Genomic DNA, 68,631 nt, shown 5'->3' with positions numbered 1-68,631 from the left:
AGTGAAGATGGAATGCTAGAGGAATTCCTCCTTCGAATCCCTTGAAAATTTATGCTACTGCTGCAGAGATGAGGTTGAAAGGACTCGAGGACTCTGTACTTGCACCAGCTAACTGCTTCACATCAGTAGAGAACTATCAGCCAGCGAACGAGTAAAATGTACAATGAGTGTTTCTTGAGTGATCTCACTCATAAGCATTGAAACTATGTCTACTTTTTAGCAGAAGCTTTACTCCGAGATCATAATGCAAGACTAAGGATTCAAAATAACTGCTTATTCCAAACTCAATCATGTCCTATAGATTGGATTGTCATTGTTCTGCCTCCACAAATTACTCGAATATTTTCACAAATAACGGGCTAGTTTTATATGTGAAAACAAGTCAGGTAATGCTCATATTTACCCCAAACCAATTGAAAGTTTTCGCTATTTGAAAGATAAGGATGAAGATCAACGGACTCGTGAAACATTACACTTGAACCCAGTTGCTGCTTCACATCATCAGAGAACTATCATCCAGCCAACAATAAATAGATAAGAAACGTTTATTAATGACATGTTCAGTTTTCCAGATCGTACAAAATTAAGGATTCGAAATAACTGCTAATTTAGAACGAAATCACACATTAGATTGGACCGGCGCTCTGCCTCTACCAGTTAATCAAATTTTCATTACCAATACTTCAATTCAGGCAGCTAGTGCTCATAGTTACCCTCCAACCATTGGAATATCAAATCGACTGCTAAAAGCAAGAAACTCAAACGGGCTTCTCCAGGTAGGAAAACCAGAACATCAACAAAACCAGGAAGTTAGCTAAGCCACAACTACCAAAATTTGTCTGAAAATTAGGGACATAGCCGCCATCTTTAAAATTAAGAATGCATATGTTACAGATGCTCACAGACAGCAACTTATTGCAGCAAACTTGGGATTCAGCATGAGCCAGCAAAGCTGTGTTATTGGTTTCAAGAATGAGCTAAGAACTGCCAAGAACATATAAAAATGGGAACTTGGAAGAAGAAATGTACAGCGGAATGAAAGCTGCAGAAGTCTTACAAATGGGAACTGATAAAGAAGGGAAATTGTGAAGTGCGGTATCCATTTTCTGACAACTGAAGCAGCAACCGTGCCCTGTTACCCTTTTTCTTCTCCTCTTTCTCCACTCTTATCTCGTCGGGCTTGACAGCATCGACTGCTGAAGAAACCAAATTTATTTATTTGAATAAAAATTAAAATAATACCAATTTCACTTCCAAAAATTGCCCCCTTTCTTTTTCCCTTTGTCTTTCTATTTTTCTCTTTCCTTTGGTCATCGTCATGCTTGGGAAAGAATTTGCACAGTTTGTTTTTTCGGTTACTATGAGACTCAATGGGCTAGGCTAATTTAAGAAAATAAAATACTTAATATAGAAATAGTAAATACGGGTAATTTCACAACGAAAAATAGAATCTAAAAATCATGCGAGTGTGCGTGACAATGCACTACATCCTATAGAAATTTACAATGAATCATCTTTTCCGGAGCAGTAATTATTTTATTTTCTTTTTCTTTCGTTCATTTAATATATCCTTTGGGTAGATTGTCTTGTTTCTATTCTCTCCAACCAGCTTCATTGCACGTGAGAAGATATTTGTTGCGTTGGGCTTGGGCTGGCGCAAACAATCACGCGCATCATGGAATTGCATTGCCATAAACAACATTCACCGCTCTCATTACTTTTTTTTTTCCCCCCTCTAAAATAGAGAATGTTATATGTAACATATATAACAAGACACGCCAAAATAAATTTTTTCTGTTTTGTAAACAATAGTATATGTGTTTATATTACATATTTACACTACCAGTTTCGATGTGTGCAACAACCATTGGCTTGTAATACACGTCACGTGATATATCCATTACATAGAATACTTTCTCTGTATATAAAAGGAGAGCACAAAATCTATTTCTTCGGTGGCAAGAGCACAAAATATTTTCCTACTACGATTTCTTTTGATACAACTCAATTAATACAAATTCAACCATGCAATAATCTCTCCAAAAAACACGAGCCGTGGACGCTATGGTTATATATGTTCATGAAATCATCAGCAAGTAGAAATACAATAAAAATCCCAGATATATCATGATCTCAGAAATTTCAAGAAATTCCCTATGTGGTTGTTATAAGTTGATTGAATTTACAAACCATGACATCCTCCTTTTGTCCTAATTTATATATATATATATATATATATATATTCTTGAAGATATCTCTCCCTATATTACATTGAATGATACACATGTACGTAGAAAACATTGGCATGAGGCAGGCATTAAAGTGGTGCCACCAGGGCGGGAACACTCAAAAAACTTGAAAGAAGAAACTTCACCATAATAATGAGGAGATATCCATAATTAATATTTATGATACCTGCAAGCCAAAATCAAATCTAATTCTGGACACAGAGAGAGAGAGAGAGAGAGAGAGAGAGAGAGAGAGAGAGAGAGAGAGAGAGAGAGAGAGAGAGAGAGAGAGAGAGCATTAACAGAAACTCACGAGCATCTTCCCACCTTCCTCAGTCCAATGTCCAAAAAGCCACCACCACCACCACCTCACCAAAACTTGAGCTAACAGATGGGATGAGCTGTGCCCTTTGTGTTGTATGTGTGCTTTTCAAATATATGCCTCTTTCTGCCGATCGATGTACATTTTCATCAGCTGCTCACGAGCCCATTTAATAACATTTACAACGTACAACACTTCCCCCGCCCCTCCTATATATATATATATATATATAACCTCAAACGTCCTCTCCTCTCTCATATCATATTAAGCTAGCTAGCACAAAGGAAGCTTGAATTAAAGAGAAGAAAGAATAATGTCTACTAGCCGTTCGTTTCTCCCTATAGTTCTCTTCATCATCATCGTCCTAACCCTATCTCCTTCTGCACTGAAGAGCGTAGAGGCTGCCCGAGGAGGTGCTTTCCTCTCAAGTGTCCCGAGCACCCAGATGCCGTTGTTTCCCGAGTCCAGAGACCTCACAACCATGAAGCTGCCTCCTTTCTTCCGGGAGCGGACTAGAGCCTTTGGCGGGAGGGAAGTGAAGGGTTGCATGCCAAAGGGGCTAGGGCATTCCTCTGCTCCTAGCCGGTTTGTCAACTATCAGCCTCTTGGCTCCGCAGCCAGTAGATGTTCATCATCATTGTCGCCGCCAGCCTACCCACCGTCAATTAAGCCATGATGATCGGCTGCCTTTAATGTCCTACCATGAAGAAGAAAAGTTATGCGTTCGATGATCAATTATGCGAAGCAAAGGGCAGAGAGATTTTGATCAAAATGTATGGCCGGATGTGGTATGGCAATGTATGTGGATATAGTCCATACCGACGGACAGATTTTCGTCAGTTCTGGTTATTTCTGTCGTGATGATTATATTAATTTATCACTTTGTAAGCATACACCATATATATAATAAATGAATCTCGTCTCTTGAAATTTATTACTTTTCTCCATTCCAAATTATGATGGTATAAGCAAGAATGCGTTACGTAAATAACTTTGATTGAATACTCGATCATTGTTTATGTCTATTCATCTTCAGAAGTTCACATACATGCATGGTCTCAAATCTAAAGACATCAAAACAATGGAGATCATTTATAATACAAACCAATAAATGACGTACAAATAACACAATCATTAAGTCCCACATATAATTCCACAAAAAAGAAAATGCGAGTATCGCAGATAATATATAACAAAACGTTCCGTTTGATCATTTTTCCAGAGTAAGAGTAAAATGGTACAATATAAGGGGGAAAAAAAGAGGAATGAATCACAGGTAGAATTCAAATGACATCTCCCCCGTTTCCTAGTGATCGAAATTTAAAAAAAAAAAAATCTCTGATGTCGTAGATTAATAAGCATGACCTAAGAATTCAGAGAGAGAGAGAGAGAGAAGGCTTTTAATGCATGGGCAAGTTTTATCAATGTCTCAGCCGACGGCGAGGCCGATCCATCGGATTCATGTGACCACAGTAACCCTTCCTTCCGGCCTGTCAGCTTTTATATTATTCGGCCGATCAATAGCAAATGCATTTTGAAAATGGCCGGTCCACTTCTTCTCTGACTAGGACAGTAAATTTTTAACTCAAGAAAAACTTCCCGAGAATGTCCTGAGCCCAGTGGGCCCATTCCATCCCACACAGCCACTCACATATGATCCAAAAACAAGTCGGCGTAGGCAGATTCATTCAATTAATTTTTTTAACACACTATCAATATCAGTCGGGTCAGGCCTAACACATAGATTGAGCTCTCCTTCGGCCTCAAGAAGTTACTGACAATTCTCTCCGCCATGATACATTAATCGTCTGGAGTGTTGCTAACACTTCCACCTCTGCCGATTCAAAGTTCGGTTATGTTCAACATACAGATCATTGATGATACACACAATCCCCTAGCTCGGATTGCCGATTCGATGACAGTGATAGTAAGTCCATCCCTTTCTCAGAGAAACAAAACAAACAGGAAGATTGAAAGGGAATTCAGGCTCTTATTAAAAATACAACTAAAGATTCAATAATACTCTGAATAAGCTTCATAAGTACAACATATAATTAAGGACCCTTGGGTACGGCTAATAGCCACCAATGGTAAATATCATGTCGGGTCGGATCAACAGCATAAAGAAAAATAAAATGTCGCGCATATTGAAAGCATCCGAAGTCGGGCCAAAAAAAAAAAAAATCTCTCAGCTGGACAGAGGGGCCCAGCCGGGCTCCAATCAATAACTAAGCCTTCCGCCCCCTCTTCCCGCCCAGCGCAAGAAAGGTAACTTCGTCCCATATTGGCTAAAGCTAAACCGCGATTCCCAATATTAACTACCAGAAGACCGTCATCGTTGTCGTCGTCGTCGTCGTTGCCATTGCCGCCATCATCAGTGATGATAATAGCCCGCCTCAGGTTTAATCGAACATGCCTGATTTGCTCTTGAGGTGCTCCTTGAAATCCATAATATCACCCTCCCATCGCGTCACGGCTTGGTTCTCGCACACCCATATCTCGTGTGCCACCTGGTTTATGAGCCTGAAGTCGTGGCTCACGAGAACCAGTCCCCCATCCCATTCATTCAGCGCCTCAGCAAGTGAATCGATTGTCTCGATATCCAAGTGGTTGGTCGGCTCGTCAAGCAAGAGCATATGGGGTTGCCTCCAAGCAAGCCAAGCAAAGATCACCCTGCTCCGCTGCCCATCGGAGAGATTCTTCATGGGCATCACCTGAGCCTTGCCCGTCAGACCAAACTTCCCAATGGCAGCCCTCATCTTCTCCTCCTCGTTGCCAGGGTACTCCCTCATCATATACAGGAGGGCAGACATCTCAAGGTCAAGTTTCTCAGCAAGATGCTGATGGAACTGGGCGATCCTAAGGTGGTTATGCCGCCTCACCATTCCATCAGTAGGCGCCAAGTCCCCCGTCATCAGCTTCAGCAATGTGCTCTTCCCAGCCCCATTAGGCCCTACCAGAGCAATTCTCGAGTCCAAGTCCACCCCAAAGTCAAGGTTCTTGTAGATAAGGTTATCAGGAGTGTAACCAAATGTTACCTCAACAAACTGCAGGACTGGAGGAGGAAGCTTGCCCACATCAACAAATCGGAAGACCAGGACCTTGTCTCTTGCGACCTTCTCTGTAAGCCCACCTCGCTCCATTTTGGCTAGTGTCTTCTCTTTGCTCTGGGCTTGACGGGCCAATTTTGCGGACCCATGCCCAAATCGGGCAATATAATCTTTCATCGAGGCAATCTGCTCCTGCTCCCACTTGTACTGCTTCATCTGATTCTCCTCCAGTTCAGCACGGGTCTGGACATATTGATCGTAGTTTCCGGTATAGAGCTTCAATTTCTTGCTTTGCATGTGAATGATGTTTGTACAAACACCATTCAGGAAATCCTGTGAATGTGATACCACCACGAGGATCCGATCGAACTTCTTCAACATCTCCTCAAGCCAGACACAGGCCTCGAGGTCTGCGAGACAAGGAAGAGATTTCATCATCAATTCTAAAATTCTATACAAATCAATCCAACATGAGACATGAAATTCGTACTTGAGTCCTAGAGTCGAACTTACCAAGATGGTTAGTCGGTTCATCCAACAACAGGATAGTGGGATTCATAAAGAGAGCACGTGCTAAAGCAATCCTCATTCTCCAGCCACCAGAAAAATCCCTGGTTTTCTTCGTCTGCATCTTCTTATTAAAACCGAGACCATACAGGATCTCCGCTGCACGTTTCTCAGCTGTGGCTGCATCGATTGCTTCCAGGCGCTCATACACTCTTTCAAGAGCCTCTCCACCTCCATCATCCTGCAGGAAAAATAAAATAAAATACGTGCCACATTAGGTGGAAAAGATCCTGACATTTCACTTCAGCTCTATTGCACGAACTCCAAATCCATGACAGACATGGTTGTCTGGACAAACCTGTGCTGCCAGAGTTTCGGCCTCCTTTTCCAATTTCAATCTCTCCTCATCACAGTTTATGACAGCCTCAAGTGAAGACATGTCGGAAGCTTCTATCTCTCTGGTAAGATGATAGATATCCATATGATCTGGTATAGGAAGCTCTCGGCACCCAATTGCAGCAAGGAGCGTGGATTTACCACAACCATTCAATCCAAGCAAGCCATATCGCCTGCAATAATAATATCGTTAAACGAGACAGAAGGCTCCCGTCCCTAGAATTTTCCCAGATGAAATTATTAATGTTCGGGTCAAGCATGTATACTAAAGACAAACCTGCCATAATTGAGCTCCAGCTCGGTATCAACAATAAGATCATGCCCGTGAAAAGTAACGGATAGAGACTCTATCTGCAAGATTCAGAAGGAAGATCACATCAATTCATTCACAAGAACGATCTAACTCTTAATCAGTCAGTCAAAATAACAAGTGTTGCATATCGACGGCGGCCGACTAAAAGCTATATTTCTGTAGCTTACGTCAAGATCAACAGCAATTTTCGTTTCACGAAATGAAAAGTGAGATGCTTCCCATTGCAACAGATAGTAACAAACCTAATTAGACGTCCGGTACCGGAGACACTAACCAAAAAGAGGTCCCATCAACACTTTTGTACAGAAATTCCACACCAAATCTATGCTCCTGACGGCCTAAAATCAATGCTACGGGACGATTTAACAGCACAAACGCTCGGCACATCCACCAAACGTTCATCCAAAGAAGGAACGCCGCTTACCCGTATATCCCTCGACAGGGGATGGGAGCAGAGGACGCCGGTGCAGGTCCGATCTGATATCTGCATCGAACCGACTCCGTCCGCCAGCTTATCGACTCCGTTCTGAGCATCGACGGCCCTGGACGAAGCTGATGCGGCGGCGGCGGCTGCGGCCTTTCCGCCTCGCTTGGCGGCGGCGGCTGCCTTCTTCTGGGCGGCCTTCTTCTTGCTGGCGTCGGACACCATCCTGAAACCCTAGGGACGCCGACACAAAGGAGGAAAAAAGAAAAATCAATCAACAAAAGCTCCTATGGCGGCAGAAGATATGAAACAAGGAGATTGGATTGAAAGAAGAAATTCAAGGAAAAAAAGAAAAAGAAAAAAAAAGAAGGAATTTTTACCTCGAGAATCTGAGAATCGAGGGGGGATCGGGAACTCGACCGAAGAGTTGCCTTGTACGACTGGTCCGATGATTGAGGTGGGCAAATTCTCCAGGGAGTGACGAGACGAGGGTTAGAGGTTTTGTTGGGGTCGGACATCGTGGGATATTTATAGCCTCAACACAAAGCTCACTCTCACGTGAGAACTTCCGTTCCACGTGCTACCAAAATCACCGTCATGCTTTAACTTTTTTTTTTCTTTTTTTAAATTTATTAATTAATTTTAAGATATAATTCGTAATCGATTCTTTTAACTTCCAAAATATATATATATATATATATATCTTTTAACTTGAACAGATATATTTGGCAAGAGGGGAGATTCATGTGCATTTTGATCAATCACTTATATCGTGAAGTTAGTAAGTTCTATTTTGATCTAATTTGACTAGATACCAAAAACCATTGTACATGTTCCAGAAATATATTATGATTTACCATAGCTAGCAGCTCGAGTTTATAAATAGATTAAATGATGTGTGAATAAATTAATTATTCACTTCGATGGTGGATCAAAAAGGTAATTTTAATATTTTCATGAATTTCGCAAGTGGCTTTAATGGATTCCCTTCATCCTGAATTTGTGACTAAACTCCATTTGTTTCACGTAAAATTATTTATATGGAAAATAATTTTCAAAAAAGTAATTTATTTTCTCATGTATGGGAAGGATATCAAGAAAATCATCTTCATGTACTTGGAGAGAGGTGTCAGGTGAACTCATGTAAGAGAAAGAAAGAGTAGGGCAACCTAAAAAATGAATTTTGAAAATTTTTACTTTAACTCATTTTTCTCATTTTTTGTCTTTACTTCGTAGGTCGTCCGAAAACACTTTCTTATTAACCAAAGGATTTTGTATTATAAAAAAAAAGAGTATAACGCAGTAGCGCATCTACCCGTCAGATAACTAAAAGGTCTAGAGCTCGACATTCAGTGGAACTAACTGTGTCCATTTATTAATTATTAAAATTTATATTTTATTGTACTACACTTATAAACGTATCTTGTAAAAAAGAAGAATTTTGTGTTACCAAATATAGGAAAATGAGAAATTCACATTCGTGTAAATTATTTTTTCCGAAACAAACAAAGCCATAATTTATTTGCTCTTATAGGTCAGCTTCTCGTTTGACAATTGTTCTCCACGAATATGGCGCGTGGAAGTATGAAAGAGTATAATATTAATTGGGTCGGAAATATGAAAGAAAGTTTGAGGGGATGCTTTAATCAATTGCTTGCGTGTTGGAAATTTGAAGACCCGAAATCGAGGATTCTTTTTTTTATTATTATTTTCTTACGAATGTCGGTTCCTTCCTAACTTCCCCCCTCTCCCAATTAAACGGCCTTGACAACATCGTGATTGGGGCCCAAATCACGTTGGCAGTCGACTTGTGGCCCAATACTTATCAAAAGGGTCCTTTGACCGAACCCAGCCCATAATGTTAGCACTGACTCTGGTCTAAGCAATGGGTCCAATGATCGAGCCCGACCCATCGCCCATGCGGTTCTTCCTCCTGGGCTCTTTAGTTTTGTTCTGTCATTGATTGAATGGCCTATTCCAAATTGATAAATTTGATTGACGTGACTTGTAATTCAATTCGGACAGCAGAATGACGAGCGTGCAATATGGGAACTTACTCCGACAGGTTCCGTTTCATGAAAGCTATTAGTTTCCCCGGCCAGCCGGCCATATTGCCCCTCAAGCACGTTGCTTGACAAAGGATATTTTGGGGGCCCCAAGCCAATAGATGTGGAGCTTATCGGTTCACATTACCTGTCGCATCTCGTCTATAATTACTGGGGCTAGAGAAGTCTAGAATCAAGTTCTTATAGAAATCAAATCTGATTCGGTTCAAGTGATTTAATGTTCGTTCCCTTTAAATAAAATTTTGTGTTCGAATCTTGTGATTGGAGAAAATCACCGTTCAACGCATCGTCTTTTTCTTTTTCTTTTCTTTTTCTTTTTTTGGTTTACTTTTTGTAAAATTCAGCTCAAACATATTTGAGAACAGAAATATATAAAAGAGAAGGCCTATTACGATACCAACTTTTGAAGAAGGGACGGAGAATCAATATGGGTTAATTCAAAATGTTCAGCGTTTGTTTCGTTTAAGTAAAGTGTCAGGTTCAAGTCCTTATAAATATAGAAAATCTATGTAAGAGAGTTTTATTTTTTAGTTGGCCGATTCGATTTAACTAAATTAGTCATGATCTAATTAAATTTTCGAATACTAAAGCCCCGTTTGAATTGTTAAACTAATTTTAGAATCATGATTTTGATTTTAACTCAACACACTACACAACAAAAATACACGTTTTCCAAGTCAAATTTATAATACTATCTCATTTGTCTTTTTCATAATTAAAATCAAAATCATGATTTAAAATCACTCTAACGATTTAAACGCAACCAAAAAAAAAAAGGGGCGGGGGGAAAAAAGAGAGAAAAGTGCGCAATCTGATCCATGATGAATATTGTTCACTCATTGACTGTACGAAGAAATTGCCGATTAATCGCAAGTCTTTCCACTTTCCTAGTCTTCCACCACTATATATTTATATATTCACAAAGACTGTACGACGAATAATAATATATAGGTACCCAATTGTTGAAAAATTTATGATCGACGAAGAATGGAATGACTCGCCCCGCTTTTTTTCTCTCCTTTTCTTCAAAAGATGTCTGCAGCTGCATTGCTCTCCTTTCCATCGTCTATAGAAAGTTCTTTTTCCCTCTTATCACTAATTGGGGGAAAGGGGAAAAAAAAGGCTTTATTAAAGAGATTGCACCTACCAATATTTAACTCGAATGATGCAATGCATATATATATGTATATGATTACTGAAAACACATATATCACTATATAAACGATGTATGTGAATGTGAGCACATGCATTCACCATGCATGCATGATGAGGGTCATATAGCTAGCTGCAGAATTCGGATCACTCTGAGGCTACTGCACTTAATTTATTTATGATCTATTTATTTATAATGCGATCGCGATATGCATGCGGGATGATTCTTCGTGGTTGGGAAGTGGAACTCCATTTCCCATATTTGATTATTAATTTAATTAATTGATAATACGACTTATGAGAGACATGAAGATTGAAGCATGCACTAAACAAGAATAGAGATTAATTATCATCTTGACCACCGAAAATAAAAGGATCTCTTCTGCGTAAAATATATATAATATATTCAGTTACTGCGTAAAAGTATAATATTATTTTCAGTAATCCTTGTTATTGTACAACCGAATCATAAAATCAAGAATAAATTATCCAACCAATTATGGACATATAATATATATATACACACACACACATATGAGCAAGCAGCCATCTTGGACGCGGAGGTTGGGTCGATGAGCGCCAAAACTAGCTCTATGTATCGTACGCGTCTAATGTGGACCCAACACCAGCATAAGTTAAGATTTAATAGGTTCTACTTATCAAAAAAAAAAAAAGATTTAGTAGGTTCAAAAGGATATCTATTGTTATAGTCGGCAGTAGCCAGTTCTCATTTCGGGAATTAACTTTCAGCAGTCCGAAGGCATCAGCAATCACGTAGACAATTACTAGTCTTTTGTCCACGTTTTCAACAGATTACATTAAGGTGTTTGTGTGGGCTTTGGACGGATATATATACAAATATATACTCGCTAGCTAGCTAGTAAAATGATGGGGGTGTGGAACCGTACAAAGATTCCAAACATTTTTCATGTAGCCAAGTGAATACAAGCAAGAAAGAAAGAGACCGATCGAACCCACCCCATTATTATTTCAAAAAACTTGGCTCCTTATAATTTGCTAAGAGAAGTGGACGTTTAATTGTGTGCTGTCAAAATCCACTGAGAAAAAAAGTTTCTAAAAAAGCTATAATATGTGGGACTCTCTCCATACAATGACAGATACACACACACATGCGACAAAGGAAAAAATACATGCAAATTAGGGGCGATGAAAAATCAACCATTGTGATTAATTAAGCTCTATGATCAAGCACACCACAATATATATATATATATATAATACAGCTTCGACCATTAATTCCGAGCTAATAACCATGCATATTCATTAGATATCATATACACACACACACACATAACCTTTAATTATATATGTGATTATGAATAATAATTAATTAAGAATTCAAACTGAAAGTAAAGATTGAGTAATTCGAAAGGCCCATGAGCAACGGCTGACTCTTGAAGGAATATGCAGAAACATGAATAATCAATGCTAGATGCATGCTGCATGCTTAAATATTGCATGAAGTAGAAGAAGATTCTACAAATTGGAATCTTCCAGATCATGCCTTCTACTTTTTGCTTGATAATTATTAATGCCCTTCTCTTAATATATATATATATATATAGCCGTAACAATAATAAGCTCTCCTAGTAAAACACGCGCATAAAATATTTATTTAAACAATGTGCCGTGAACGATGGGGAAGAATTGTGAATGTCCACACCCGACCATTTCTTCTGCGGCATGTCTTTTAATTCAAAAGGCACATGACCCACTCCTAATTATATATACACATTGCTGTCCCTTCATAAACTTTCCATCTCCCTTCACTATTAAAACCCACCCAACTCTTCATATATCACTGCATTTTATTGCTGTCCTTATTGAATTTTCCACATGCGTATTGATCAATGACGGTTACGCATCATTTAAATGTTCTTTAAATTACATCTAAAATCACATGAAAACCTTTCGAAGAATTTGCATTTATACATATATACACAGACAGCATGCACGAGGAGTAGAACGAAAATGAAGAGGGAATATATTCAATATGGGAAGCAAACAAAGATACATTGAGACAAAAACCATTCTACGGAAAAAAGAATAAAAATAAAAGATACGTTGAGACAAAAACCAGAGCAGAGGGAAAACGAAAGGGGTACCAACCAAACCAAGACAAAACATCCAGAAGCACCCAGAAAGATTAACAACATCTGATTAATTATTAATCATTCTCAGAATATTCAAAACTCATCAATTCATTCAAAAGAACAATCCTCTCTAATCATCATATATATCATCAATAATATTCCAAAATGCTTACCAACCAACCATATATAAAATCATACATATATTTCACTAGCAGAGATAGAATTATAATGTGCCACCGACCATTCTTCACCATTTAAACAGAACCACCTCCTATAAGTCTTAACAAAAGTCAACATTCGGCCCACCACCCCCACAAAATTTTCCTCTCCCTATTTACAATTCGATTGATCTTTTTCTAACATGATGATAATCCATTCGTGCTGACTCACTCCAATCACCATCACATGACCGAGCATGCGTTCGGGTTCTCGTCACTGAACATCTGGGGCGCGTGCAGATTGTTACCATATGCAAACGGGTTAGGGTAGGGATAACCGTACCCTGGCCCTGATCCAGCAGCAGCCCCATACATATACCCCGGGCCATATGCTACAGGGCCATAGCTCGGCATCAGCGGGCCAACGTACTCCATCCCGTTCACGTGAAACATTCCACCGTCATTCTCCGCGTGATCATCGCCATCGTCTCCTCCGCCGTCTTGCTTCTTATTCTTCTTCCCGCCTCCGCCTCCGCCTCCTCCGCCATTGTTGTTTCCTTCACCGCCGCCGCCACCATCTTTGTCCTTTTTCGGGCTGACAATCTGGACGGATCTCTTCATCTTCTCCTCCAGGCTCTCAGCTAAGGCCTTCACGTCCATCGTGCCCGTCACAGTCACCAACTCCTTCGCCTTGTCTATGGCAATGCTCGCAACCCCTAGAATAATTCCAGATCAACAACCACCACAATACATTTAAATTGAATCCAGAGAACAGAACACAACTTATTTGTTTCTGAAGTTTGTATTCCCCGATTCGACTTTCGAATTTTATCCGTGTATTGGAAGTAGTGTGAGAGCATTACTTCAATGGCAAGCTTGAGTGAAGCAGAGCTATATGTAAATGCTTTAAAAAAAAAAAAAAAACCTTTGGTTTTTAAGGCAGTTTTGCCGATCTTGACAATGCAACCCTCGCAATGGAGCCTCAGCTTCAGAACCGCCGTCGTAACCGGAGCCTGCCCATTAAACAAATTAATATTAACACTCCCGAAGCTTAAACTAATCAGTCATGACCAACTCATACGAGATTCAATGTATCAATTATATTCAAACACATACATATATATATATATATATATATATAAGTATTAAATTAAGCAACCGCCGTGAAAACAAGAAATTAATGCTTCAGAGACACAACAGACAAAATCAGGGAGAATGAATGAACGAGCTATGGAGGCATGTTTAATCAATGGCGATTTGTGTCTGAAAGTTATGAGCTATTTTCAATAAGATGGTCTCATGCATCTCTGCAAGGAATGGCCAGTCCGGGTCGCATCCGATCGATAAATAACACTTGCTTTAAACTGAAAAAACAAAGGTATATATGTACTGATGAGCAACGTAACATCTTGATAAATACCTCCTTCTCTTTGGCCTTTTTCTCGTCGGCCTTCTTCTTGTTGTCCTTGCTGCCGCTTTTGTTGTCGTCCTTCTTCTTGTTGTCTTTGTTGCTGTCTGATTTTTTGCCGCTGTTACCATTACCCCCATCCTTGTCTTTCTTGGGCAGCTGAGAAGGGGAGACGAGCTCCACCTTCTTGTTGAGCCTCTCCTGCAGCTCCTCCCTCAGCTCCGCCGGGTCCACATCCCCCTTCACCGTCAGCTTGTTCGACTCCCACTCCGCCTTCGCCTTCTCCACTCCTTCAAATCCATCCAAAAAAATAAAAATAAAATTGCGACCCTTCAGTCCCCATATTGACAAAAGCAATCACAGATCCAATTCCACCCATTTCACCAGAAAAAAAACAGAGCAAGTAGCCATGCTGGGAAGAAAACAGAGCAAATGGATAGGACGGAAGAACAGAACAGGGGTCATTCATGCCTTCGATGGTCCTGACGCATTTCAGTATCTTAGTGGCACAGCCCTCGCAATGCATCTCGGTCTTCAAGACCACTGTGATTCCATTGCTATCATCGCTCTTCGCCTTCTCGCCCTCGTCTTTCTTCGCCTTCTTCTACACCCAACACCATAATATGAAGAAAATTGTCACAGGAAAGAAAACACAGGACAGAACTGCCTTAAACACTGCAAGTTACTCAGAGAGAGCGAGAGAGATAATAACAATGGGAGGCTTGGGCGAGTTGACTTACCTCACCCATGGTGAGTTGAGAGTCCACCGGCAAGCCAATCCTCAATGACTCGTAGTCGTCACCGGAGAGGAGAAAAGCAGGGAAAGGGCCGCATTTATAGAGAGGCCCCGCCATGACCATGAGGATGGAAGGGCAATTTTGTCAAGTTACAGGCTTGTCTGTCGGGTCGGGTGGGATGATGATGATAATGATACATACATTGCATTACATGCATGTGATTTGAATGCCGATGGATTGATGACTGATGGGATTGCTGATGATCAGAGTCGATATATTAAAGCTCTCATATTTTTACTTTCTTTTTCCATTTTTTTAATTCTACAATATGACTTTGGAATTATGAGGTCAACAGCACCATACAAAATTTTTAGTTGCTTTTTTATTTTCACTGCAATCAATAAGTGTAAATGGATGACGAAATGGAGAAAAAAAAAAAGATACAGACAAAAATGTCCTAGAAAATAAATTACAGAGATTGAAAAGATACAACAAATTCAGATCACAGTGAGGAAAATACATCTGACTGGAATACATCAAATAGACATAAATATAATTACTTAAATCATTATAGTTACTGTAATCCGGACTCAAATTCTTGCAACTAAACTGTATATGGACCATAGTAAAAATTAGAAAGTAGAGTATAGTGCAATCTATATAAAGATTATTACTATTGTGGAAACATAGAAACAAAATCAAGAGGAGTTTGGAACTAGTATAGTATAGAAATTGTTAAATAATTAATTTTTAATTAATTTTTGGTTTGTATTATATGTATTATGCCTATCAAAGAAAAAAACATTATTTGATAGGCACAAACATTATATATATCAAAGAAAAAAACAATTATATCCTACCGAAAAAGAAAAAAAGAACATCATATATATCATAAATAATAATTGGTTGAGAAATAATTTGCAGATTCCATGCTAAATTCAACAAATAATTATCTGTAGCGTCTAAAGAGTAGCTTAGGAACATCACTAATTGCTGGTAGCTGAGGTAATTAAATGGCAAGGGGGTAAAGGTTTGAGGGGAGGATGAGTTGTCCTCGACCAGAAAAAGGTTCTTGCTTTTCCCCTTTTGTACGTTTGTTGTTCAATTAAGACTCAACCCAACCCGAGCTTGCGCTTTCATCAATGGGGTACATCACTCGCTTAGGCAGGGTTCGAATTAAAGATGGCCGATTCAACTCAAACTTTTTTATCGGCGTGTACATTTGATAGTCATAATCACATTCAGCGATGTCAGGAGTATTCTTAATACTATGGGATGCAGAGTACTCTCATGCGTACTATCAGATGTAGAAGTTCATAGGCCAGCACCCGTTCGAAAATAATGCGGTGGGCATTGCAATAATGCATAAGAATCACTTAGGTACGAAATAGCACCTTGCATACGGCCAAGAAGCAAAAGAACAAATATTAAAAATTGATCTCCACCTCTAACACGTGATGAGATTGGTTCCAAGAAACTTCGTAACAAAAAAAAAAAAAAAGATCCTCCTTATCCTTTCGAGGCGAAACCTGGACTATTTTCACATGCTCATCATATATTTGAATAAATGACAAAACCTTACTTCTGTAATTTAGTTTGCCTTTTCTTATCTTATCTTTTTAAAAATAAAAAATAAAAATTCGGTTTTATATGGGAGGCTATAAAAGCTAAAAAAGAGTAAACAATGTGGCAAGAGAATTTTTGATAGGATGAGTGTTACTGTAGTAAATCATTATTAGCGCTAGAAAACACATGAGAGAGAGGTGCGGATGATGGATAAGTAAAGTGACTTGGGCTGTGGGCAGCACCTTCGGCCCACATCCGGAAATTGGGCGTCATTTAAATTTGTTGCTCATTTAGATCGGCTAGAAGATTGACCCAATACAGTCTAAGCTGGGCCTAGGGGGAGTGAAGATATTTGGGCTACTGGACCCTCGATGCCCGGCCATAAGCTTACTGCTAAACAATTCATTAATATATAAACAAATTAGGTCATGAGTTTCCATCTCAAAACAGCCAAATTGCGTCACCGTCGACGAGGTTGAGGAGTAATTTTTGGTTTGAAATGGACAAAGGACTCTAAGATGGATTTTAAAATTCCACTCCGCTATATTCCAAATATTAATATATATATATATATTTAAATAAGCCTGTAATGATTGTTGGAAAAAAGTATGCATGAGAATTTATTATTAAATGAGAGAAAATATAAAAAAAAGTAATGATTATATTGTTGAATTGACGGAAGAATAGGGTGGAGTTGGAAAATATATTATTAAAATTTGAAAAAGATAAAAAAAAATAATGATTGTGTTATTGAATTGAGGGAAAAGTAATGAATATTATTTAGTATTAAAAAATTAATTGTAATAATGGTTAAGAAAAAGTATGTGAGATAATTTATTATTAAAAATTGAAGAAGAACATAAAAAAAAATAATGATTGTATTGTTGGATGAAGGGAAAAGTAAAGTTGAGTTACGTATAATTTAACTTCATAAACAAACAAACAAACAAATAGCGGATGGATAAAAGAAGAAAAAAAGATTAATAAGGGATCTTTTTCTTTTCTATTTTCATAAGAGCTGCTATGAAATCACAATTTCGTCCATATTAAGAGGGCACAATGCCAAGCATGTGATCTTTTTTTCCATTGATATTAACAACCACCTTACTAATTTAATAAAGCAAATTGACACTTGACACGGTTTTAGAATTACGAGTGAACGAAGTGACAGAAAAAAAAAATAGTGGGTAAAGTGTCACTTTATAAAAATTTTAACGAGTAAAGCCTCTTTTTTTCCACAAATATAATTAAAAAAATAAAAATCTAACATCTAAATATTATACGAGGTTATAAACATTTGGTCGGTCGATTTTCCATCAATCTCTTGCAGGAGATCACTAGCTAGCACCGCAGATGTCTAATGGTTCTTTTTCACGTATCATTTGATTATTTATAAATATCATAGAGAGATACAAGTTCTGCAGAGAAGACCCACGAGGTTGTAGAACATAAAGTTTATGACTCGAAGCCAGTCCGCGCCCCGCCCAGCGCAACCAATTCAAATGGAGATGAAACTGTAGAACGATCATATCTTGGTGAAAAGCATGGAATATGGAAGCGCAGATCATAATATCTCGGTGAAAAGCAGTCAATATGAAAAGTGGCATCGAGATCAATGGAGGCTGGAAAGAGGCCCCCACCCACCATCCAAGAATCCTCACAACCCAATCCGAAAAGGACCTGAACCTCGCCCACCATGACCCTAGTCAATGAGAAAATTGAATTCCTTATCAGCATGGTCCTTATTGATCTCCTTGTCTATCCATTCAATCCCATGATGGATCTGAACCGTCAAAGAGCCGGCTGTTGATCTATGTGGAAATTTAGAAACCGAATTCTTTAGCAGTGATGGTGTCTGTTTCTCGTAGAGTGACAGGTGGACTAATCAACTCGAGCGGCCACGTGGCCGGGGATCATTGGTTAGGAGGTGAAGTCCCACGTGGGCTGGGGACATTGCATCACGTGGCCTTGGACTAAACGGGTTCCTAGGACGACAGACAACAACCACAGCTATTACTTCTCACCCCCCCACTCCTACTTTTTCCACTTTGGACTAATGGTAGAGGCTTTTCCGAATCTTTATCTTCTCACGAAACTCGTCTGCCTCTCTCAGTCTCTCCCTCCCTTTCTCCTTTATGGGGTTTATATTTAGGTGCGCGCCTCTGTGTATAATATGTGTATATATATATATGTGTGTGTGTGTGTGAGAGAGAGATCAGAGCCAGAGCTCTGTCGAGGCCGAGTAAGCGAAGTATTAATGTTACGTACGTACGTCCAAAATGAAGCCTTCATCTGCATTTGCACCTGCACCTTAATCTACTTATCGTCTTCCTTCTTTTTTCTTTTTCCTTTTGTTTTTTGAGATTTTGATGAGGGCACTTGCATTTGTGACTACGCTGCGCGTACGATACATGTATATATATGTTAGCAAAACCGGTAAGAAAGCTATGGCATGGAAGGCAGTTTGTGTCCAGGTGCAGGTGTGGGTGCAGATAAAAGCCATTTTGGTTTCAGGGCTCCGGTTTGCTGACCGGCCGGTCATATACCTCCTGTCGACTAATACATGCAAATTCTTTCTCTCTCTTTCGGTTGTGCTCGCCATCTCGCTTGCAGGTTCATCGACGTCCAAGATAATTTGCTTGGAACCCGCACGCTTCATGCTATCTGAAGAGGCTGCAAACCGAGTAAGGCACACAGATCCCGGGTTTTCCAGGATTTCTGAAATTCTAAAATTTTCGCAATCCCTAGCTCGTTTTTGGTTTCTAATAAATTTAAGTTAATCTTATACCCGCCTGATCCAAGCAAAGATCAAGATTCACTTTACGAGACGCGTATATGATTTGATTGAAGCAGATCCACTGACGACGCCTATGTATTTAGTTCTGTTGGAAATCTCTTCTTTTATTGCTTTCGCAGAGATTTTTCCATGAGCCAAAATTGACTGCAACTGGAGCCTGAGAGACATTACGATTGAAGAGCTAACCAAGCCAACCATCAGTAGTAGTACCAACTGTTGGATCGAATTATCGAGGAAATCAGAAAACTCTTCGCGCATGGTAATAGTGTAATGTCTTGCTCTGATGTTTTGCCAGTTTGATCAGTTAAAGATCTCGGTCGGCAACCTAATTTACGGGGTTTTTGTATATTGATATATTTTCTAGCACCAGCTACCACTGGCCATGGTACCTTTCAGACGGTCGATCCTCATATTCTTACATATATCATGTGGAAGTACATGTCGTTGCAGAAAACCCTAATGAGTTCGTGGCCTCGATCAAACCTGCAGCCTGTCAAGCCTTGGCATCCAAGACTTCATCTTATGTTCATATACGTATGTAAACACAATAAAGGTAGTACGGGGATTAACATATGCTTGTGTTAGAGGTATAAATACTCTGTTCACTACTTTTAAGCGGATCTGATAATTTTTAAGATCACGAGAAAAAATTGTGCAATGCATCCTGCACGAATACCAGCCCAACAATTTTCGTAAGTGTACGTATATAGTGGTACTGAGAAAGTAATCTTCAAATTATACGTGCACAGCTTCATAATATCAGGAGGGATCTTCAGTGATTAAATTTCTCTTTGTTTAAGACAACGACGAATATATATCGTAAAACAATATTCATTCCCCCATTGTAGGGTAAGTGTCTACAAATTATACCAATGTGGACTGGTTTAAGTAGATCAACGTTTGTTGTTCCTCAAAAAAGGTCTCGGGTTCGAATATTGTAGATGAAAAAAATTTATGCTGGAAGAGTATTACCCTTTATGCCTTAATAGTTATTTGATTGCGGGTTATGAAATGTTATGGAGATGTGAGTTATGAAGAGTAACTGCATAAATTTGTATAATAACTCTCCATAATTGCAATCCAAACAAATGATTAGTGGGTAGATCCAACTCGAACCGAATTAATCGGGGTGTGCTAGGCTTTCGGATCTCACGGTGCGCACTTAAAAAAAAAAGAAAAAAAAAAGGAAGGGTCGATAAATTATAGTTTGATCTTGTTCTACCAAAAGATGGGCTAACAACAGAGAATGCTTGTCGGGCTGATAGTGAAGCCCATTAAGCCCATAGAAATTCCACTCGAGGTCCAAGGGTAGAGTAGGAAGGCTGTCCATCCGGCCCGGCTCATTCCTTACTTTCCTCTATTTCCTCCTCTTTTTATTTGTTTAATTTTAGGATGGAGCTATTACACACTCCATAGTTATAGTCACCCCTTTTATGGTAAATTAAAAAAATTACCATTTATCTCTCTATGAAGTCCAATCGTGCGGGATCCACTTTTTAACAGTAACTTTGTCCATTTACCATAAAAGGGTGACCCTAGCCATATAGGGATGTATTTAGCCCCAACCTTTATTTTATTATATTCTATTTTTCTGTCTATCAATAAAAGGAAAGCAAGAGGTAAGATGTTTGAGAGAAAATTATAAGAGCAAAAAAAGACCGCATATCCATTGGATAAATATAAAGAAAAATAAATGTGATAATCACACCAGTTATGTGCAAGTCAATTGCAACAATGAACAAACTATCATTTGCCGTAATCCTTTTTTTCGACCTTCTACAATCATTTAATATGGAATCCAACTAAGCTATTCTATTTTTCCGTTTATCGATTTCCAATTCATACTCATATTTTTGTTTTCTTTTTTTTTTCAGCTATCCTAAATTGTCGTGTCAGAGACTTTTGTTTGCTAATAAAATACAATGAATTAGCTGCAGCCAACTGATCTGTGGAAAATGATTTCAATATGAGGTTGAATAATTACCAGTCAATATCTTTTTAAAGATAAAAATATATTTTTAATTATATACACACACATGTCAGCCGCCTCTTCTTCAACCCAATTTAATTTTCAAACCAATTTATTTATATAATTACATATGTTCATCAATTCATTTTTCTTAACCTGACCATGGGCTATATGATAGTCAACAAGGAACAAGGGTTTGGATGCATGATTTATATATACGCAGTACACACAACTGTTTGCCTGGAGGAGAAAATAAGAAATAAAAGCCAGTCAAAACAAGTGTGGAGAACATTTACAAGGTCTTCAACAAGAAGTCCACCATATAATACATATATATATATATATATACATGAAATCTTGGATCTATGCATATATATATATGTTCAAGATGATCAAAAGGATAATTAATTTGGAAGCGAAGAATTCTTAATTAGTCTTGAGAAGGAAATGATGTTCCATTACATTTTCTTTGGAGACAAAAACATAGTTGAAATCTAATCGATATATGTGTGTGTGTGTATATATATATAATTTAGTCTCATGCACATATTCATAAAAAACAAGTCCCATGCACCTAATCTAGCTAAAGCTAAGCACAACAATATATGTAGTTTCAACATGAACTAGCTGTAGTTTTTCAGGTAACCATCGACAACACCGGTGTACGCTGTACTATGCGACTTAGGCACATAAATGATCACAATAAATTGGATTTAGACTATCTGGCCAAAGAAAAATTGGAGCTAGTCCAAAGAATGGAAAAATAAGAAAAGAAAAGCAAGAAAAAGAACTTCGTATGTTTATTTATGTATTGACAAAGAAAATCCCAGGAAAATATTAGCACAAAAAAAATATATATAAATTGAGACTGTGCTCTGAAGAAAACATAGAAATTTGTCAGACTGTCGGTTCCACACATTTGACCTTTTAACCCCCTCACTCAGCTCAAAACAGACATTCCTAGAAAACCCTTTCCTCCACTTGCCCAAGAAACGACACATTTTTACTCGAAATAACCGGCAAAATCAAATTGAAATAGTGAAAAGGATATGGCTTGGCCGACGACCGATATATATATATATATATTCATTTAAATATATATATCATAGTTTACTTTCTGACATATGTATAATATATAGTTTCTTGCTTGAAAGTCTGACACACACAATATATGTAGTAGTTATTATTATCTCATGAAATTTAATTTATTGTACTTCTTGCACTTCACAACAACTTCAGAGCCCGATCCATCAGTTTGCGAGCAGTGGCATGTAATGTATACTCTGACAGAGATCTTATGATCCCTTAAATTTTGGGTCTGTTTCACCATTTCCCGATGGTCGATTACTATTCTTTTTTAATGCAAATCGTAGATTACTTCTTACTACACCGTCGTTTACTCAGAATGTAATACATCCGATAACATAAACATGTATAATTTCAGTCAATGTATAATTTGTTTCTTAAGGGCAAAAAAAAAAAACGGTCAATGCGCGAAGGTCATCAGTACGATAAGGATGTGATTCTTTCTGGAGGATAAATAGATTTGGTCAAGTCAGGGAAATTCTTTTTTTTTCTTGGGTGGGGGGGCAGGATTTTTTTTTCTTTTGCAAAAAATTACCAAAATCTAGTCAGTGTGGGGAACAGTACAAGGGCAGGATTATTTTGGCTTAATTTCCTGACATGAGATTCTTGAATTAATGTTGGATATGGGGACTGCTCTAACTCCCATGATTTTGATTGATTAGTTTTTTGGATTCAAAAGATTGTTTTTTAGGGTAATAGACTCAAAAGATTGATTTACAATTGTCCCTGTTGGGTTGGGTTGGGTTTTCACGAGAGGCCGTACGTGCAGTTGCTTAAAATAAAACATCATCAACCAAATGCAATGCAAGAGAAAATTGAGGGAGGATAAACAATTAAAATTTACCATAAACAATTAAAATTTACTGTTTGGGCTTCGGCCCCTTTATCCGATTTTTTTTTTTTATTTAAAGATCTTACTGAGTACAGCCTTTCCTTGTCTTTTTCCGGTAAAATAAAGTACGAACTATTTTAGCCAATGAACTAGATTGACTGGACTAACCATCGCTCAATAGAGGAATGCAGTTTGTTCATCTGTACCACACCCTCTGATAATTTTTCCTAATCTGTTTTACAATGTAATGTCAAAAGATAGGCACAAAACCAATTTAATGTCCCATTTTAATCATAAAAATAATATTAAATTACACAAATTCCCATGAACTGATAGTAGTCTTCTCCCTCCATCTCATGATATTCATCACCTTCACCTTACCACATCAAATCTATCTTTCTGATTTTCAAACACTTCAGTCAGATAAGAGCAAGTCAGAAGAAGCAATCAGTACAAAAGTAAGAGAGGGAACACATTATATATATCATTTTTTTTTTATCAGAACAGGGAACTCAGGAAATTGCTATTGCCACACCCACTGTTGCTGCTTCCAATCAGCCTCTTCACTTCCTCCAGATCATAATCTATGGCAGAAGAACCAACATTGTTGCTTTCCCCATAATACCCATCATTCCTCTTGTCTTCCCACTGATTAATCTGAGGATAACTCTCTTCGGATCCGCTCGAGAGAAAGCTCTGAAGCTGATGATCAGTTCTTTCTTTCTTGATTATCATTTGACTGGAGTCATTATCATACTGCTGCATGTGTAAAGGATTTGCCACATTGCCCTCATGGGTTTGGAACATCGAGGAAGGGTCTGCCCGGTAACTACTATTATCTGTTAATAAAGTCGGTGTTGGAACCGGTGAGGATGAGAAGTCGAGGCTGGTGAATAATGAAGACTTTGTTGTGATTGGGGCAACATTGGGAGTGTAATTAGATGATGGGTAGTATATGTTGTCTCTGTACAGGAGCGAGGATGATAGCGGTTGAGACGGGAAAAATAACGGAGAGTTCTGGTGATAGTTAAGATTCACGGCGACCGGGAACGTCTGTGATGATGGCGAGGGTTTGATGATCCTGTGATTAGGGTTCGGTATCATCATGCCCATCAGCTTCTTCTTCAGCTTCGTGTTCCAGTAGTTCTTGATGTCGTTGTCGGTCCTGCCCGGGAGCTGGGCTGCGATTATAGACCACCTAGAAGCATACGCACATAAAATTTCCATAGTTAGATCTAAAACTGCAATACTAGGAATATATGTAGTAGAAAATGAAGAATCTACCTCATCTGTTTGTCAAAAAATGGAAACCTAATTAAGTACTCGAGATCGAAGCTAGCTTTTTTTTTTTGACTTTTTTCCCCTTAACTGAAATTGGAAAAGGAGGATGTGTAACATATATTAATTCATGAACAGAACTCGAATAATTCATTCATCTTTAGAAGGTTTTTATGAGATCTCGAAAGAAGTTAGCAACACACAATATTGAAATGTCACGCGATGACAAAATAATCAAGTAGTGTTGTTACAACAGTACACACGCATAATCATCATACCATCGCGATGGAAATTTTCGGTCCATTACATGTGGAATTAGTTTATGAAGAATCTATTAGAAAAATTAATTTGTAAAAGAGAAAATTAATTGGTTCTGGATAGCAGGTGTATATTTGCAGATGGGGAAAAAAGGTGAAATTCACCTGCTACCAATGCTAGCGAAGAGGGCGAGGATGATTCTGTCCTCCTCATCGGAGAATTCGCCATGCTTGAGGTTGGGCCTCAGATAGTTGAGCCATCTGAGCCTGCAACTCTTCCCACATCTCTTCAGACCTAATTAATTAATTAAATTAGTTTTGATATCAAAGATCAATCGTCATCAACAAAACCAAGCTAATTAATGAACCCGGTTGGGCAAAATTCAACATGTCGATTTAGTTTATGAACTAACTAGGTCGATTCGTTGTGTGGTATATAGCCGATACATGATATATAAGCCAGCTAGAGATACACAACATATATACCGGCTTTCTGAGGGAGCGCAATCCAATTACCACCGGTTCCATACTTCTCTATGTACTCTTTGAGCTTCGAGTCTTCTTCGGGCGACCACGGTCCTTTCTTCACAATCGCCTTGTCACAGCATGGAGCTCTCCCCATCTCTCTCTTCCTTGAGCTGAGGAAGAAGAAGAAGAAGAAGAAGGAGGAGGAGAAGGAGAAGAAGGAGTTTGTTAATGGTTAGGTTATGGTGGGGATATATAAAATAGGGGAGAAACCATTGGAATGGAAAGGCTGGGTGGGGGGAGTGGTGATAGCTCCTTTTATCAAGAAACATTTGCTTTCTACGGTAAGAGACAGCATAATATAAAATATATTAATATATATACGTACATATTTATATATAGGTATATTGATTTGATTATCCATTCAGAGAGAGTCCAGACCGAAGCAAGCAAGCAAAATGCTAGGTAGGGCGTATTAGTCAAAAGGGCATAGCAAATGTTAAATCATCAGTTTCTTCAAACTCTGATAATTAATAATAATTTTTTGTGAAATATTTAGCTAACAGAACTTTCCATCTCAACCTTGAAACCTTGATAGATAGATAGATGGACAACATATTCCCTTAGCTTTAAGTTCAATGCTCTTCTCTCTCTCTCTCTCTCTCTCTCTCTCTCTCTCTCTCTCTCTCTCTCTCTCTATTTTGTCTCTGGAAAAGTATCCAAAGTCCAGTTGAGTTGGAAATGTAGCATTCATTGAATTTTGAAAGGCCCAGGGTCCTTGCAAATTGCAATTTGTGACATCTTCCAAACCATAGACGACCAAGTGATTAATTATCGTTATTATTAAATAAAATAATACTATTTCTTTAATCTGTTCCTTACAGTTTAATTTCCACGTTCATAATTACGATAGATGCAACGATACATACTTACTATGAGAAGAGTAGCTCCAAAAGTATCTCACATAGTCCCACTGACAAATATAACGATATATATGCGAAATAGTTTTAACAGTATCTCACGCAGTCACGCTATCTTATTTTGCGACATAAACACTACCTTTGAATACATTCAACTTAATTGAATTCCAGGATTATCAAGGCTCTCGTCTTGTTCTCTGAAACTTTTCATCAATCCTTCCTTCTTTACTATGTATATATAATTACTTCTCATATCGATTAAAACTGTCAGCATGCAACTGATGGGCTGAGAATCGAGTTACTTAAATAATTTCATCGAATTACATATGTTAATATTGTAAAATGTCAAAGGGAAGGAGCCTCCTTTTGGCTTCTACAATAAGAATGAAGATAAGTTGGATAAATTTTGTTGCCCTCTCATGTGCTTACAACTAATAAGGAATTGTGATGGGGGGTAGCACTGCAATGATTGGTTTGGGTAGATATTGTTGTTTCTTTCTCCAGGAGAGTAAAATAAATAGACTGATGCATGGGGATGATATAACTGATCAGAGCGTGGCCAGGATATATGTATATGTATATGTGTATATGGGCCCATTTGATCGATGCTTCGAAGCGTACGACAACAGGGAGGGGGAGAAGTGCTCTGTGATGAATGATGATCGATCAGACTCTCAAGCTAGCAGCTATCTGCCTCTTCGATTGACCGATCAACATACATATAATGATTCCAACCTTTTCCCAATATTTGACGCATCATACACAATCATATCCATCTTTTTTGGCCCCTTCTTTGTCAATTTTATGAAGCAAAAAATAATTATTTTTACCTAGTTTCCCAAATTTCTTTTGTAAGGGCTAGCTCTTCCAATCCTCATTTTGCTTTATTTATTTATTTTCCGGGTCAATGGGCCCTTCGTGAAGCTTAAACTGAAATGAATGCTAAGATGAATAAAAGTATCTGAAATCTGCGTAAATTAGGTTTCACCAAGGAAAAATTCATTAATATTAGTAGCTTACTAATTATTAATGTTGTTAGACTATTAACTAACCCCGGCGGCTTCTAGATTAATCAAAACTCCCAAGTCGGAGGGAAATTAATTTTAATTTTTTTTAAAGGAAACAGTGAGAAGGAGAGACAACTTTGGAAACACACATACATATAAGCCATAATTTATTATTTACTTCATGGAAAGTTCAAAGCAATTCCCACATATTGATGATAAATTAACATGTTGTTGTCAAAACGTTATCGACTTCTTGCAGCCTCTTATGGTTAATAGAAAGTTCAAGAAACATGAGTTGCTCCAAACAAAAATCCTTCGTCATCGATCCCCATAGTCATATTTATTTGAGTGTGAGACACGTTAAGTATTAACTATTCTGAAAATATAAAAAACGGGATGTAGAAACAATATCTCCTAATAATAAATGGATAAACCGTTAGAAGTAGAATCAACAACTTGCAAATTCAGAATCCCCTCTTCAAGTAAGACAACCATTAATTACAGAAATTACCCAACTCCCCCCAAATCATACCATATCATATGTTTGTTAAAGTTGTTATTATGCCTGAGATCATTAATCGAGCTTGTCGATGCTGGACCATCATATATATGGGCTAGCTAGTGTGGTACCGATTGGATCATCAATTAATTTGTTTAATCGTGAATTATTACACTAACATCAATTTTTATTAATTGATCAGATGGCACGACATATCGACCTAGGTCTACAAAACTGATTCCTCTAAGAGAGGACCATCAGGGACCTAAATTATATATATATATATATATATATATACATACACGTAAGATACGAGAAACTAAGCGAAACTGTATCATTCAAACTTCACCTTATTTTTTTGAACTTTCTTTTTTCCTCATAAATTGCATGTACACACAATATGAAAACTTGCTTGTCTAATTTAGTAGACCCTAATTTGAATAGACTAATTAATTATGGATTAAGTGGACTTCGACTTCTTCATGTTAATTCTTTAATTTTCATGACCTGAAATTATGTGTGAGATCTGATCTGATTTGATTTGATATAAATTCAAATGTCAGGTTGGTGAAAACATATAAAGACATTATTAACACAGTACTAACCGAAAGAAAATAAAAGAAAAAAAGAGAAGAAATGAATCTAGACAAACCTTAGCGTGTATGTATATATATATATATATATATATTATATGCTTGGAGACAAATAGTATATTAATTATATGGATTGATCCAAATACATATGAAGTGACAGTCGCTTTGCATTTCTTTTGAGCGAGCTAATTGATCGATGAAGCAACGGGATGTATTATATTGATAAATTGGAGACCATTAATTGGTTCGATTTATTAATTGATAAATAATTAGAATAAATGTTCTCTGATTTGGTCATTGCTAACGTATTATTGGCACCTAGCTGTGTAAAGAGACAAACCCCCATTTCGTCAGCGAATCTCAGTCTTCTCTTCTCCGTATAAATACCACATAAATAGTATACCCAGAAAAAGAAAAACTATATGTATCCTTAATTTGTCCCTCATTTTTCCCATAAATAATATAATGTTCTATCACGGATGTGTATATGCAGTACACACCAACACGTAAATCATAATGATGCTCTAAAGTCGATCCATATGTATGTATATATATATATATATGTATGTATGTATGTATGATGATTATGCTTCTTTAGTCCGACGGGTATGATGCCTTGCAAAAACAGAAAAGGTCTAGCTAGCACTCATATAATTTGTATAATCAGTTCATGTCTCTTTCTTTTTGGGTAAAATAATAACCATTTCAAATATTACGGATGAGTTCAATTATTCGGGGAATATATATATATATATACATATACGATAGAGAAAAAATATATTGGGAGTTATTTAAATATATGCATGCTATATATATATATATATATATATATATTATTTTTTGGGTGAACTGAGGGGCCAGAATATACATGCTAGTTAATTTTATCAATCTGTATCATCACCCATATCAATTATTGTACGTATATATGCTCATATAGAAATATACAGAGGTTCTCATACTATTTTAAGAATGTGTTGCTTTCTCGTATTTTCTTTATTTCACACGAGATATCCGCACCTCTAATTTCTTAATTATAATATGCTATATATTCCCTCTCACCCTCCATTAATTAATAATCAACTAACTCTCTTATCCCTAGCTAGACCCTACACTACACAACCACAAAATTTCTCCCATGCACCATGCACGTATTATAATTAAAATCTTTGATGGCTACTGATAATTTGAAAAAAAATAGGGGGGGGGGGGGGGGGCTCCCCCAATTGCCTTCCCCATGCACGTCTTCTCACACTTTTTTGTTATACAAATGAATTTTAATAGAACCATGATAATCCATAATCTGACTAGCTCATATAAATTAATATTTATTAGATCTTCCGGAATTGTGAGACTAATGTCTCCCATTTTACACAATCCTACCTCAAGTGATGTGGGGAGGAATAATTAATAAGATAGTCACAATCACAATTAGGAAAGATTAAAGTAATTATTCGAGTGATTACATTCATTTCTTTGTTTGTTGGAATTTGATTGTTACTTTTTCATGTCATGTGACGGGATATGATCACAAAGAAGTTCTCCTAATAAATGACGAAAGTCAATTAATTCAATTGATTGATTTGGGCATCAACATATGGAAAGACGACTAATAAGGCCTCACCTAGCTAATTGTCTTATTATTGTGGCATTTGGGAATCTTAGTCGAGTAGATAAAAGAGCATGCATGTAGTGTAGCTACGCTCTTGACTTACATGTAGCATCTCGCGACAGTTGAAAAAAGCAGGAAATATTAATTAATTATTATTAAATTAGTTGTTAGATGATAGAGAATCGGGTCTCCTACGAGAAAACAAAGGATGAAATTGGACAGGTGTCATCATCTAAGGTTTGACCCTTGAAAAGGGTAGATACAAAGATTGAATTAATCGACTAATATATAGATAAGATATATGTTTTCCCACTCTTTCTTCCTGCGGTTGGCAAGCCACATAGAAATAGGAGAGATATATAAATGACGACGAAAATAAAAGAAAATAATTGCATGCATGCAGGCTGTACTCAATCTTCTCATAATAATAATAAAAAAAATGATTCGGCAATTAATTAACAGTCGATGAAAATGACCTTTTAATTTGTCTCTTATTGCCTAGCTAGTTTTTAATTTGATCATTAACATTATTAGATTATCTATAATATATGTTTCTTTTTTTTTTCGATAAGTAATACATATAGTTATATACACGCGTTTCATTTTAATTATGGATAGGTCCATACTGTGAGAGATATACTTTGTACTATAACATAATTAATTAAATTCAGGACGACTTGATTTTATGAGAAGAAATTTTTGCGAAATGTAGCAACAGAATTTTATTTATTTTTTTGCTTAATGTACACAAGAATAACTTTCGTTTTTCATTTCATACATATATGGGAAATATTAATAACACTAAGCTTTGATAGCTTAAGCGAGGCTAATCTGATAATGGCATCACTTGTGGGGCCGCGCATGTGTCTGCTTGAAGCTGGCGGAGTATGGGCCTTGACCCACTCGAGAGGGCGGGTCTTTGATTGAAATCACGTATTGGATTTGTTATTGTTTTTATAGCTGAGTTGATTGGCATCACCCAATCAAATCATCGATCGACCTCATAAATTAAAATGAGTTATTCTTATATGACATATACATTTCATTTACTTATTATTAAATTTTTACTGAAAAAGCTTTTACATCGGATTGATATGGTTGGTGGCATTGGTGTACAACTTTGAATTTGTAAAGTCTTTCAACGGGTCGGGCACTTTATATGGATCGGTAAGTCCAAATGAGACCCCGGCCGTCCCATCCTCTAGTTGTCTAAGATTGTCCTCGCAATTGATTGGTCAATCTATTTTAGATGAACATTAGTCAACCTTTTAGAGTTGTGTTCCACAATACTACTTCAACTAAAGTGTGTGAATTATATTCTCGTTAATTACCAACCAAAATGAAGAAAAATACATAATGCATGAAACAATCCTATATAAATTATTAAATAACCGAAAGTTTTCTACTTGTTATTTGAGAAAAATTGAACAAAAGATGAAGTAACAAACTTTACTAAATGAAATATAATCATATAATTCGTACTTACAGTTATAAAACGTTATATATATATATATATATATATTCTCTAGATTTTATATGTAGGACATGTGTAGTAAGATAACTAGTCATATTACTTACTGAACAATTACGATAGAATATTATTGGAGATTACTTGATATCCGGCATATGAGTAAGATCACAGTACATGTATGCAAGCACCTAATGTTTGAACTGCCAAATCTTTAGAGGATTCTTAATATATAAGACAAGAAGAAAAAAAGGGTTAGCTTGTATGCCAATCTATTTTCCTAATAAAATGAGGTTTTGAGCAACATATAGAACGATGCTTGAAGTGCTTCAACGACCGAAAAGGCAGGCTTAGAGTTAGGGCTTGACTTTGAAGCTGCTCGAGAGTAAGACTATTGCCGCTTGTCTATCTATATATCTACACACTCGGCACATTGAAATCGACTTTGGTCTTTCATACTCAATCATTGATGCTTTCCCACATTTATTAAGAAAGATTGCATTGGCTTCTTATCTTATACGAGTGTTTTATTCGTAGTCAATGCTATCCTAAATGATTCCCTTTAATGAATGGCTAGTTTATTTATTAAATATAAAAAACAGAAAGCTTCTTTTCTTTTTTTCCCCCCAAGATAAAATCACTAGAGAAAAAAACTTATATGCATATTATTGACCAACAAACGCCAACTACCTTGGTTTGCATCCTCCGACGTGTGTGAGAGAGGGAGACAAAGAGACGTGGATACTTCAAAAACCTAAACTATAAGGAAGATTCAAAATTATTGAGAGAGATCATCACATATCGAAAAATTAAAGAGAAATTCACTAGTTTATAAAAGATTGTGTTCACAACCTATCAGTTCGAGCTTTTAGATTAGAGGTGAGCCCAATCGCTTATAGGCTTAGTGGAATTGTACATAGTATTAAAGCGGGTCATGATTCCGCGCCCGTGTGAGAACTCACACTATGCCAGGCCCGAGTGTGGAACTCGTGGTCAGTGAAGTCCGAGTCTGGAAGTGAAAGCCCGATTGATAATTGGTTTGACCCCCTCGCCCAAGTGTGAAAGAGAAAGTCCATCACGAGCCTTGCACTGCGCTAGGCCTGAGTGTGAAACTTGTGGTCAGTAAAGTCTAAATATGAAAGTGGAAGCTCGGCTCATGGTTGGTTTGACTGACTTGCTTGAGTGTGGAAGAGAAAGCCCACCTCGAGATAGTTAAGTTGCGTTTGGTTTCATAGTAGGATTTTAAAATCAGATTTTGATTTTGAAAAAGAGTGGTATAAATGGGGCCCACCCTTTGACTTTGTATGAGTTATGTTGTTTTGTTGTGAAAAAAGTAGTATAAATGGGACCCACTCTTTGATTTTGTATGAGTTATTTTGTTTTATAGTGGGTAGAGTTAAGTTAGAATTGTGATTCTAAAATAACACTCTAAAACCAAACAGGGCCTTAAGGTCCGAGTCCGAAAGAGAAGAGAACCCGACTCGAGGTAAGTTGTTAAGGGAGGACATTTATGTATTCACGCGGCACATGTAGGTAAAGTGTGAGAAAGAACATCGTGCCACGTGAGGGTGGGTGTTAAAGAGAGATTGTCCCACGTAGAAAAATTAAAGAGAAATCAACGAGTTTATAAGAAATTCGATTTCATAACCTATCAGCTCGAACTTTTGGGTTAGAAGTGAGCCCAATCGCTTATAAGGCCATTGATATTTTACAAAAATCATCGAGATTAGAATTTTTGAACTTAGGAAGTATATATATATATATATTTATGTATATATGTCATATAGTTGCTACTCTGGTATTGACAATCTAAGGTTTGAGGACACAAATTGAAAACGAAGAGTTCTGATTATAGAGGTGAGCTTCAACGCCTTTTGATGATTGTGCATCTATGATAATTAACACGGTAGTTTGTCGTTGTAAAAGACAATTGAGCACTCAATGTAAGATCGACTCCGCCGGGGATCGTAAACTTCCGGGATCGAGCAAACTAAATGGGAACTACTGGATTATCTGCCCTTGTCAAGTCCCACTGAGGCAAGCTCTCTTGAGAATCCGATGGCCAATGCCGTCGTTCTCCAGTCGAGCCTCAAAGACTCGTTTCCAGAGCCTTTTTCCTCTTGGGCCTCTCCATATTCGACTGAAGTAACCGGGGAAGGCCTAGACGTGGCAATCAGCCCATGATCGAGCATGCACTAGACCAATCGAATGCGGATTCATAAAAATATAGACGGCAGTTATTTATTTATTTATCTATTGGTGTATTGCCTTGTTGATGTCCTTGGAAGAACGTAACTTATGTCTCGAGAATTTATCGGGCATTTCGACCGCCCAGAATAAAGGAAATGAATTGCTGGGATATGATTGGCGTGCTTGTCTTGTACTTGAAGAGAAGCCCCTCCCCTCCACCTCAAGGCCCAACGGACCCAATCGTGAGGACGCAGATCAGCCCACAGCAGTACAAGGCAAGGCAATAACGACATAACCTTTCTCGGAACAACCATAACCTCGGTCGTTCATCTTCTTCTTCTTCTTCTTCTTCTTACGCACGACTGTGTTTCGCGCTGAAGCTAACCCCATTATGACCTGACATAGCGGAGAAGCTTCAGCATAGCAACCCCATATGGCCTGATCTCTCTAGGTCAACGACCTATGGCGATTAAGGAGAAGCAGGTCAACGCCCACGACGCTCCGGCCATTACCTTCGGATGCTGGAAATCCATGTTCCGGAGCTTCCTCTGGCTTCTCCTAGCTCCGCCCCTGGCCGCAATTCCTTCCCCTTCTCGGGCGCAGTCCCGGACCCCGCCGCCCTTGCCGGTCCTGCCCATCCCGACGGCGCAGCAGCTGGCGTGGCAGCTGGGGGAGATGGCCATGTTCCTCCACTTCGGGCCTAACACGTTCACGAACTCGGAATGGGGGACGGGAGACGCGCCGCCCTCCTTCTTCAACCCGACCCAGATGGACGCTGCCCAGTGGGTCCGCGTCGCGAAGGAATCGGGCTTCTCGCGCGTGATCCTCACTGCCAAGCACCACGATGGGTTCTGCCTGTGGCCCAGTGACCTCACCGACTACTCCGTGAGGTCGAGCTCGTGGAGGAACGGGGCTGGGGACGTGGTTGCGGAGCTAGCGGCCGCCGCCAGGGAGGCTGGCATCGGGCTGGGGCTCTATCTGTCGCCGTGGGATCGGCACGAGGAGTGCTACGGAAAAACGATGGAGTACAACGAGTTCTATCTGGGGCAGATGAGGGAGCTCCTCACTAGGTGAGCTGCTTTTTCTCTGCTGGAAATTCGAGCTTAAACTTGATGGAAATTAGTGGCATTTTAAAGTGTTTTCGTCGAGTTCTGTAGTAAAAGTTTCTGTTTTTAGTAAGATTATGTTTGTTCGGTTAAAAATTCTCGGAGCTGTAGTTCGCAATCGAATCAAGGGCTTAAGCTGTTTCAATGATGTCCAGGCATTAGCTCTGTGTTCCTTCCCTTCCCTTCTGGCAGATATTGAACTTAAATTTGATGGAAACTTATGAAATTTTAGCCTTTTGGACAAATTACGAGATTGAGTTTCTGTTTTTAGTAAAATTTTGTTCTTGTTTCTTGGTTAAAGTTGGCCAAGCCTAGCTCGTGATTGGAGGCAGGCTTAAGCTGTCAATGATTTCCAGGCATTATTTGCGTAATTCCATCCCTTCTAGCAGTTATTGCTTGAAAGCTTTTCCCGTATTGCAGAAAATCTGCATCAAATTATTTGTTTACATACTGCTGAAGAGACTGATTCACGAAACCGGAACAGATATGGAGAGATTAAGGAGGTGTGGTTAGATGGGGCGAAGGGAGAGGGAGAGAAGGACATGGAGTACTTCTTCGATAGCTGGTTTAGTCTTGTCCGTCAGGTCCAGCCTGGGGCCGTCATTTTTTCTGATGCAGGCCCTGATACTCGGTGGGTTGGAGATGAGGCAGGCATTGCGAGTCCCACGTGCTGGTCTCTCTTCAATATTAGCGATGCTGCAATTGGCGGAACAGATCCTCAGTGAGTTCAAGACCTCTTTCATGGCTTAACTATCGCTTCAGGAGTTGAAGTTGAATCACATCTTTCTCTTGATTTGCTGAACAGATACTCGAGGAGAGGGGACCCATTCGGGCACGATTGGGTCGCCCCCGAGTGTGATGTGTCGATCAGAGGGGGTTGGTTTTGGCATGAGAGTGAAGCCCCGAAGTCCGCTTTGACTCTCCTCGACATTTACTACAAATCAGTGGGCAGAAACTGTCTCTTGCTGCTGAATGTGCCTCCCAATGTGTTGGGTCTCATATCCGACGAAGACATAAAAGTGCTCCGAGAGTTCCATGAGCTTCGAAGTTCCATTTTCTCTCATAATCTCGCAAAGACTGCCCTTCTCAATGCTAGTAGTACCAGAGGAGGGATCTACAACTCTCAATATTCATTGCAAAATGTTCTTGTCGAGGGCATCTTTAGCTATTGGGCCCCTAGGGAGAACTGGCCCTACTGGGTATTAGAACTGCAATTCGAAAAGCCAGTGTCCTTCAATGTTCTGAAGGTTCAGGAGCCAATTCACATGGGGCAGCGGGTTATCGAGTTCCACGTCAAGGTCTTGAGCAAGGAAGGTCAATGGAGAAGAGTGATCAATGGGACGACTATAGGGTATCAGAGGCTTCTCAGGTTTCCGACTTTGGAGGCAAAGCGATTGAGGTTTGAGATTGAAAAGTCTAGAGGTGACCCACTTATCTCTTACCTGGGTGTCTATTTGGACACGTTCCTGAGTCTCAGTGATTTATCTCGTAATAATAGTTCACAATTAAATATGAATGGAACCCTTGTCATTGAGCAGATGAGGAGTAAACGTTCTCGTTCTGCTTCTGTGTCCTATAAGTAAATACTTGTTGCATTCATCAAGTGAACTATCATTTCAAGTTTGGGAATCTTGTCTATTTGACGAATAAAATTATTATTTCTTTGAAACTCATGTTTAATGCTTCCTGGGGTTCTAGCACGACTGAGATGATTTTCATGAGATGGGAATCTAGTTCTCCCCTTCCGAATTACTCTATCTTATAAGCTGGAGCAGTTTCGGTACTCTATCGTGCTTTGTCGGTGCAAATCCCCGCGACATATTGATATTCTGTGTTCTATATCACTTAGCTGATACATCCATCCTGTGGAGAGTATACTGCTGCATTAGTTGTGCAGTTGTTATTGTCGAGGTCCCCTTGTGATTGTAGTCCCGAGAATCCATTCTGATTTTGGTCGGAATTCCGTGTTATATAGAGGATCAGTATCAGGGGACATGATCCTTCTTAAGAGTTGTGATATTCGTTTTCTTATGTGATGAAAACTCACTGTAATTCAGGATTATCATAATTTCCATTTGGAAATTTGTTCGGAACTTTGATACCAGATGACCGAGAATTGCATCGATTTGACTTAAGGACCCTCCCATCCTGGTTCTCAACTGGATTCTTGTAGATCGGCAAGGGGTTGAGTTTAGGACTTCGAAGAATGCAGAACAGATACTTCACCGAGAGAAACTCTCATCAAATGAATAGAATCAAACAGTATGTTCTTTCCTTATTTTCTTTTTCTATAAACCTTTTCCTATGGAAATATCCAATCTTGCAGAAGAATTTGGATGGGTTCATGCTTGAGGAACGCAAACAACCACAATTTGATGTGCTGTCGCGATACCATATCATCATATGTGGAGTTCTTCAGAATTCTGTTAGGTGTTTGGAAACGAACTTCATGCCCTTTGTGCAGCATCTTCAAAGAGGAGATGTGACACTCTTGGAAACAGCTATAGAAACCCTTCCCTTCATCCAACTCTGCAGCATCTGGAGAGAAGCCTTTGGCTGGTCCATCGGGACCATGTGACCCGCATTACGAACCTGCATTGTTTTCCACCATTGGGATTCATTTGGAATTAGCTCTAAGAAACCGAACTGCGCGGGACGGTCCAACTTGGAAAGCTCTGATTACAGAACACGAGAGTGTGACGTACCTTCATGAAAGAAAGTGGACCATGGCTCTTGAGAAGTCCTGCTTCTGCACGATCGACCACAAATGGAACAGTAGAGGCCGCTACAAAATTTTTCCGACCCGACCACTGCATTGCATGGACCCACTTCGAATTCCCTGGACACGATTCAGAATTGAATTTCAGCTCCAAAAATCCGAGGAAAAATCAAGGATACATTTTACTGTTCAAAACCAAACTGCAACAATACATACCGAGCCAGTTGCATATAAGGTCATATTCCCCGGCATATATGAGAACCCTGATGCCATCCTCGAGAAGAGCAGGGATGCCGACCGCTAGGTTCTTCATCAAGTCTGATATCATGGAGATATGGACCTTGGAGCTGCAGGACACAAACTCTATGTCCCCAACTCCGAGTGCTTCTCTGACCGACTTCTCATTCAGGAATGTCTCCAGGGCAGAGAAGTCATAGCACAGGCTTCCCTCACACTTCTTCCGGATATCATAGTACTGCATTTGGAAGCAAAGGAAAACGTTTACCTTCTCATTTTATGCAGCAATATAAAATACAGAAGAAAATTGTTCAGTTGCACTTAAAATGCTGTTTTGCGGGAACTTTATTATATTCAAACAGAAGTTACAGAATATATTACATTTAGATCTCCATCAGCAGCATTGAGGATTGAGGAGAAAATGTTTTGGCACTCCTCGTATGCTTCATCGCAAGCAGCTTCACTGGTTTCTGTGGACAATCAACACAGCATTAACACATTGATCTACCGCATAATAGTACACTGGTTGCGCTTTATATTATGAGAAGTGCGAATGCCGAAAGTCAAAGAAATTACGGCAATCTTGTGCCTCCTGCTTGCAAGAAGGAGCTTGACTGTTTATATCATCATAATCAGATTGCCCGATCAGTTTCATGCTCAGAGCATAGTCCGCGTACGCTGCATATTGGATCTCAGGATTTGTTAGGCCATTTCCAATAGCAATACCCTGTCAAAAATGTTATCCTCAGTTAAGCGCAGAGAAGTCATTTCGCAAATCAAATCAATAGCTTAACTTTTACCTTCAGGTTTATATGAATCCCCTCTTTTGCCTTGTTCCCTTTGTTTATCCGAGTGGCCAAAGCAGGAATGTAGTGCCCTGCATACGATTCTCCGGTAATAAAGAAGTCGTTCTTTACCAACTCCGGATGTTTATTGAAAAAGGCCTGACATAGAGAAAGAACCAAAAGAAAGAAAGATATTTGAAACATTCCGCAAAGCCAACTGATATTTAAAGTGCTCTCCATTATGTCCTGTTACCAGGGCTGGAAATTCATTCACCTGCAAGAAGTCATACAAGTCATTGCTCACGCCTGCCTCGTTATGCCGCAAGTCGGATGGGTCAGAGGAGTAACTGAATCCGGTTCCAGTTGGCTGGTCGACGAAAATGATGTTTGATACCTGATCAACAGGAAAAGAAAATGTTTTAGTTACCAGGAGGAAAAACCAAAAAACTGAAATAAGCCGGAACATGTTGTGGATACATATTAACTCGTACCTTGTCCCAACCATAGTCATTCCATGAAAGAGACAAGTTGGAGGAAATGTGGAAAGGACCGTTCTCATAGAACAGTGCCAATGCACCGCTGCAGCCGGGGCCCCCCGTCAGCCAAATCACAACAGGGTCGTCTTTGCTTACTCGTGACTCGAAGAAGAAGTAGAACATTCTGCAATTGAATAGTTTAGCGTATGACTAACCGAGCCTCAAACTAAAGCCATGGCTCCTCTAGGCTAGCACATAGCAGCACACGGTTAAGGTTCTTGAAGCATTGACAGACTGACCGGTCGAAGAGTACTTGATGGGGTCCAATGGATAATTGAGACAAAAGGAATAATTTGTTGGAAATCGACTTGATGGACGAGTAATATCAGACATTTAATATCGGGGCCATGGATGTACCTAGCAGAATGGGTATGAGGGAGCCTGAAATACCCAGCATGGTGACCGAGATTCTGGAGAGTTGCCTCTCCAGAATCCAAATTAGGAGATTCATGCACCCTCAGACCTGGGAAAGTGAAGCTCCACTCCACAAGCCTGGGACCTGATGGTGCAGAAGCTGGACCCATTGAGTCCCTGTGATCAATGTTCACAGCTTCCCTTGGGGACAGATTAAGGGATCTTATGAGCCTCTCCGCCGTCAGTCTCGGGGAGTTCATCGGGTTTGTTGTTGCACATGATGAGAATCTTGAACAGAGGAAAAACAGAACTACAAGGAGAGTCGAAAGTGCTGCTGATGATGCCATTGCTATGGTTTGATGAATGATGGAAATGAGGTTGATGCTTGTTGAGCTTTTTATAGTGTTTCATTCATTCACGGCATGTATATGCATGCTATGTGTAAATTCAATTCATAATAAATAATATTCATTCATTCATTTCTGTATTATTCTCCTTTTTCATTTTTGGATTAAATGCACTTTGCCTCCCAACTTATGAGGTGAAATTAGGTTTTCCCCCGACCTATGAAATTTGGTAGAGTGCCCCCTCACCTAATCTAAAAAATAAGCAATGTAACTCCCGGATCAAAATTCGATCAAAATTAAGGCCAAAACAAGTTTTCGGGAATTGATTATCATTAATCTGATTATCAATTGGTCTTCCTTTTTCCACGTGACTCTAAACGTTCACCACTGCGCCTGAAAACCAATTATAAAATACACTATGCGATATAAGATATATATATATATATATCATGCAAGCATAAATTTGTTGATATGCTTCTTTTCATTTGAATATGATTATCACATATTTTACATTTTAGAAATACATAGGACTTAAGAGTAAAGTGTTCAGCTAGATTTTAGACTAGATGAATAAACAATATTATATTAGATTGCATGAGATTCACGGAGCCCCAATGATTAACCGGACGAAACTCGGACATTCGGGTCAGCGTCATAATTATAGATTTATCAGTCAAAATTGATTTTCTTTTTTTTTTTCCTAAGGAATCTGAAATTATGAATTATTTTATTCAGTAGCCATTCCTCGTTTTTGTAATTAGGAGTTGAGATTTCTCGGAGAAACAACATTAATTGATTAAGGAAAACTTTTTTTGGCCGGAATTTTGACTAGAATTTGGTATGGGAGTCACATCGCTTATTTTTAGATTAGGTGAGGGGGCACTTTGCCAAATTTCATAGGTCGGGGGGCAAACCTAATTTCACCTCATAAGTCGGGAGGTAAAGTGCATTTAACCCTTCTTTTTTTTCTGCATGAGGCATGGGATCTTATTGCGATATTAATTAAGTGAGTGCATCTTCCTAATTTAAGCATATAATATTTATTGCAACAAAAAATCCTATAGTTGTACATATATGATAATTAATGGTTCTTTCTGCCTAAAGAAGAAATTTCTGCATGAATTTATAGTGAAATTCATGAACTTAATTATTTTCTTGAGGACATTTAATGCGGAATGTCGGAGCAGGTCAAATACTCATGCATGCAGTACCACAGTACCATGTTCTTTTCCTCTTCCTTTTCCGTGGATTATTATTAGTTAGAATATAAATCGTGAAATGCTGTTCTTTCCTGATTAAGTACATATTTATATATATATGGGTGGAAATTGACGAATTTTTGCATTTCACCTTTGGTTACAGCTCAGATTGCCTCTATAACTTTCCCTGCAAGAACACAAATTAGAAGGGGAAAAAATAATTGTTGGGGAGACCTGACTTGGAAGATTGGCATGTTACAATCTTTGCTTCTAAAATTTCCTCAAAACAAAAAGGCAATTTTTTTTTATTAACGTGAGTTGGTTCAAGTAATTTGGTACCCGCTCCATTTAAACAATGTCGTCGGGGTCTAATTTGGCTTTCAGATATCATGATTCATACTAAAAAAAATCATTTATACAAATGATGATTAAGAAAATAAAATATTAGGTTAGGCCATTATTTATGTGGGCCCCTAAATCAAACTAGCAAAGAAATGATCATTGCTTGGAAGGCACCATTTCTTGAGAGCATACAAATCCACTATATAAAATAATAAGATTAATGATGAAATACATGCGATAGAACATTCAGAATTTTATATTTCCAAATTTGATTTAGAAGTGTTCCATGAGCTTCGAAGTTCCATTCTCTCATTATCTAGCTAGCTAGTGAAGACCGCCCTCCTCAATGCAAGTAGTACCAGAAGAGTCTCAATCTTCATTGCAAAATGTTATCGTCGAGGACATCTTTAGCTACTGGATCCCCCCAGGGAGAACTGGCCTTGCTTACTGGGTATTAGAAATGCAATTTGACTAGCCAGTCTCTTTCAATGTGTTTTGAAGGTTCAGCAGCCGATTCACATGGGGCAGCGAGTTATCGAGTTCCCTGTCAAGGTCTTCAGTGGGGAAGGTCAACGAAGAGTGATCGACGGGACGACTATAGGGTATCAGAGAGGCTTCTTTAGATTTCCAACATTGGATGCAAAGTGATTGAATTTTGTAATCGATAAGTCTCGAGGCGACCTGCTTATCTCTTATCTGGGTATCTATCATTTGGACAGGTTCTCAAAGAGTCTGAATGATTTATCCGTATTAATATTTCACCGGTGTGCATGAATGGAAGCCGTGTCATTGAGCAGATGAGGAGTAACTGGGCTCGTTCTGCTTCGGCGTTGTATAGATGCAGATACTTGTTGCATTTGTCAAGTGAACGATCATTTAGAAAATTAGAATTTGTGAACCATGATTGTTATGATATTGTATGTTCTATGTTACTTAGCTGATTCACGATCACATACATACATCCTCTGGAGGTTAGGCTACTGCATTATTTGGCAGTCGTTATTTATTTTCGAGGTCTCCTGGTGATTGCAGTTCCAGAAGCCATTTGATATTGCTTGAGATTTTGTTTTGTATAGAGGGTCATATCACAAAGCATCAGAGCACATGATCATTCTTCGAATTTGTTAAATTTGTCTATGTTACGCGCAGAAAATTTATTGTAATTCTTCTTTTAAGGGTTCAGTAGCAGAAAATGCAGAAATGATGATACTTCACAGAGGCCAAATTTCCATCAATATTTCTGATATGCATATGTCAAATGAACAGAATCAAATATTATAGTCTTTCCTTTTTTTCTTTTCCTAAGTATTTTCCTCCGGAATTTCCAATCTTGCTGAAGAATTTGGATGGATTCATGCTGGGGGGAAGCGTAGGACCACAATCTGATGTGCTGTGACGGTACCATCATATGGCAACCTTTCCTTTCATCCAACTTTGCAGCATCTGGAGAGAAGCCTTCGGCTGGTCCATCGGAACCATGTGACCCGCATTATGAACCTGCGTTGTTTTTAATCATAAGGTTTCATTTCGAATCAGCTCCAACTCAATGGCAAAAGCCCTGATTACAGAAACATATGAGAGGGACATACCTTCAGGAAAGAAAGTGGACCAGAGCTCTTAAGAAGCCCTGCTTCAGCACGATCGACCAGAAAAGGAACAGTAGAGGCAGTTGCAAAGCTCTTCTGACCCGACCACTGCATCGCGTCAACCCACTTTGAGTTCCCTGCTCAAGATAGAATTTCAGCTGCTAAAAACCCGAGGAAGATTCAAGGGTATATCTACGACTCAAAACCGAACTGCAACACTGTATATTCTTACCAAGCCAGTTGCAGATAAGGTCATATTCCCCTGCATATATAAGAACCCTGGTCCCACCCTGGAGAAGAGCAGGGATACCGACCGCCAGATTCTTCATCCAGTCTGATGTCATCGAGTCATAGACCTCAGTGCTGCATGACACAAACTCTATGTCCCCTACTCCGAGTGCTTCTCTGACCGACTTCTCATTCAGGAACGTCTCCACGGCAGAGAAGTCATAGCAAAGGCTTCCCTCACACTTCTTCCGAATATCGTAGTACTGCATTAGAAGAAAAATAGGAGATTGTTGCAAACTCAGAGACGTGGAAATTTATCTCCCTTCTACAGTAACATAAAATGCAGATAAAGTTGATTAGCCGTTTCCAGGGAACTTTTTCAGAATAAAAAACAGAAGGTATAGAGCCTTCGTATCTGCTGTCTTACATTTAGATCTCCACCTCCAGCGGTGCGGACGATTGCATTGAAAATGCCGGTGCAGTCATAGTATGAGGTCTCACAAGCATTTTCATCGGTTTCTGCGGACGATTAACAGAGTGTTAACAGCTTGGTCTACCATACAATAGTATATCAGTCGCGTATCATATTATTAGAGCTCTGAAATGCAGAAGTAGAAGAAATTACGGACGGCAATCTTTTATCTTCTGCTTGCAAGATGGAACTTGACTGTTTATATCTTCATAAGCAGACTGATCGATCAGACTCATGTTCAGAGCATAGTCTGTGTATGCTTCGTACTGGATCTCAGGATTCGTAAGGCCATTTCCAATAGCAATCCCCTATGAAAATGTTACCATCACTTATTGATTAGCATGGTTAAGTCAGTTTGCGCAGGAGTCCTCATCAAATCAACATATTAAACCTTACCTTCAAGTTTATATGAATCCCCTCTTTTGCGCTGTTCCCTTTGTTAATCCGTGAGGCCAAAGCGGGGATGTAGTGCCCGGCGTAGGATTCTCCGGTAATAAAGAAGTCGTTCTTTACCAAATCGGGATGCTTGGTAAAAAATGCCTGACATCGAAGAAAACAAGATATTTGACACACTAACTAGGCCAACTGATTTAAACGCATACTCCTTTATGTCCTCATAACACGGCTTGAAATGAAATTCATTCACCTGCAAGAAGTCATACAAGTCATTGCTCACGCCGGTCTCATCTTGCCGCAAGTCGGACGAGTCAGAGGAGTAACTGAATCCAGTTCCAGTGGGCTGGTCCACGAAAATGATGTTCGATACCTGATTAACAGGAAAAGAAAATATTCTAGTTACCGGGACGAAAAACCGATAAATGACATAAGCCAGGACATGTTGTGAATACGTTATTACAACTTATACCTTGTCCCAACCATAGTCATTCCATGTAAGAGACAAGTCCGACGAAATGTGAAACGGGCCATTCTCATAAAACAGCGCCAACGCACCGCTGCAACCGGGGCCCCCAGTCAGCCAAATCACAACGGGATCGTCTTTGCTAACTCGGGACTCGAAGAAGAAGTAGAACATCCTGCAGAGAAGGAATAGTTAGCGCACGAGTAACCGAACCACAATTAAAGCTATGGCTCTTCTGGGGGGTCCTATGAGCATATCTCAGCACACCATTAATGTTCTTGGAGCGTCGACAGACGGACAGACTGACAGGTCTGAACGTAAGAGGAACATACACAAAACTCGAAGAATATCCCACTGTACGAGACCGAAACGCACCGTTCCAGCAGATTATAAGATGACAGGATTTTTTTTTTTTTTTTCCAAAAATCATCTTCGTCGGGCATTTATTATTGGGCAATGGATTGGGGGTAAAAGATGTTACCTAGCAGAATGGGTATTGCGGAGGCTGAAATACCCAGCATGATGACTAAGATTCCGAAGAGTGCCCCCCCCTGAATCCAGAGGAGAATCCTGCACCCTCAGGCCTGGGAAAGTGAAGGTCCTCTCCGCAAGACTGGGACCTGACGGTGCAGAAGATGGGCCCAGTGGGTCCCTGTGATCAATAATGTTCACAGCCTGGCTTGGGGACAGATTGAGGGATCTTATGAGCCTCTCTGCAGTCAGCCTGGGGGAGTTCATCGGGTTCGTTGCTGCAGATGATGAGGAACAGAGGAACAACAGAACAACAAGGAGAGACGAAAGTGCCCCTGATGATGCCATTGCCATGGTCTGTATTGTTCTTCAATGAATGAAATGGATGACTGACGAAAATGAGGTTGGATTCTCGCTGGGGCCTTTTTATAGTGCTTCATTCGTGGTATGGTATAGTATGAGCGTAAATAAATACAATACATAATTAATATTCACTGTATTTTCCAATATATTGTTTCTCTATAAAGCATGAGATATTCCCAATTCGAATGTATAATATATATTACTGCCAGAGAAAATCCTGTAACTGTGAATCTGGTAATGGTTATGGTTCTGCCTAAAGAAGAAATTTCTGCATGAATTTAATTTAATTCTCGAGGACATTTAATGCGCGGAATGTCGTGGCAGGTCACTCATGCATGCAGTACCATAATCTTTTCCTCTTCTTTTTCCTTAGATTGAATGATTGTTAAATAGAATGAATAAAAAAAATTGAGCTGTAGTATCCTAATTAAATATTTTACTATGAATATTTGCATTTCCACACATTGATCCCAAACATATTCTCCGTATATATAGATATATTTCCTTTTCTTATTTATTTCAACGATAATTGACTCTATCGAGATCTTTACAAGAAAGACAAATTTAAAATGTCGGGGAGTCCTGGCATGAAAGATTGGTTACAATCTTTGGTTCTAAATTTTCCTCAAACAAAAGCAATTTTCTTCAAATGATTAAGGAAAAGAAAAATTAAATCAGGCCATAATTCATATAGGCCCCCGTATCAATTTAGCAAAGAAATGATCATTGCTTGGACTTGGAGGGTACAAAACAATTCCTCAGGTGCCGACGTATCTACCTAGAATAATAATAATAATGATGAATTTTTTGATAAATATAATAATAACAAGACTAATTCTGAAACACGTGATAGAACAAACAAAATCTCATTATTTTTGTAGGTTTCTTTTGTCAGTGGGACGGTGTATTAATTATATATATCACATAGTCCAAGTTTAATTTTCAAATATTGGGTTGAATTTATTTAGTGGTAATTGAATTGGACATATTGGAAAGGAAAAGATAAGATTAGATAAGACACTATGGACGTTAATGGGGTTTATGTGGCTCTCCTTTGGTCTCCCTATGCCTGCTAATGGCTCCACTTGCAACGAGTACCGATGGATCCATTTACCTCCACAAGATTTACCCTTCAATGGCGCAACATACCCGACATGATTGCACTCTCCGGATTCTCCATCAAAGATAAAATGCAGTCCTAACTCGATCGGGCATAAGTTCTTAATTTCAACAAATTAAACTCTTGTTCCGATGGACAACGCATGCATGTATATATCCAATCTCTAGGTAAGTTCACGAACCGAGTACAAATTCATGTTGTGTTTGGTTTTAGAATTAAGTAGAGTTAAATTTTGATTTTAATTAGGTTGTAATGATGTGTTGTTAAATCATGAGAAAAAAAGTGTGAAAAATAATGAATAGTTGAGAGAAAATAATGATTATATTGTTGAATTTTGAAAAAAGTAATAAATAGTTGAGAGAAAGTAACGATTAGTTGAGAGAAAATAATGATTGTATTATTGAATTTTTAAAAATGTAATGAATAATTGAGATAAAATAATAATTGTTTTGTTGAATTGAAGATAAGTAGATTTAACTGAAGTAGAGTTAAAATTAATGTGTGAAATCAAACAAGTTTAACGAGTTTACAGACTGAGCTTGATGATGGCATCAAATTCATGGTGGAGGCGAGCTGTTCGTCCACCAGCAAAGTATGTTTTCTTTTGCGTGCATTATTCCTTTCAAAGTGTTGCTTGTTGCATTAACTTTTTCGTCTATGTAGGAAAGAGCTCGTACGAAGGAAGGAGACGTATGAGAAATTAATCAAATCAGTTTCTGCACGATAAAGTTGGGAGAGAAACGGTCGAGTTAGTTGCCGTGTCCTTTGTTTTAAGCACCCAGCAAGGTTATACATTCGAAAACGACGTGAGACGGCCGGATGAAACCCAGTCTGTATTCCAATCAAGCCGGAGACGAATTTCTTTCAGGGACGAACAGCAAAAATTAACTTCGGATCCATCGGGTAGTTCTGCCTGATTTACTTATTAGGTGAACGAATTGATTTGACAAATTAATTGAGAGATGTACGAGATATTAGGGGGATGCAGTGATCAGGCCATTGATATTTGCTATTACAACCGTTGATTGCGTAAATATTATATGATCAGTGATGGATGTCCCAACTTTTTGTAGGGATTATGGAAGGAAGAGAGCGGACGTAAAGTGTCTCAAAACAAACATGCTTTCGCCCAAAGCATAATTGAGTGTAGGAAATCTATATGGATCAAAATTGCACATGTATATATTATCCATATTCATATCTACATCATCCATCTATATAATTATAAAATGAGAAGTGAGCTTTCGTCTCACTTTCATATTCTTAAAACACCCGTAAAATATATATTCTTTCAATTTATAAGAATCATCACACTAAAGACATGATTGTAAATTCAAAAAAATAACTAATGCATCTCTATTCCCCCCCCCCCCCCCCTCCTCTTTCCTTCCAAAAAATAACGTGGAACGACCTTCATTTTCTACCAAAAAATTAATATTACAATACTTATTATAATCTGCCACAAAAGTTACTATTTTTTTAAATTATTATGAAAGAAAGACTCACGCAAATTTACTTGTAGATAGAATATAAGGAAATTTACGATAACCGATTAGAGGAGCTTAGTGAATCCCATGCGGAACACGGGCATTCATCTAATTCTAGTGGATTGTAAAATGAAATTCTAATCATTAAGGGTATATAAAGAAACTTAACCGCATGACACGATGAAAAGATCATAATAGCTGTATCGATGTCGTGTATGACCAGGTCTGAATACGAAAAAATTCTTCAAAAACTAACCCAGATAGAAGGCAAAGCTTTTTCTTGCGCAGCATGTGAACTTAAAGTGGAAATGGGAGCTATTCATCGTTGCGACAACGATGGGTCTCAAACTAGTATTGTGTTTCAACTTCAATCTAAAGCGCCCTTCAATCACGGGACCTCCAAAGTAAGTGCTAGCTAGCTCTCACTTCAGCTCGGAACATAAAAAAGGTCGCTATCAGCAACGAACGTAAAGGTAACTCAGTATCACAAGGCACGATCTTTCGAAATTCAACAAGATCTAGCCATATTTGGCGTTAATAATTTTTTTTAACTCAACTCAACTTATCTTTAATTCTACAACATAATTATTACTCTTTTTTTTCATCATTTTTTTAACTATTCAATTCAATTTTTAATACTTAATTATTACTTTCTCTCAACTATTCATTATTTTTTCACATATTTTCTCGTAATTCAACAACATAATCATTACAAATCTATTAAAATCAAAATTCAACTCAAATATCAACTTTCATACACGTGGCATCGATTCCCCGTCGACAGTGGTCGCAAGAGTCGACATAGGACAATAGGCCAACCCTAGGGGACCATCGACTGAGATCTGGTGGCGTTCAGTCAGCGGCTTGATCTCGTTCTTGTCTTGGGGTCCCGAGGAGGATACTGCAGTCTCAGTTCCCATTACCCATATAACTTTATCTGACACGTGTGAATATGAACAGTAGTTGGTAGGCCCTGTCAACATGGGCCTCATAAAAGCCCAATAAGGACGAAATATATATGGATCGCTTATACATATGGCCTTGCCTTTTGGGCTCGTTTCCTAAAACACTTGGGCAAGGTAATGGCCCATAATCGCCATCTCGCCTTCCATCGGCCCAACATGCACTTACATGAAAGACACTTCACGAACGTCGTCATTTTTTTTTTCTTTATAAAAGCCTATGAACTTAATAGAAAAGATAAATGGATATTACTGGTGAGAATCAAAACTGAAACCTTCCGAATTTAGTAAACTGTCTTTTCGAAGCTTCACTTCCTTAAGAGGAGCTTGCTTCCTCCCTTATGGATCGTTGCACAGGACGAATTTCTCACAAATCTATCTTTTCGAAACTTCATTTCCTTAATAGGAGAATATTAACTCCCTCTCTGGATTATGGATCGTTGCATACGACGAATTTCTCACAAATCACTCTTTTAAAAAATTTGTGTCCATTCCTGTGTCCTAGTTGGAGGAGGAAGAGTTCAAGAGAATGATAAAGAACGAAAAAAGAAAAAGAAAAAAAATGATGTTATGAAAGATTGCTGAAGAAGTTCAGGGGCAAATTGAAAATAAATCAGAAGGGGAGCAGGTTTGCGCGTGCTTGATTAGTTAGGATATTTATATATGTCATCCGACTGTACACACTTCAAAGCTGAGATGAGTTTTCCTCATCAAAAGAACTCATTGGTTGAGAATAGCTAATTGAGTGTTACGACATCATTTTTTTATTATATATATTTTGAATATTCCAGTAAAATTTCTCAAAACCATTACAGCTACAATATTGTTTTATTGTCGATCGATTCTTTATATATATGTATATATATATATATACAAAGTTTACGGAAACACATAACAAGTAGGTTTTCTAGGGACGTAGCCAAGAGAACCCAAATATTTTTTGCTGCCGGCTGATTTATTATTGCAGAATCATGACCTTATTGATCTTCACGAAAAAGTTTGATTTATTAATTAGCCACCGAAAAAAAGTTTGATTTATTAATCATTTGTTTATGAACTACTCGAGCAAATTTTATAGTAGGCCGAGGCCCCATTGCTATATATCGATTATTATTCTTAATTAAGAAACTTCAACGAATCATGTAGTTAGTATTATCTATAAGTATGACGAAAAAGACACCCTGAATAAATTATTTTGTTATATACAAAAATGGAAAGTGACCGAACAACCTTCGAGGTCTATAATGGTCGCAGAAAACTGTCGGTAGGGCATAAAACTATTGCCTGCTTTAGTTAGAATTCATCAGGTTGATTTCAAACTTCAAATATAGGATCATAATATATACAGATACTTATTTAAAAATAAATAAGCATGTATTGAAGTACCATAATCGAAATTACTATATTATATTGGTGCTATTTTTCTGATGTTATTATCGGATATATTGTACTCTAGCCAAAAAAAAAGGGATGTATTTTTCATATATAACTAGCTAACTTTCAGCTATATATACAGATATACATGGAGCTTAATTAGAAATACAGTGTACGTTGATCTTCCGGTATTGTACTTGTATGGAGAGTTCATTGTATATAGGATGGTTTTTAAGCTAAGAAGTAAGATCGATTATAATTTGTTGCGGAGGTAGTTGTTGGTTTGTATTATTCGCAGAACAAAACTATAATCTCGGAATCGACCATATATATAATTGTCATTATATGCTAAACATAGTAGTCATGAGATCTCTGAAAAGATTACCCGATATCAATTAATGTTTATTAAACCTGCAAAAATCAAATCGAGGACGACTAGTTTGATTTGCGCTAAATATAAAATTAGGATGGTGAGCTTAACCGTCCTGCATGAAACAAATGATTACCTTATAAATAATTTTCTGCTGGGAACACTGTTTTGCGGGACCATCAGAATCTATTAGATAGATTATCATAATTAATTGGCTGGTGTGTTAATCCATTTGGAGTTTTCGCCCTGTTTTGGTTTATATTTGTATTTTTTTAATAAATAAATAAACTGAATTTATCCATGAAAGCTAAGGGCATTATTTCAAGGATAAGCTTCACTCATTCATGAGCAAGCAAAATCTGACCAGAAACCAAACTGGCTTAAGCCATGGGCGGTTTATATTTTTCGGTTGATTAACTTTATTTATTTATTTACAATGTATTTTTGCGGTAGAGCACGGTTATTATTAACTCATAGCCTAGACGTACAGAGTCATTAATATCATGAACAGCATAGAAGAAGCTTATGTGTAATGTGTGTGTGTATATATATATTGGAAGCAAGTGTGCTATGTGCATACATAGGGAAATTATATGGTGCAATCAGGAAAAATGACTACACTATACAAAAGGGAAAATGACACTTGAGACCCTATATGTTTGCCAATTTTTGATATCGAGTCCTAAATATTTCAGTTTGAAAAAACAAATTCTAAAATGTTTGGAAAAGTGACACTTTTGGTCCTTTCCGTTACCCCCATTAACGGAATTCCAGTAAGGCAAACGGCCCTCCACGTGGCGCTTCATGAGTGGTTACGAGTTGGTTCGAATTTGGATGTCGGGGTAGAATCGGGTCGGTTTTTGGGTTTGGACGTCTCCTTCTTCACCCGACTCCCTCCCCATGCGGTTCGAAACCCTAGCGCCGCCCCTGCAATCGCCGATCACGGGCACCATAGCACCTCGAGCAGCCCCGCCTGAGCCCAAGCAATTTCGTCAGGTTCGATCTCGTCTCCTCCCGGTCGGATCTAGAAAATCTGAAAGCTCGTGAAACCCCAAGCAAAGTTTGATACAAGATGTCCATATATTTACCCTTTTCTCATCTTCCTGTGCAGAAAATTGAGTCACTCATCGAGAAGTCCCAGGTTGGTCCGAAGGAGTAGCTTAACTGAGCGTAGGTGATCCATCTGGTCATCCTCGAGTTTCAACTACAGAGTTGACAAATACCGCGGGGGCGAAGAGTCTCTATAGTTTTGCCCATCATTTAATTTTTCCGTAGCAAGAGTGGAATAGCCACACAGTATGTTTTATAGTTTTGCCCATCATCCAACTTTTTCATTTCACAGAAACTAATTTTGATCGTATCTGCTTTGGTGTAATTCTTTTTTTAGCGAGCATCGCATTGGCATTATCTGTAGCTCAATGTAAAGTGCCATCGAAAGCCTTCCTCAATTTGTTGTTCCAGCGGGGGAGAGGCTTGCTGCATAGTTCTGCACCATGTCCATGATTTTCAATGGATTGAATTTGTGGTTTATGACCACCCCATGTAATGTCCAAAAACTGTATGGAACTTGAATTTGCCTTTTTGTGCAAATCACTGGTGCATCTTCATAGCATTGCAGCTTGAATGAATGTATTGAGAAAGTGTCACTGGACAGATAGATGGCGTAAATATTAGTTTGAAAAGCTTTATATTTTCAAGCCGATTAAGCCTAGAATGTTCCTCTGTAGTTGCTACTTGCTTGCTGCTTGTTCTTCTTTCATTTCCGAACCTAGAACTCGAACTTCGCTTGGGGTTTCACGAGCTTTCATATTTTTCAGATCCAATCGGGAGGAGACGAGATCAAACCTGACGGAATTGATCGGGCTTAGGCGGGGCTGCTCGAGGTGCTACGGTGCCCGTGATCGGCGGTTGCAGGGGCGGCGCTAGGGTATCGAACCGCATGGGGAGGGAGTCGGGTGAAGAAGGAGACATCCGGACCCAAACCTGATCCGATTCTACCCCGACATCCGGACCGAACCAACTCGTGACCACTCATGAAGCGCCGCATGGAGGGTTGTTTGCCCTGCTGGAATTCCGTTAACGGGGGTAACAGAAAGGATCAAAAGTGTCACTTTTCCAAACCTTTTAGGACTTATTTTTTCAAACTGAAACATTTAGGATTCGAGGTCAAAAATTGACAAATATATAAGATCTCAAGTGTCATTTTCCCCTATACAAAATAAGTAACTACTACAAATTTAAGAAAAATAACTCTATTTTATGATTAAAAAAAAGCTGATAAAACTATCAACGTAAGTTGGTTTAGGTGATTTGTCGCCTCTTTTTCGTTAAAGAAATTAAGTTTCGGATACGAGTTTTATAAGTGGGGAAATTATCTTTTAGTACCGACGGACTCGAGTCTGGATTAGTAATGATCCATTGGTTTTCCTAATACCGGATAGCGTGTACTGAAAAATATTAAAATCCGTATAACTTAATTTAAATTTGTGTAGTTTAATTTGAAATTTATTAGATCTACTTTATTTATCAGTAATTTATTAGATATTCAAGTAATTTATTTATACTATAATTACGTGAGTTGATCTTACTATAGTATTTATATCCTTTCAATAGATATCATATTCATCTCATAATTAAGAATCAATCATGCAATAATGGGACGTGACCTGTGCCCTTAAAAGAGGTGTTCTTATGGGTTCTTCCTTTAAGAGGTCCCATGCATGCATGAGCAAATAAATCAAAGGTAGGGCCCGCCGGACAAAAGAAAATGCACGCAAGAATCCATTTTTGCCAAACTTCGTCAATTGGTTAATTAATTAATCAAACCATTATGGTCTAAATTTGAGGCTCTCACACGCAAGTAACATACGGAAATTAGACATGATAGTTATTGCTCACCAAATAAATGGGGTAATTGCATCGATGGTCAAAAAAATTTCATGAATATTTCAGGTTGATTCAAAATATTTTTTTGATAACTTGTTGGTACAAAAAGTTTCAAAACCGTTTCAATGTAGTGCATTCCGTTAATTGTCCCTGATGCTGTTAACATTTTGCTGACATGGCACGTCCTATGTGTCACTTTTATTACATGAAACCAATCATAGTGCGCTATGAGAATATAAAATCGGAAAAAGTCCAATAAAATACAAAAAAATAATAAAATAATATAAACAGTAAAAAAAAATAAAAATAATAATAATAATTTTTAAAAAATTTAAAAAAATTAATTTTTTAAAAACTTTTAAAAATAATTTTAAATTTTTTGTGCGAACAAGTTACCAAAATAATATTTTGGACCAACCTGAAATATTCATGAAACTTTTAGATCACCGGTGCAATTAACCCCAAATAAATATAATCCTGATCTCCAATGATATATATATATGGCATCCCTGACTCGAAACCTGTAATTGCATACATATTCTAGAAAGGATGTACATAGATGAAGTAGTTAATTTGTGCCGTGTGCCTTTAATTATATGTCTAACTGCCCGGAAAAAGAAGACGTTCAAATTTGTACAAGGAGAATTTATCAATTGACAATTTTCCTATTGTCGGGCTGATATACGAATATGGATACCAGAGGCTAATAAACAGTCAAGGTATATGTATACGTATATATTTATATATATAGGATCAACATTTTCTTCGTAAGAATTTCAGAAATTAATTTATATTTTAAGAAAAGAAGTGCAATTTGTAATGTCTCCGTTTGAACCAACTGGGCAACTAGCAAATTACGCGGCTGAATGTCATTAGCAAAGAGTACTATATTTATAGCAAATGGACAGCCTTGAACCTACTGATGATCAACTTCCGACCGACTGCCCGGGAAAGGCCGCCGGTATTTGAGGGCTATTGTCTTTTGACGACATCAACGATCGATTTGCCCCAAAGGAAAACATAATAATAATGAAAATAATTTGCAGTCCCTTTTTTTGAGAAATTAAATGGTCCCTTTTTTACCTGCTCTTAATCTCTCCCTATCTACTTATGATTTTGTGAAGATGTACGGACATTTATTTTTATTAGTGAATGAGACATAAAAGAAGCAGCAAAAAATCTACCGACAAGCCTAGTTTTTTTTTTTTGGGTAAAACAAGGCTAGATTTACATTTAATAAATGGTAAATTGTACTGGTGATCCAAAAAGTTTTACAAATATTTTAATGTGGTACAAAAAGTTTTTTTTTGCTACTTGATAATACAAAATGTTTCGAAATTATTTCAGTATAGTACAAACCACCATCTCGCTATTGACGCCGTCAAGCCGTCATTTACAATATTTGTAATTTTTGCACTATCATGTAACTTACGTAAAATATTTTGTACTATTAAATTATAACTTCAAAACATTTTGCACCATCATGTAACGTCCCATAAAAACTGATTTTGCACTATGAGCGTCGATTTGACGATGTCAATGACGAGATGACGGTTTGTAATATACTGAAATAACTTTAAAACATTTTGTACAATCAAGTAGCAAAAAAAACTTTTTGTACTATATTGAAATATTTATAAAAATTTTTGGACTACCAGTACAATTTACCCTTCAATAAAAGTTGATTTAACAGCAAACAAATCTTTACAGTTTACATTTCACCGAATATCGCAAAAAAAAATCTCTTTTTTCTGTGGATAAAAAAAATCTTTACAAATTACACGGTTTCCATTGTTGGGGGATGATGTATGTGGATATTTCTTGAATAATCACGACCCTTGATTTAGGGCTTAGTTAGGTGCCCATGTCTCTGACTGGAGAAGCATAGAAATCATGATTAATGCTTGACTTATAGCAATAATCAATTATGCGTGAAAACTTAATTATTCCAATATTATATGTCATTTGCTATCCTATGATGTCAATAATTTTGGTTATGGTTATTTATCATTTCTAAAATGCTTCTTGCTTGTTCACCCACCCAAAAAAAGGAAAAAAGATTGTTGCCCGCATAAAATGAACCACTTATGATTTAATTATATATATGTACATAGTTAATCCAAGTCCAACGATAGCTTATAGGATGGATGGGACATTAGATTTTAGCCAACTAACAGTAACTAAAAAGTCAACCGGAAGATCACAACTCGGAATCATATTTTATGCAAAGACTAGTGCATGAAATATGCAAACACAAGTTTTTCCATCCACTTATAGAACTCCTAAAAATAGTAAAATTGATGATTCCTCGACTATGTCTTATGAATGATATATGCATGGTCGTATATTACGGTTACAGATACATCCATTGGAGAAGAGATAATAGACAAGAAGAAAATAAAACCACACATTTCGAATGCATGGTTTGATATCCCAAACGTGCAACCATACCCAACAAGGTCTTTCTTCCAAGGCACATTTTCCATTAGAAAGATTAATTGCGAGGATGAGAAAAGGATCAGAGTCCAATTATAGGAAAAGTTTTGCCCACAAAATCAGCGTTTCCTCTCAATTTTGTCTCCACGTATAATTCCCATCAACCAACACATCACATCACTCCGATGTACGGGGCCAACATATCCCCCTATATATACCCACCCCGGCCTTTTCATTTCTCTTGCAAGCTTACTCATATATCTTCAGTCCTTTTATAGATATTATGGCCCTTTTAAGTTTCTTCATTCTCATTCCTATGATTGGTTTGTGCATTGCTCAAAATCCACCTTCACCCGGCTACTCTCCTAGTTCCCGGTTCGGTACAGTGGCATTCGATCAGGGCTTCAGAACTCTCTGGGGTCCTCAGCATCAACGGAAAGACCATGGCACGCTTACAATATGGCTCGACAAGAGCTCAGGTTTTATATAATAATATATTACTTTCGATATAACTTTCCGGCCAGGACGTTCTCTAGACATTCGTTAAACAATATTTAAATTATTTACAGTCAATTATTTAAAGCCTCTGTTCTTAATTTGTTTTGAGAACAGGAAGCGGATTCAAGTCTCTACATCCGTATAAATCCGGTTACTTCAGTGCGTCAATCAAGGTTCAGCCTGGTTATACTGCTGGTGTCATCACATCTTTCTACGTAAGCTGGTTTATATACATATGCCATAATTAATTACTTAGAGTGATCAGTCAGTCAGGATCATTTTTAGTGGTGGGTGGGTCATAGACTCATATAATCACTTTCAGTTGATCCAATGACTTGTCACTTATAAGTAGATGATTTGATCATACCTTTTCTTCGGTACATATGACCGCTATCAAATTTTCATCATAAGAATGACCGGTTTCAAATGACCACATCATATCCAAGAAGACTTATAAGGAGTCAAAAGTAAGTGTATATATATATATATATATATATTAACTTTTGTACACGCATGTGTCGTATTAATTTTCTTGTAATTGTATGGTGCAGCTTTCCAACAACGAGGCCCATCCTGGGGACCATGATGAAGTCGACATTGAGTTCCTCGGGACAATCCCCGGCAAGCCTTACACATTGCAGACCAACGTATACATGAGAGGGAGCGGTGGCGGACGTGTCATCGGAAGGGAGATGAAGTTTCATCTCTGGTTTGATCCGACCCAAGATTTTCACAACTATGCTATTCTCCAGACACCTAATGAGATCATGTTAGTAATGTATATTGCAGATTAATCCCGTGTTAACAGTCTGTGATGAGTATGAGTTGGCTTGATATATACACGATACTTAAATGGAACATTTTCCTATAATATCACAACAGATTCCTGGTAGATGACGTGCCGATTCGGAGGTATCCTAGGAAAAGTGACGCGACATTTCCTCTCAGGCCAATGTGGGTGTACGGCTCAATCTGGGATGCCTCGTCCTGGGCCACCGAGAATGGCAGGTACAAGGCCGACTACCGTTTCCAGCCTTTTATTGGTAGGTACAGGAACTTCAGGCTGAGCGGCTGCACTGCGGATGGGTCCTCAGCCTCGTGCAGACCTCCATCCATCTCCCCATCCGGAGCTGGTGGACTAAGCCGGCAACAGGTAGGTGCTATGGCATGGGTCCAAAGGAACTACATGGTGTACAACTACTGCAGGGATCCGAGCCGGGACCATACTGTCACGCCGGAATGCTAGCTCCATTGGAACCGTGTGTTGCTCATCGCCATAGCTAGCTGAAGTCGCTTTTGGATTTACGAGTGCAATTGTTGTCCCTTACATTCAGGTCAAGATATATATGTCAAGTAGCTGTTATGTTCAGGCTATAGGCAATACATACAGATAACAGATTGGTGTCGGGGGGAGGGAAGGGGTCTTGAGATGTGTGGGTCCAGCTTGCACAAGAATAGGTGCGAGAGTAGTTGAGCGTCCAAGCCTCGATGAATTGAATTCAAGATTCAATTGTTTGTTTGCTTTTTATCTTCTTCTGCGAGTAATATGATGAATTAATTCGTTTTCATTACTTTTACGAATATATATATATATATTGGGTGAAAATACGGGGCTACAGCCCTAATTACGATACATTATACTTAAAAGTACAGTAGCAAGGCATGGTAATTCAGACATATATTACCAAAGAGTAAGAGACTCGGTCTAGCAAGGCAACCAATTAACTACTCAACTTGTCAACCAATGCACCTCAATAGAGAAAAGAAAAAGGCATAATTCAATAACCAATTTGCACAAGAATTTCCTCTCCCATAAGTACGCCAAAATCATGGTCGTAATCCAATCACGCAGCAGAAATGAACCAATACCCTGAAGAATAGCACCATTCCATCCAATGTCAATCTGCCTAGGGGATAGGAGCCAAACTACCACTATAGAATTAACTTCGAGGAAGAACGACTCTCCAATGACCCCGCTCCCATGCCAACTCGGGCCCAGATCGTAAAGCCCACAATTCGCAGCTGCTACAGGTGAGGAGAACCCCACAATTTGCACAAATCCGCTGAGCCATATCAAATTTAGAGCTATTAGATATGACATTGTCCTTGCTTGAAAAATTAATATCGACGTTATATATATCAAAGCTAAGAATACCTCGGGTAACAGTTTATTAGCCCGTTGGTATGGCGAACGATGCTGAAGTGCATAGCAGGCCCAAATCCCAAAAAAAAAAAATTGTTATTGGGCCACGAACGTGCTGCGTTTTTTTCCTTTTTATTTTGGTCTGGCAACGCAAACCGACCTTAGCTCAGTTGGTAGAGCGGAGGACTGTAGTGTGTTCACAGCTATCCTTAGGTCGCTGGTTCGAATCCGGCAGGTCGGAATTTTTTTGAACTTATTTTCCTTTGCTCTCATTTCATCGAATTATTTAGAGTAAATTGATAAATTGGTCCTCAAGAGATGTATGTTACATCAAATCTCACCTCCAGAAATTTTTTACATCAAATTGAATCTCGAGAGATTAAGTGTACATTAAATCCGACCTCAAGAAATTTTTTACATCAAATTGAACCTCGAGAGATTAAGTATACATCAAATCCGACCTCAAGAAATTTTTTACATCAAAATCAACATTGAGAGATTAAGTGTACATCAAATTGAACTTTGAGAGATTAAATGTACATTAAATCCGACCTCAAGAAATTTTTTACATTAAATTGAACCTTGAGAGATTAAGTGTACATCAAATTGAACCTTGAGAAATTAAGTATACCTCAAATCCGACCTTCCGTTAGAATGCTTTCCAAAAATGGATGGAAAAATCTGATTTGGCATTTAACAGCTGATGTGGCATTATTGATTGTTTTATTTTATTTTTTTTATTATTCATCGTTTCTATCTAGCTTAAAAAAATATATTTCCTATAGTTCCCTCACTTTTCAGTCTAAGGCAGAAAAAAATTCATCCTCTCGATGCGTCTTCCTCAATTGATGATGCTCTCATCGTTTCTATCTAGCTAAAAAAAATATATTTCCTATAGTTCCCTCACTTTTCAATCTAAGGCAGAAAAAAATTCATCCTCTCGATGCGTCTTCCTCAATTGATGATGCTCTCAGCATGGACTCGCCAATCGCTGTCGTCGTAATCTCTCCGTCACCCTCTCCGAGAGCACCACCGATTGAGGAGGACGCACCAAGAGGAGGAAATTTTTTCCACCTCCGATTGAAAAGTGAGGGAACTATAGGAAATCCTTTTTTTAAGCTAGACAGAAATGAAGAATAATAAAAAAAAATGAAAGAAAACAATCAACAATGCCACATCAGCTGTTAAATGCCAAATCATATTTTTCCATATATTTTTGGACAGTATTTTGACGAAAGGTCGGATTTGAGGTGCACTTAATCTCTTAGAGTTCAATTTGATGTAAAAAATTTCTTGAGCTCGGATTTGATGTACACTTAATCTCTCAACGTTCAATTTGATGTACACTTAATCTCTCAATGTTCAATTTGATGTAAAAAATTTTTTGAGGTCGGATTTGATATACACTTAATATCTCAAGGTTCAATTTGATGTAAAAAAAATTTAAGGTTAGATTTGATGTATATGTATCTCTAGAGGACCAATTTGTCAATTTACTCAATTATTTACTTCCAGAGTTCTCTTTTCAAGAAACCATCCCACAAAAGCATCATATCATTGATATATTACCTTCTGTTTTTATTTTGTCAGTATCATTAACATTATTTTTTTTTGGGTGAACGTATATTTAACATTATTAAACCCATTAATCTACTCAAAAAAACTTTTATTTATTCATTTACACGAAGACGTATGAAAAGATAGATCAAATTATCAGTATTCTTTGTCAAAATAAAAGTCGATTGATCTAGTGGACAAGCAATGCGCTAAGCAAAAATTCAAATAAAATAGAATGGTGCATAGATATCTTCGATCTGCACTAGCTTTGAACTGACTTTTAACATATATCATGCTGAATATCTTTTGCCCGTACAAATACAATCCCACAAAGTGCTAGACTTGATCTCAGTGGAATTATAGATACATCAATCGTTCATATATCCAACAGTTGCACCCGTCCACTGCTATATTTTTGGACTTTTCTGCATCAGATTTTGTTCCATTTACTGCTCGTCCTTATCGAAGGTCTCGATGTATCACGATAGATGTCCCAAGATGTGAGTTCTATCGTATAAATCTACGTGGCAGTCGATGTGGTTGGCACAAGAGACACATGAGCAAGAATTACTAGAAATTTTTGGTTGAGGGATAGAGTCAGATTTTATTATTATTATTATTCAAAATTGAAAGATATTAATTAGATTAAATCTAGCTGAGACACGAAAACCAAACGAAACAGAGCTGGATATGATTCTGACATGACACTGAGCTCTAGCTGAGGCCAGATTGATTCCTTAATTTAAGGTTCTTCCTGACAATTCAAACGGCCCTAAGCCGTCCCGTCCGCTTGTTGTCCCTTACGTCACGTCCTACTCCTTCAGTTGCGGATCTTTCGGGGTTGGGTTCTTTTGTCCATTTCTCTTTCGCTTCCCTGACCTTAACCCAGGCCCATACGTTTCTCACATCCACACCCTTATCCTCTTCAACCTGATGCACGGGATTCGTCTTTTGAAAAAATTCACGGTTGATAATTTCTTATGAAGATCTTGTCGACAATCAGCCGGTTAGATTGTTATACTTTGATTTGATCCATTTTATTTTTTTATTTTTTTATTTTAAATGATATTTCGACATTTATAATTTAGATAGACAAATATGTTATTTTATGAATAAAGACAAATTATGAAAAAAAGCTAAACTTAATATTTTATGTTAATTCTAACAAAGTTTTCCATTTATGAAAAATAACAATTGATATACTAACAGAATTATTCATATAATCTTTACATACTATAATTAAGATAAAAGGAAAAATCTGAAAAGTTGAGTCAAGGGTCGAAGAAAAAAGACAAACATACTGTTTAGTTTCATAACAGGGTAAAGTGCTCGCGCGTTGCTACGGGGATAAAAACTTATTCGATCAATAATTTGTGATTATAATTTATATAATACTCGATATAACACATAATCTCAACATACAGTGATAGTCTTAATAGTTAAAAAAAATTTAAATTTCTTATATGGTATATTGATTAATATATATTATACAACATAGAAACTAATAGCTCATTGTGCTTTGTCTAAATTTTATTTTTAATAAATATAAAGCTATGTTGTATTTTATTATGCCATTTTCTCAATCGATATTCGTAAGGATTTTGAAATATATCAAATGAATTTATCTAATATTTTTAATAAGAAGAAAACCATTATGATATACTAAAACTTATTATATAATCAGGGTGGGAATCGAAAAGCATATGGTACTCAAAATTACTTTAAAACATCTATTATTATAAACAAAGTATTCAATGAATTGCCAAAAAAAATTCATTATATTGAAAAAAACCTTATTAACTCTCAAGAAACTATATATGATCAATTTAATTAATTAAAGTCCGTCTCTCTTAACATTCACGTTACCCTAGAACACATATTTCAGTAAGAAAATAATAAAATACCTGGAGTTACCCCTATCTCTTTCTCTAAGCGCATAACTTATTTTTTACTTATTGGCGTATTGTATATCATTACAATTTTATTTATGACGTTAAATCAATCATTATTTTTTGCCAAAAATTATTATTATGATATATATTTTTCTTTAATAATTTTTTGTTTTATAATGCATGGCACATGTATATTCTCCTCTCTACCCATGTATGACACGTGTATATTCTCTTCAAGAATCAATTAAGAATATTGGAAAAGTAGCAAAAACAATGATGAAAAAAAGTGTAGATACATCCTAACTCATGCAAGATTAATACTCCCTATTGGGCACCTTGTATTTATATGTGACCAAATTATAATATGTCATGTGACTTGTAGGATGTTTATGAGAGTTGTGGAGAATAGTCGGCGGAAATATTATTAAATTATATATTATAAATAAATTATGAAAGATACGAATAGAATATATTTCCTTAATACAAATAGGTCCTAATTCCATTTGGACGAAAGGAAATCACCTTCATCACGACTGACATCCACGATTTCATAAGGAATTCAGGTTTGGGGCACGGCAGCATTTCTCCACTGTTCATTAATATCATGCAATTTAAATAATTAAGTTGTTTTATTGATTAAATTGTTTTCTCTTTTACTTTTCCCGTTATGATCTGAGCAATTATAACATTGCTTCTGCTTAAAGTAATCTCCCACCAGAGAGTGAAAAGTCGCTCAAACATGAGTCGAGAGTTTTCCAAGACAAATTTAGAGTAACCGCGTTAATCCTCCCTATCCTTCTTACAATTATATATTATATATATATAGATTTAATTTCTCCTATAGTACCAAAGTTAAATATTTTCAATTAGGATCAACGGAATGTCTACATTAATAACCAATAAAAAACTATCAATATGGTCATTTAAAAATTTTTGCCATCAATATGATCATTCAAAGATTATTTCCTCCATTAAAAACACCATTACTATTACTTAACTCCGTTAAATAATTTTTATAAAAAAATAGAAAAAAATATCTGCTGAAACAAAAAATTGACAATATTTCTCACTCCAACACATGCGCTGTGATTTTGTTAACCGCCTGATAGTCTCAATTCATCTTCATCTTTCCCATTGATATTGAGAAGAAGAACAAAGAAACCAAGCAGACACGTATATTATAAGCAGATACAGACTGAGTATTACAAAGAGAGTGTGAAAGAGACTGAGAGAGCTCATGTTTCTTCAGTCTAAAAAAATATTTTTTCTATTTTTATTTTTATTTTTTATAGAAATTATTTGACGAAATTAAACAATTCTAACGGTTTTTAACGGGGTTAAATTGACGGTAATATGATCTTTGAAAGACGATATTAATGGCAAAAAATTTTGAAGGACCAAATTAATGACAATATGATCTTTCGATGATCAAATTAATAGTTTTCTCAATAGCCAAGTAGCGTCAATTACGTACCAAGGTAAATATTATTCTTTGTTTTTTTGTTGAAGAGGTTAATACTATTCCTTCCATTGAAAGTTTCCAAGTGGCCACTGCTATTGCTTAAATAGTCAAATAATTGTAATCCTTTTAATAATTACAACTTAAGAAGCTAATTTTCAAGGTATTAATAATCATTTCAGATGACCCAATAGTTAATAAACTAAATTAGTTAAACCCCTCAATGATTACCATTTGTTCCAACAGACTATATATGCTCCTATACCTTATACAAAAGGTACCCTGAGATGAATTCTTCATTTGCAAAAAACCATTCAAAAGAACGATCCTCTCGGAGTAAATATAGCTTTTACACAAAATAATCATCCCTAAATTATTTTCAATATAGATAATCAAACATAACCAATGATATGTTCTTTTGCATAGATCATAGTACAACTACTTATATTCAATTTTTTTTTATGCACAGCTGTTCAAAAGATTATTAATATCATTTATTCTCCGCCCAAAAAGAGAATTCTCTCTTTCATAATTACATTGATATAATATATACAATCGATTGATATTTGCATCCCTTGCCCCAAAACAATCACTAATTGTATAACATCGCAGCCCATGCGCCCTATGGTAATAGCTAAAATTCAACTTGCTCGCTCAATTAATAGACCAAATTTATCCCGACGGGGTCAGCGGGTAAAAATTTTCTCAATCTCCAACATGCTTACGCTCGATTTCGCCTCGAGCTGGCCCCACAGCAGCGGCTGCAGAATTTTATAAGAAGTTAAACACTGGTCCCACCATCTGTCTCACGCCGCAATCCGGTCCAAAGAGTCCAGTTGTCATGCACTATCTGCTCTGTCACTGAGCTGGCATCTGAGATGAGCATTTGCCACCCCATGCTACGTGGCTTCTTATCATTGGGTAGAAACCTCGGATCCTCTGTACGACCGGTCCAGCTTCTGGGCCAAGGACCGCAGGATCTGCCACGTTGCGTCCCCCTCCTGCACCTGACCATTGAACAGCAATGCCCGCCTGATATTCGGGTCCCACAGTCTCCGCTGAATCGCGGTGAGGTTCGTAGACGTCACGTGGTCGAGTATCTCCCCGAGCTTCGCCACGTCGGCCTCCGCCACCCTGAGGGAAATCTCTGGCCATGGCACGGCTTCAGGGAAGGGCAGCCGGATCCCATTGGCTATGATGACCGGCACGCAGCCTAGAGCCACAGACTCCACCAGCCTCGGGCTCCACGGCGCCCACCCGAGCGGGCACAGGCAGAATACGGACCGCGCAATTTCCAGCTGGTAGCCGGCAAACCTGTGCCGTTTCAGGTAAAACCTCCGGTCGCCGCCGAACTTGTGCCATATCACCGACCTTACTGCCCTGCCAGCCACGAAAAACACACATGTACCTCTGGTTAATTCCAAAATTCAACTGCTAGCGAAAAAAGTCAAAGGGCAGGATGGTAAATGTATAGGGAGCCTTACTTGCTGTAATATCGACCGCTGAAGTTCTTGGGGTGGACTTCCATCTTGCCCCGAAAGAACACCCAGATGTCTCGCTTGGCGGCCACTGGAGCCGCCTCCTCCGGGGTCTTCTGTAGACTTTCCGGAGGGATGTACGGCGGGATGACCACGTTCTCGACATCCTGACACGGGTGGTTATAGTTCACCCCGAACGTCTGCAATACAATCGAGTTCTTCAAGAACTCCGGTATCCCATCTTCAATCGCCCTCTCCTCCTGCAACGTAATTAAACAATTTTTAAACAACATAATAAAAGATGCGAGCTTTCTGGCCTCCAAAAAAGGAAAAAAAAAATGCAGACTTTATTTAGAAAGAAGAACAAGAAAACTTGTGAATTCCAAGTTGGTTCATGCAAGAACCGTTACGACAAGACACAAACTTCCTATTTTTCCGTTCCTGATGTTACGCACCATAGCGTGGAAACAAGCTCCGTAATCGTGGGACGTGACGAACACGTGGTCGGAGCCCCAGGACCGGTTCCAGAAGGGATGCTCGGATGACACGAGCTGCACGGCCGAGGAGAGCAGAGACCGAGCATGGCCGATCGCAGGGAAGCCGTTAACGGTGCTGAAGTTGCAGGACACATAGACTGGTACGAAGAAGAAATCCGCCTCATAGGGGTCCAACGTCCGGAATTCGCTGGTCATCAAAGCATGGTGGATAGCCACCTCGGCTGCGAACAGGTGGCGGCTGCATCGTTCATCGGAGAGCCAATCGGAGTTGTACTTTGGGGGCAGCTCGTACACGTAAATCTTCAAATCCCTCAGCCCTGTAATAATCGCGATATTGATCAGGACCACGGGAAGGGAATCAAGCTAGATAAAATAAGAAAAGGAGATATTTCGATGCAAACCGGATCGAACCTCGATTGGTTATGGGTTGTTCAGTGAGGGCGCGGGAGGACTGGGAGGAGATGGAATTGAGGACGTGGGGTCTGTGAAGAGAGGCGGTGGGATTGAATCTAATCAAGTGAGGTGCGAGGAAGTAGAGGCAGAGGGCTGAGCAGAGAAGCCATTTGCAGGCCCCGTAGGAACAGGGGCCGAGGTTGTTTTTGCTGTTCCTCTTCTTTTTCCTCCTGCTCTTCTCTGGTGTCTCTCTTCCGTGGAGGAACCTCATCATCTTCATAGCCACAGCCACAGCCACAGCCTCTGCTGTTGTTGGTGATTGAGCTCAGACATGTCTGTCATCTGAGATGAGAAGATGACTGAAAATCTGACGATCAGTTAGGTGAGATAGGGCTTGTCATCTTCAGGAGGGTTGAGGGAGATGAAGAGTGGAGATTAAGGCACAGTGATTGGAGGATATAATTGGCTTCATTTGTTTGTTGGGAGTTCGTTTTTCCTCTGGAAAATAAACAAAACAGAGCACTGGACGCGCCCCTTCTCAAAAAAAAAAAAAAATCTTACTTATATGTGTGTCTGTTTATGTTTTTAAAATGCAATGCATCATTAATTCTTGTCTATGTCTCATATTAATACTAATAAGAAAATACCATTGAGTCTCTTTCTGATGGGCAGATCAGTGTTTAGGAGAATCTATATATAGTTATAAAAGCCAGAACGAAATGCCAAATAATATTACGTATGATATAAAGTATCTTATAATTGATTGACTCTTGAAATTCTCACAAATCACTATGCAATAGTATCATTGAGCCACATCATTAGTTGAACTTAAAGGTTTTTTTAGTTATAGAAGATGAAAAGTCATCTATTATAATATTAAGATCAAAATTTTAAAAATAATTTTTGTTTATACATGTTATTAGCTTTTTCACATAAACAAAGTATAACCTTTCATATCCTACAAACTACAAAAATCTAATTTTTTATTGAAAGCACAAAAATATTCAGCTAACTATTTTGTGAGAGTTGATCAACCTATATATGAGAAGAAAAAGATGTTTAATCGAAATATAATTGATAAGAAATAAACCTTAACTAAGTAAAAAAAATCGTGACAGTTCCCTTATAAATCGATATAATTTTTTTTTATAGACAAACTCTATTTATGTAATTATGGACGAACTTTTGTTAGTCGTGAATATTTTATATTATATATAAGCTTATTCGATGAGTCAACCATCTTTTCAATACTAGCCCGTGCACACGCGTGGGCCCTTCATCTAGTATTATTAATCAGGGAAAGCTCTGGCTTGATCCTGATTTAAATATGACAAGAACATGCATATATATATATATATGTATGTATGTGTGCGCGCATCATCCATGGGCTCCTTATTATTATTTTGCAAATATTATAACAACATATAAGAATAAGAAAAAGCCCGGTGTAACTATCATTGAGATTCATTCATATGAACCGTCCAAGTGCATGAAACTCGTTCATATGTTCGTAAAAAAAAAAAAAGGAAATTTATTTACGTGTGAGTTTTAATTTGAACAAATCTGTAATATATAATAATGTTATGCAGATGAAGAGATAAAAGGGGACATTTTTGAACCATGACTTCAACAAGTACTAAGCAATTATTGGTTCATAAACTTACTTTGGAGTAAACCGGGCACAATATATATGTAATGATGATGGTGGTGGTGCCATGGATAATAATGATGTTTGAGCAATACAAATTTTGGCTGTTTCTATTTTTTGCCCTTTTCGGTGTAATTCACGTGTCCTGTTGAATCAAATTGCTAATAATTTACTGAAAATTCAGGCCAGTATTAAAAAGAAAAAAAATGAAAATTGTACGCCAAGAGCAAACAGTTGAATTCATGATTCATCCATCGATCAATCAAACAGTTAAATTATATGAAAATGTCCTTCCTCCTAGGGACCACGAAAACACAAATCTTATGAGCAAATGTATGTGAATATGCGATATATAATTTCATTTGAATTCACACGCGCGGTTTAACGAGCACATAATTGACATCCACGGGAACAATTCTCGCTCCACCGAAAGATATACACGGATGTTGCCCCGTGGAATTTGTCAAGAGAGGCCCATCCCCATCGTATGAGAAAGGGAACTTTGTTTTTGACTTTTTCAGCTATTGATTGGGCCATCTTTTATGCGATGGTGTTGAAGAGTCTCGTGCACGGCAAGACATTTAGTTTAATGGCGCACCCAAAATTTAATCAAAATCTCTCTTAGCAATGATCGGTCCCCAGAAACCATAGCGTACCAGAATTATCTAATTCAATTAATGTAAATACCAAAAAAAGCAAAAAATAAAAGGAATCTAAGAAATTATTAAAAGTTATAGCAACTGATCATAAGAAATCGGTAAAGAGTTAAAAGACAAGTTCCTATTAGGGATCGAAAAGGATGGCCCTCCATTTCTTGTTCGTGGCCTTAGTAAGCTAAGCTTTCTAGCTACATTAAGCTAGACTTTTCTAGCTAAGCTGATTCCAAATTTGATGTATAAGTTTGATTTGAATTTGGCCACTCCACTACCCACCATGTAATTATATACATTTATTGAGCAAGCCACCATGTAATTATATACATTTATTGAGCAAGCCAGAGGGCTTTTGCATTTTGGTGCTTTTTCTGCCGACTTTTATCCGATCATCTTACTTAATTAGCCACACGTACGTATGGAAAAGGACTGCTACTTGAGTATTAGGTATTTCAACTGGCGTAAATCAATCAGTCTATTAACCATTTTCTTAATCTGAAGGGCACTTAGAATTATGTATCAATATTCCACTTAATATTTACAATTTCTTTTTTATTAATATGTATTTCATTTCAACGAAAATGAAACTTATAAGTGAGATTCAAGCTGTCTTCTTGATTTCGTTTTCCGATTTCTCCTTCTTCTTTTTTTGTGGAGAAAAGGGTTTGTCTGATCCTGCCGATGATCATATAAATCCATGCAACAACTTGAAAAAAATAAATAAATTCTTTTTTAAAATTTTGAGGGGTACGTGAAATTCGAA

General features: G+C 38.0%; 9 protein-coding genes, 2 long non-coding RNA genes and 1 other non-coding gene across 14 annotated transcripts in view; 5 read left to right on the top strand and 7 right to left on the bottom strand.

Annotated features, from left to right (window-relative positions):
- Window positions 1-1,216, bottom strand: part of LOC116210725 — a 2,231-nt gene extending 1,015 nt beyond the window's left edge. The window contains exons 1-2 of one of the 2 annotated variants that reach the window (XM_031544747.1): window positions 1,058-1,216; window positions 1-112 (exon numbers count right to left, since the gene is read on the bottom strand). The exon at window positions 1-112 is cut by the window's left edge and continues 97 nt beyond it. In XM_031544747.1, the coding sequence (XP_031400607.1) occupies window positions 1-112; window positions 1,058-1,103 (158 nt within the window). In that variant the 5' untranslated portion in view covers window positions 1,104-1,216. Of the gene's footprint in view, window positions 116-1,057 lie in introns of both variants that reach the window. The other variant, XM_031544746.1, reaches the window with a different exon arrangement.
- A 3,304-nt stretch (window positions 1,217-4,520) lies between these two features.
- LOC116210723 (ABC transporter F family member 1) lies at window positions 4,521-7,771 on the bottom strand. The gene is made up of 6 exons (XM_031544744.1): window positions 7,621-7,771; window positions 7,241-7,474; window positions 6,781-6,854; window positions 6,466-6,676; window positions 6,114-6,348; window positions 4,521-6,010 (listed from the first exon to the last, which is right to left on the bottom strand). Exons 1-6 carry the CDS (start codon window positions 7,756-7,758, stop codon window positions 4,953-4,955), a joined length of 1,950 nt encoding a protein of 649 aa, XP_031400604.1. The 5' UTR covers window positions 7,759-7,771; the 3' UTR covers window positions 4,521-4,952.
- A 4,908-nt stretch (window positions 7,772-12,679) lies between these two features.
- LOC116211805 (heavy metal-associated isoprenylated plant protein 3-like) lies at window positions 12,680-15,038 on the bottom strand. 2 transcript variants are annotated; one of them, XM_031546315.1, is made up of 5 exons: window positions 14,879-15,038; window positions 14,610-14,742; window positions 14,151-14,428; window positions 13,656-13,743; window positions 12,680-13,446 (listed from the first exon to the last, which is right to left on the bottom strand). In XM_031546315.1, the coding sequence occupies exons 1-5, from the start codon at window positions 14,996-14,998 to the stop codon at window positions 12,974-12,976; spliced, it is 1,092 nt and encodes a 363-aa protein (XP_031402175.1). In that variant the 5' UTR covers window positions 14,999-15,038; the 3' UTR covers window positions 12,680-12,973. The 2 variants fall into 2 exon arrangements, with proteins under 2 accessions (XP_031402175.1, XP_031402176.1); XM_031546316.1 differs by having other exon boundaries at window positions 14,610-14,739; window positions 14,879-15,028.
- A 3,453-nt stretch (window positions 15,039-18,491) lies between these two features.
- LOC116210333 lies at window positions 18,492-19,888 on the top strand. Its single transcript, XR_004157468.1, has 2 exons — window positions 18,492-19,497; window positions 19,603-19,888. It is a non-coding gene; the product is annotated as an uncharacterized LOC116210333 (long non-coding RNA).
- Window positions 19,889-23,356: 3,468 nt separating this feature from the next.
- Window positions 23,357-25,410, bottom strand: LOC116210423 (transcription factor RAX2-like). Its single transcript, XM_031544288.1, has 3 exons — window positions 25,147-25,410; window positions 24,826-24,955; window positions 23,357-24,323 (listed from the first exon to the last, which is right to left on the bottom strand). Exons 1-3 carry the CDS (start codon window positions 25,280-25,282, stop codon window positions 23,624-23,626), a joined length of 966 nt encoding a protein of 321 aa, XP_031400148.1. The 5' UTR covers window positions 25,283-25,410; the 3' UTR covers window positions 23,357-23,623.
- An 8,293-nt stretch (window positions 25,411-33,703) lies between these two features.
- On the top strand, window positions 33,704-36,190 carry LOC116210581 (alpha-L-fucosidase 1). The gene is made up of 3 exons (XM_031544488.1): window positions 33,704-34,481; window positions 35,002-35,238; window positions 35,323-36,190. The coding sequence occupies exons 1-3, from the start codon at window positions 33,874-33,876 to the stop codon at window positions 36,098-36,100; spliced, it is 1,623 nt and encodes a 540-aa protein (XP_031400348.1). The 5' UTR covers window positions 33,704-33,873; the 3' UTR covers window positions 36,101-36,190.
- Window positions 36,191-36,722: 532 nt separating this feature from the next.
- Window positions 36,723-39,529, bottom strand: LOC116210582 (serine carboxypeptidase-like). The gene is made up of 9 exons (XM_031544489.1): window positions 39,152-39,529; window positions 38,750-38,918; window positions 38,533-38,652; window positions 38,274-38,417; window positions 38,050-38,200; window positions 37,855-37,943; window positions 37,453-37,711; window positions 37,223-37,356; window positions 36,723-37,109 (listed from the first exon to the last, which is right to left on the bottom strand). The coding sequence occupies exons 1-9, from the start codon at window positions 39,493-39,495 to the stop codon at window positions 36,987-36,989; spliced, it is 1,533 nt and encodes a 510-aa protein (XP_031400349.1). The 5' UTR covers window positions 39,496-39,529; the 3' UTR covers window positions 36,723-36,986.
- A 2,660-nt stretch (window positions 39,530-42,189) lies between these two features.
- Window positions 42,190-45,074, bottom strand: LOC116210580 (serine carboxypeptidase-like). Its single transcript, XM_031544487.1, has 9 exons — window positions 44,663-45,074; window positions 44,188-44,356; window positions 43,969-44,088; window positions 43,719-43,862; window positions 43,480-43,630; window positions 43,278-43,369; window positions 42,855-43,113; window positions 42,626-42,759; window positions 42,190-42,533 (listed from the first exon to the last, which is right to left on the bottom strand). Exons 1-9 carry the CDS (start codon window positions 45,004-45,006, stop codon window positions 42,441-42,443), a joined length of 1,506 nt encoding a protein of 501 aa, XP_031400347.1. The 5' UTR covers window positions 45,007-45,074; the 3' UTR covers window positions 42,190-42,440.
- A 6,040-nt stretch (window positions 45,075-51,114) lies between these two features.
- LOC116211899 lies at window positions 51,115-51,929 on the top strand. Its single transcript, XR_004157775.1, has 2 exons — window positions 51,115-51,324; window positions 51,440-51,929. It is a non-coding gene; the product is annotated as an uncharacterized LOC116211899 (long non-coding RNA).
- Window positions 51,930-55,897: 3,968 nt separating this feature from the next.
- LOC116210297 (xyloglucan endotransglucosylase/hydrolase protein 31) lies at window positions 55,898-57,680 on the top strand. Its single transcript, XM_031544154.1, has 4 exons — window positions 55,898-56,129; window positions 56,263-56,363; window positions 56,700-56,917; window positions 57,031-57,680. The coding sequence occupies exons 1-4, from the start codon at window positions 55,934-55,936 to the stop codon at window positions 57,392-57,394; spliced, it is 879 nt and encodes a 292-aa protein (XP_031400014.1). The 5' UTR covers window positions 55,898-55,933; the 3' UTR covers window positions 57,395-57,680.
- Window positions 57,681-58,446: 766 nt separating this feature from the next.
- On the top strand, window positions 58,447-58,532 carry TRNAY-GUA. The gene is given in 2 exon segments: window positions 58,447-58,483; window positions 58,497-58,532. It is a non-coding gene; the product is annotated as a tRNA-Tyr (tRNA).
- Window positions 58,533-63,669: 5,137 nt separating this feature from the next.
- LOC116211416 (probable glucuronoxylan glucuronosyltransferase IRX7) lies at window positions 63,670-66,167 on the bottom strand. The gene is made up of 4 exons (XM_031545787.1): window positions 65,586-66,167; window positions 65,133-65,491; window positions 64,684-64,937; window positions 63,670-64,579 (listed from the first exon to the last, which is right to left on the bottom strand). The coding sequence occupies exons 1-4, from the start codon at window positions 65,845-65,847 to the stop codon at window positions 64,114-64,116; spliced, it is 1,341 nt and encodes a 446-aa protein (XP_031401647.1). The 5' UTR covers window positions 65,848-66,167; the 3' UTR covers window positions 63,670-64,113.
- Between the last annotated feature and the right edge of the window lie 2,464 nt (window positions 66,168-68,631).

The sequence above is a fragment of the Punica granatum genome, chromosome 6 (genome assembly GCF_007655135.1).
Source record: "Punica granatum isolate Tunisia-2019 chromosome 6, ASM765513v2, whole genome shotgun sequence".
NCBI lineage: Eukaryota > Viridiplantae > Streptophyta > Magnoliopsida > Myrtales > Lythraceae > Punica > Punica granatum.
Note: the sequence above shows the minus strand (reverse complement) of the source record. Positions and strands in the feature narration are given on the sequence as shown.

Excerpts from the sequence above, each read along its gene's own strand:
- LOC116210723 (XM_031544744.1), bottom strand. The coding sequence starts at position 7,758 with ATGTCCGACCCCAACAAAACCTCTAACCCTCGTCTCGTCACTCCCTGG. Across the intron at positions 6,349-6,465 it reads CCGAAACTCTGGCAGCACAG|GATGATGGAGGTGGAGAGGC; the intron begins GTTTGTCCAGAC and ends TTTTTCCTGCAG. Across the intron at positions 6,011-6,113 it reads TGAACCGACTAACCATCTTG|ACCTCGAGGCCTGTGTCTGG; the intron begins GTAAGTTCGACT and ends CTTGTCTCGCAG.
- LOC116211805 (XM_031546315.1), bottom strand. The coding sequence starts at position 14,998 with ATGGTCATGGCGGGGCCTCTCTATAAATGCGGCCCTTTCCCTGCTTTT. Across the intron at positions 14,429-14,609 it reads ATGCGTCAGGACCATCGAAG|GAGTGGAGAAGGCGAAGGCG; the intron begins GCATGAATGACC and ends ATGGATTTGAAG. Across the intron at positions 13,447-13,655 it reads AACTGCCTTAAAAACCAAAG|GGGTTGCGAGCATTGCCATA; the intron begins GTTTTTTTTTTT and ends GAATTATTCTAG.
- LOC116210423 (XM_031544288.1), bottom strand. The coding sequence starts at position 25,282 with ATGGGGAGAGCTCCATGCTGTGACAAGGCGATTGTGAAGAAAGGACCG. Across the intron at positions 24,956-25,146 it reads TGCGCTCCCTCAGAAAGCCG|GTCTGAAGAGATGTGGGAAG; the intron begins GTATATATGTTG and ends TTAATTAATTAG. Across the intron at positions 24,324-24,825 it reads TTCGCTAGCATTGGTAGCAG|GTGGTCTATAATCGCAGCCC; the intron begins GTGAATTTCACC and ends GTATGCTTCTAG.
- LOC116210581 (XM_031544488.1), top strand. The coding sequence starts at position 33,874 with ATGGCGATTAAGGAGAAGCAGGTCAACGCCCACGACGCTCCGGCCATT. Across the intron at positions 34,482-35,001 it reads ATGAGGGAGCTCCTCACTAG|ATATGGAGAGATTAAGGAGG; the intron begins GTGAGCTGCTTT and ends AAACCGGAACAG. Across the intron at positions 35,239-35,322 it reads ATTGGCGGAACAGATCCTCA|ATACTCGAGGAGAGGGGACC; the intron begins GTGAGTTCAAGA and ends TTTGCTGAACAG.
- LOC116210582 (XM_031544489.1), bottom strand. The coding sequence starts at position 39,495 with ATGGCATCATCAGCAGCACTTTCGACTCTCCTTGTAGTTCTGTTTTTC. Across the intron at positions 37,944-38,049 it reads GCAGGAGGCACAAGATTGCC|AAACCAGTGAAGCTGCTTGC; the intron begins GTAATTTCTTTG and ends GATTGTCCACAG. Across the intron at positions 37,110-37,222 it reads GTCCACTTTCTTTCATGAAG|GTTCGTAATGCGGGTCACAT; the intron begins GTACGTCACACT and ends AAAACAATGCAG.
- LOC116210580 (XM_031544487.1), bottom strand. The coding sequence starts at position 45,006 with ATGGCAATGGCATCATCAGGGGCACTTTCGTCTCTCCTTGTTGTTCTG. Across the intron at positions 44,357-44,662 it reads CGCAATACCCATTCTGCTAG|GATGTTCTACTTCTTCTTCG; the intron begins GTAACATCTTTT and ends CCTTCTCTGCAG. Across the intron at positions 42,534-42,625 it reads GTCCACTTTCTTTCCTGAAG|GTTCATAATGCGGGTCACAT; the intron begins GTATGTCCCTCT and ends AAAACAACGCAG.
- LOC116210297 (XM_031544154.1), top strand. The coding sequence starts at position 55,934 with ATGGCCCTTTTAAGTTTCTTCATTCTCATTCCTATGATTGGTTTGTGC. Across the intron at positions 56,130-56,262 it reads ATGGCTCGACAAGAGCTCAG|GAAGCGGATTCAAGTCTCTA; the intron begins GTTTTATATAAT and ends TTTTGAGAACAG. Across the intron at positions 56,364-56,699 it reads GTGTCATCACATCTTTCTAC|CTTTCCAACAACGAGGCCCA; the intron begins GTAAGCTGGTTT and ends TGTATGGTGCAG.
- LOC116211416 (XM_031545787.1), bottom strand. The coding sequence starts at position 65,847 with ATGAAGATGATGAGGTTCCTCCACGGAAGAGAGACACCAGAGAAGAGC. Across the intron at positions 65,492-65,585 it reads ACAACCCATAACCAATCGAG|GGCTGAGGGATTTGAAGATT; the intron begins GTTCGATCCGGT and ends CGATTATTACAG. Across the intron at positions 64,580-64,683 it reads AGCGGTCGATATTACAGCAA|GGCAGTAAGGTCGGTGATAT; the intron begins GTAAGGCTCCCT and ends CGTGGCTGGCAG.